Genomic DNA, 60,948 nt, shown 5'->3' with positions numbered 1-60,948 from the left:
AACCTCAAGAAAAGAGCCTGTTCCAGCTGGTCATTATGCTTGTTATTTTAGACAGAGCTCATACATTCTAAAGTCAGTTAGATTTTTTCATGTTAAAAATCACATACTTAATCTGGTTTCTGCCTCAGCTTTCTAATAAGGGCAGATAAAAAACTACAGTGTAAAACTACATACATTTCCTCCCTGATATCTTCAGCAATTTCTATAATCATGCAAGACTTCTAGAAATCTTTCCATGTGGAAAACCTTTATTAAGTAAATGGACATATGTCCTTGCACACAGGCAACTCAAGGTTTGAATATTTAGCTCTTATGGTCTGTATGGTACAGCTAATCTTACATAAGGACAAAAATTAAATGCAGCTACAAGATCTTTACTACACCACAGCAAGCTCTCCTCCACTTTGTCAGGGATGCATAACTGTAGCATAAGGTTTAATCACGCCTGTTAATTCTAAAGCAATTCCCTATCTACAAGAAAAGGCACTTTGCTTGTGGCTTTGAATTCACAGATCCTCAGAAGAAAAAGCACCTATTTGCCTTCTTAGCATATTGAGCTAGCAGAAAAGAAAAGGAGATAATTTTAGGACAATTAAGAATTGTTTGAAAAAAAGGGACTGTTGGACTAATTACCTTTAGCTTTTTGGATGCAATAAAAAGAGCATAGAGTCATAAGGACTTCCTAACAGGAAAAGAGCTTATGTTAGAAGAGAAACTACCAATTACCCTGTTGATTGGTAAAGCTCACCCAGGTGCACAGAGTGAATTTGAAACCTGTGATTCTTTCCAAGGTGAATATGGTGACAAAATGATTAGCCATTCTCAGTACACATCTATCTTAATTAAAGCCTACCCCCCTGTGATGATCATATAGGCAGCCCAGCTTCTCCAGACACTCACAGCTAGCATATGCATCAATCTTGTTGACAAAGACATTTCTTGAGAGCATGTGCTGTAATGTTTCTTCTCTCCCATGTGGGGCTTTGAAACAAAAGCATTTCTGTGGGCTCTAGCAGCCCCTAAGATCAGTGGCTCATCACTACCCATTAACCACTTCAGTAGTTGCTGAGGTGTGTACGTAAAATGAACTAACACTGTTTTTTTTTTTGTTTTGTTTTTTTCTGTTTCTGCTAATCAATAAATTATCAATAAGCATTACTGATAATCAGGTCGACTTACCATATACCTTCGTGACTACAAACCACCTCCACCACGATGAGTTGCAGCTCCTCTTGTTTCAGAACAAGACTAGGGAGGGAGGGGTGATGGGATTTCCACATTCCACCTGATTTCACTGATACACTTGATGAGCAGCTGTCAAATTTAGAAGAATGAGACCAATAGAAAATTGTGGCCATAATGCATTTATCTCAAGCAGCTGTGTATCAAATTGTGCTTAACTAGTCAAAGGAAATTTATGTTAATCAACTTATAAAAAAAATAGAATCTTAGGAATAGTCCCAAACAAATGTGGAGTTACTGTAGATAAATATTTTTGGAAATTATTTGCCAGAATGTTTACATTAAACAGCAAAGATACTGGCTTCTTAATTACACAGGTTTCTGCTAAATTATTTTAAAGTGTAGAAAATGAGCATGTCAGATACACCTTTAAAATTTAGTCTAGCAAAAAATGGTTACATATTTTTTTAGTACAACACAACACTCTTGAATTGGTAATTCACTTCATATAATTACAGTTACACAGAGAAATTAGACAAATTTAAATCCCTTTACAAAAAAAAAAAAAAAGAGTTGGTGTACAGAGGTATTAGTAGTTTTTCAAAATCCATAACTTCATTAGTTTAAAAGCAAAAATCCAAACCACAACTGTTCTCATACACCCAAGTTGCTTAAATTGGACCATTTTATTTTAAATATTGCAAAGCTAATTCTGAAGGACATCACCCTCATAGGATCTAAATACGAAAGCATTAAGTTAAGAAAAATGACTTTTTGAAGTCTGGTTGTGAGAAAACTGATACTGACAATGACATATTACTGTGTCAATGATGAATAAATACAAGAACTTAAAATTTGAACCACCAGCAATCTCATACATCATTTTCTTTTCTTTTTGGAAAAGATGTAAAAGATTCAAATGTCAGAACTGTTTATAATGTCAAGTGATGCATGTTGCATACACAGTATATTCCATTGATCAAACCAGAACATGGGATAATAATTGCAGATGATGGAGTCCATTTCATGTGCAAATGGACATGGATTTGAAGTGAATTTGGAAGAAAAACATTTTCACATTGAAATCTTAATAATTGTTTCATTCAACCTGCACCAATCCATGCACAAATTATTTTGCATAAAGCTGATGCTTCTGTCAATAACTGATACTAGCGTGATGCCTTCAGGGCAATGTCAGCCAAGGAGAATTTACGGTATGTTGTGGTAATTTGATAAAACTCCTTTCAGACTTGAGATTCAATCCCAACAGAACCAGAGAGAACTATAATTTTCCCTTTGGAGACAGTTCATGCAGTTCTATTTCAGCTTATAGAATGAAACTTGTTATTTATAAAGTAAGGTTGAGTTAGTTTTAGCCTAGTTTCCTAAGAAAATGAGGCATGTGTGATCATGCTATCTGCAAATGCCTTCCCTGCACTCCTGACAGCTACCACCTTCAGAGACAATTGCAATGCAGTTTGAAAGAAGGTAGAAGTCTCAAAGAGACTAAATTGGTATAAAGCTTTCACCCAGGTATCTGGGCAGGGCAGAGATACTTAAATTAGTACTCCCTGTCAAGGAAAGGCAGGAAGAATTCAGCTGTTAAACAGTCTGTTTGGCAGAAGCCTGCAGTCCCATCAGCAGGGACGAGTGACGATACCTCTTACCTTTTGTCTCATGCAGCTATGGCAAAGAGCCCAGTGAAAATTATTTGTTTTGAAAAGGAGGATGTACAAGTCAAAGGACACAAATCTCTGGAAAACCAGAGTGCTTACAAAGTGATTTGGTTTTAGCTATTCTTTGAACTTCTAATTTTACTCTACAGAGATAACAAAATTTAATTCCAGTGCTTCTATAAAAGGTTAATTTGGAAGAACAGTAACTGAACCCTGCCAAACCCATCAAAATATCACATTATTTTAATTTACAGATGTAATAAAATCAAGAGTGGTAGACAGCTTGTTAAGGAGGATGCGCATTTCAGGAATATTAAGATGACTGAGGTGTTTCCCAGAGAATTTACTCCAATTTTGAGTACTGATTAGAGCAAATGTTAGGTTAATGCAAACCAGCCTTCGTTCTTAATTGATCCAGATGGAATCCAGTCCTGCTTAGAAGTTTATGTCCACATTTTAGATAGTAGGTTAAAGAGGCCACACTTAAGAAACATATTAATTCTGTGTCTCCCAAAAAGGTTACATTTTGCGATAGTTTAATTATTTTATTGATTAGTCTGAACAGTGTTCATAGAGACCAAATAAGTTATTTCTAATGCATCAGCTAGATTTTCTGTTATATGTGGGCAAAGGTTTGTGTTCTGTGGCTGCCACAGTCATTAGCGAGGGAAAGAATAAAGGAAGGGAAAGGAGAGATATGGAGTCAAGAGTGAAAATTGTTACTCCTGGAGCAGGCTGCTTGGTATTGCCTGGGCAGTCTTTGACGACATCAAGCTCTCTGAATGTATCACATATTATCTTCCTTGAAATGATGCCACAGATGCCACATCCATCACTGGATCATTCAGATGCTGTGTCTCCTGCCGCTCTGTATGATTTTGAGTACGTTGGAAAGGTCAAAAATTTTCGTAATCAATTCCATTAGGTCCTTGTCTTTTTCCACACCAGTGATAAACTCTTCTAAAGTCAGTTCCCCTAAAAGGAAGTCAGATATTCCTTAGGAACTGAGAAACCCATCAATCACTCTCAATGCAACACAAGGCCATTCATGACAGATTGAATCCCTCAGGAATGTTCCTGTTCTCTGCTGATAAGCAAATGCAAGAAGAGTATTTGCTAATGTTTTCCCACTTTGCATCAGATCCTAGAACCCAGACTCACTTTTTTTTTTTTCTGTTAAAACTGGTCAAACACAGCTTTCACTGAAAGGTCTAAGATGAAATGAGTGCTCAGTATCTATGGTGACATAAATGTGTGAAAAAGGGCAGTAATGAAGCCCATATCAAGGCTGGTTTTAACGGAGATTAAGGTGTGATTTGTTGAGGATTACCAGTCACACTCCTGTGTTGACTACTAGGATTATCTAGAGCCATGATAACATGTAGTAAAAAAAAATCAGTTAAGTGGCTTGATTAGATAAATTCTTCCAAGCAACAAAAACGGTCATTTAGAGTGTGATGTTTTGGCCTCATGTCAAAATCAGGTAATACCTTGGAAATTGCAAGACAACTATAAAATCTCTTTTATTGAGGAGAAGGAATCTTGTTTAGCATTCTTCCTCTCTTCCTGCTCTCTTCCTTGTCAGCAAAGGAAAAGGCCAGTCCTAGGCATGTGTCTGCTTGCATAGTACACAGGAATGTACACAGTTCTTTGGTTAAGAGTTATTCCAGTGATACTGTTGTTCTCTGAGGGAAAACAGAGCTTGGTTTAATAGGAAGAGCTTGATTCTTTCCTCTGAGAATGATTTAAAGTTTCTTGGTAACATCTCAACAATGAATGGTTTCTCACTGAAATAATAAATGACAAGAGAGCAGGCAAAGAGGAAAAGAGTTGGATGACTTAGGGCCCCAGGGTGCAGGGGAGCAGCAATTTGAGTTGCATGCACTTCTGGTGGATGCCAAGCTAGATGGCTTTTGGCTGTTTTCATATTTAAGTACTCCACAGAGTTTTTTTCTGTTTTGTTTTTTGTTCATGGCAGCCTTGGAAACTTCATCTGATGTGAAAAAGGAAAATGACCAGCATTTGAAAAATGTGAAAACCACTTTCTACCCATGGGCAGTAAAGGCTGCTTCCTCTCTAGTCATATGGGTCCTCACTGCCCTGGTGAGCAGGCTTATATACACACTACTAAAGTGGAAAGACATCATTCGACAGAAGCCTCAGCTCTTAGGGCTTCAGTGGGGGGAGTAAGACCCTCTCCAGGGGCTGGTGTGCAGTGCCCTGAGGATGCTCTTTCAACCCCTGTGCCCATATGTAATCATCCTGGGAGCAGAGACAGAGCACGCCGTCTCTGTACGCTTGTCTGCGTCCTTCTGCTTTGCTGCTCATCCACTCACTTCTTCCTATCTCTCCTCCTGTCCCAGGCACTCCTCTTACTTCCCATCTCCTTCCCTCTGTATTGCCTTTGATTGAGGTCTTTACGTGGATGGGGTTTCTGGACTTGTCAAATGGACATACTGAATCATTTTCCTGCTTATGCAGGACAGCTGGTCTTGAATTCCCTCCTCTTGATCCCAGGCTATATATCTCAAAGTGCCAACACCAGCGTGCAAGCATACAAAACCCACTGCAGTTACCAGTGAGATGTGGTTACACTGGCATGCCCACATGCATTGCAATTGTGACAGGTCTCAGATTTCCTTGAGATAATGAAAATAAATTGCAAAGCCATCCATTGGGAGATTTGTCTTAAGAACTGCTCCTTACAACCATGAGATTATTTCTTATATTTTAATGTGAGGAAGGACATTGCAACTTAGTTGCCTATTTGCCCTTTTCTATAGTAAGAAGCTACAAGGAGGTAGCATAATTTATGCTAAACTTGATAAAATTTGTCCCATTCCTCAGGTGGATCTAGTCCTGCTGCTTTGCAGCTATTAAAAAAAAACCCACCAAAAACTATGGAAAGCAGTTTGAAATATGAGTGTTATGAAGATAATTCTGAATATCTCATGTTCTGGCATTTCATTGCTAAAATATAAGACACAAAAGTTATTTTTTCAGCTGATGGCCTAGCTCAGATACAGTTATTACTTGCAGTAAACATATGGTCAAAGCAGGGGCCAAAGTATGAATAATCATAGAATTTGGGTTAGATTCTAGAATATGACTGTTATTTGGAGTCCTTTGGTAATTTCCCTTCACCCAAAAGATAGGCAGAGCAGGTGGGGAAAAAATCCTGTACAAGTTATTCACATGCATCACAAGATCACTGTTTATGCCCTAATTATATATCGCAAACAGCTTTTTTTAAAAGTAACTTTTATACACCAAGTAAGACCAGAAAAATGTATAAAAAAATGCCGCAAGTTCCTGACTAGCATCTGATTTTACTTTGCAATGCTTTCCTAATATTCCTAATTTGTCAATTATTGCAGTATTTGCTGTAAAATGTAATTGCCAATGGAAGGAGGAATTTCATGATTAGAAGTATGAGGGAAGACATTCACACATGACAAGTTTTCTATTACAGACAATTCTGAAACAGTGAATTAAAGTTCTAGTTTCAAAATGCAAGTCCAATTGGCTTAACCTAGCTATCTTGAGAAAAAACAGTAGCATGTGTCTTAACATGTGTTAACAATCAGCCTTCAAGAGATATCCAATATGCTGTCCAATCTTTACAACATGTTAGAGCATGTGCAAACATGCATCTTAATTGGGCTTCTTATCCATTTTAGATAGATTAAGCCAACACAAATATACTAAGAAAACCCCCTCGACCACACTTTCATCTTGCTGTGCAAGCAGAGCGCTGGCATTTTGGATAAACAGTGCAAGACCTCCATGTTTTAGCCCCTACTGCATGTAATTCCTATGTCAGCTTAATAGAGTCAGTTGATTTACATTTCACTGTAAAGATGAAGTTATATGGGTAAAGAAGAATAGGTTCAGGCTTTCCGTTAATCTAGAACAATCAGTTCTTCGGTAGTGTGTTCAGCTCCCCTCTTGATCCCATGCTTCCTTATGGAGCAAAATTCCTGCCAATGCCAAGACAACCTGGATTCTTACCGTCATTGTTCACATCTATCTTCTGAAATACCATGTTTGTGAACTCCTCAGCAGACATGTTGGTGTGGCCATTAATAGCCTGGATAGCCTGAACGTAGAAATGCAGAAAGTTCTGTCAGACTTTTTTCCATCAAGTTGTAAAAACAATACACTGGCAACTGCAGTAAATACAGTGCAGCTCTTTAGTTCACTAGCCCTTTCAAAGAAATTGCTAAATAAATAGCTATTTCAAGTAAATCTTCAGTAATGAGGATTGGAAATTTAATTAATGTAACACAGCCTGAAGATTACAGAGTAATTTACATATCTCTGAGGGTCTTCTGAAACCATGTGGCACCTCTGCTCTGCATTACACTTTAGATTCCACACCAGCATTTTTATCTGGTCCTAGACAGTTCTTTGTCTTTGAAGAGTGCCCTATGGTCTGTGTGATTTAAATATAGTATCATTTTTCACAGCTGAAAGCACATGAGGAGAAAGCCTAAGTAATTTTTCTATTAAGATATGTTTAAATTAGTAGTCACAAATGAAGTCAGACCAGCAGTCCTGGAAGTTGGCAAAATTTACTTGTCCCCCAAAGAAATCAAGAAAACCAGAGGTCTCCCCTCTATCTTTTCTGTGGCAAAAGGACCAAATATTTGGAGTAAAGGTAAAAATTAATATTTTTGCTGAATTGTATCCCATTCACTGGGACAGTAATTTTTGCATTTTGGTCATCATTCAAGTTAATAAAATAGGAGCCTATATGTTAATAGCCATTGGCTCAGATGCAACAAGCATGTGTTCACAAAGTTGGATTCAAACTCAACATCCCAATTAGTGAGTGACTGGGAAATTACATGCATATATATTTATAAATACATATGCATGTATATTCTGTATTGGGCATACTATAGAATTTATTTTCCTACACCTGAATTATCCTGAGATGAACTCTGTTTTGTAAGATAATTCACCATATGTACCAGTTGTTTCTTTCACTATTCCTGATATATTAGAACTCATTATATTTAAATAAAATGCAACTTAAGCCTATTCAGCATTGATAAGGAATTCTTGACTATCACTGTCTTTATCTTTGCACAAGCAAGTTCCAAAAGGCAGCAAGAATTTTACAAAAATAGATACATAAACTTGTTTGTATTACTAATTCATACTTTAGCTACTTTTAGTGTTTTTTATGTCTGACTGATGCACTCTTCAGAATAAAGTTGTACATCTGCCACAGTTAAGTTTGTTGTAGTGCTAAGAGTAAAGCAGTGGGTCCTGAAGCACTTGAATCATTGACTACCACAGAATCACCTTAAATAATAAAAAGAATAACTGGGCTGTTAAAAGGCATTGAGAGGGTGAATGGTTTTCTGGAAGGAATTTTGATGGTTGATAATGATCTGCTGGTCCAAAGTTTGCATATCCCTAGGGACAGATGAAGTTTTAATAGGATTTATGTGATTTAATCAGGGCCCCTAATGGCTGTAAGCCTGTATTTTTATTTTTGTTTAGAGCCCACCAATTTTAATCTAGTCTAGGTCAAATGACTTATATGGGTTGGAGTTAAAGTTCTCATAATCCAAAAGAGAAGAAAACACGAGGTTTAAACTGGTTTTAAAACCAGTTCAGTTGAAAAAGAAATCTTTACATTAAAAGGATTTTAATTCTCTTTTCAGGTAAAGTCCAAGACAAAACACAGTCATCTCAATGCCTCTGGGCAAAAAATGATGGCGAATATCTGCAAAAAAGAGATGTCATTAGTCTTAAACAAGGAGAAATCTGGGAGATGCAGCCTCTCCTTCTACCTTTAGAAAGCTGCTCTTTAGAATGTGATGTATCATCTTTATTTGTTTAACCTCCTGACTCCACCTGGCTCCAGTTCATTTTAATTTGGGTATCAGCTCTTGAAAGTCTCTAACAGTGACTAGTCAGGCACCAGCAGTAATATGGAATCCAGGAAAAGTACATTCCTCGTTTATTATGACATTAAATCCCTATTTAGATTTTATGCTCCCTACAGCAAAGCCTTAATCTGTAACGAGTCCTATACATTTAGGGAGCAGTATTAAGTCATTCACATTTACAAGGAATCCTACTATACCTGAAGTGCAAAATACCATGTCATTAGAACAAGTTGAAAAATACAGAAGTCATTTAAAAGAAAGAATTGCACTGCTTTGGTTTTATGGATTTGAAATGGACCATCTTCTGTAGAAAATTTTCTACAATATTTGTATCCAAATGTCACTGCATGATTTAATGGTAAAATTAAATTTCCCTAATTTAATTTTAAAATAAGGGTAATGGCATTTGTAGTAAACAAATCTGAAAACCTCTAAAAAAAAAAAATATTGGAATATTTTGATGACATCTATATTGTTTCTTGCATCAAGTTCAGTTTGAGAAGCCAGTATTTCACAATAGACTGACACAAACACCTGTAACCGGCTGTTTTATTCATTATGCTGCTTCAGTTCTACCCTGTCTTATAGTATAGTTTATCACAATAATGTCTCTACAGTTTTTCACTTTCAGTAAAGCACTAGATCCATAGAACTATGGTTTAAAGTAAAATACTACTCAGATATGTTTACTTCCATAAGCAAGAAACTAATGGCAGGAGTGTTGCTAGCCAGAACAATTCTGGTTTTACAACTATAAAACATTAGGTAAAGCATAGACAATCCATTTACAAGACATCATGAACCACTGTTTCAGGGGCAATGCACTATGTCACATGCTGTTTGCTATTGGTCATAACTTGCTTACCGTGAATATGCTTAATAGTTCTTTCTTGTCAATACATCCATTTCCATCAGCGTCGTATAGCTTAAAATACCATTTCAATTTTTGGTCCATTTTCCCTCGTATAACCAAATTTATTGCAGCTATGAACTCCAAGAAGTCTATAAATCCATCCTAAGAGAGAGGGAGAAAAAAACCTATTTAACAACGTTGTTTTTCTGTTTATTCTGGTAATTTCATGGAAACAGGCCATCCAATTCACTGTAATACACACTGATTTATTAAGCACCTTAACAGAGAAATCTCCTGTGGTGTTTAAAAAGGATGCGCTCAAGTGGAAGCACTATAGGAAGGGGTGTTAGCACAGACAGTTTTGTTCTCCCCTGAAACTGGGGAGAAATGGGGGGAAAATCTGTTCTGATCAATTGTTACTGACATTTTTTGAGAAGAGAAACAGTTTTGTGGTAGACTTCCACATGCAAAAAAGGGGAGTCTGGGATATCAGGTTTGGTACTAATGAGGTGTCGACAGTGGAATTACTTATATTCATACAGGTACTGCAGAACTATGGATGATTTCCAGGGCTACAGAGCTATTCCAGGTGTTCCTCATCTGAGGTATCATGTAGCAAGTGTTGTACGTGGTAACCAGTGACCTGGCATGAGCTCCAGGTACTGTGGTTTATCCATATAAACATCAAGTCTCTCTGACTAATACATTTTGCATGTGATATAAAGCCTTCAAGTCATTAACTAGTTTCTAAATAGTAAGGACTGGGGGATATTCATAGGGAAAGATCATTTCAGATCAAAATTAATTTCATATTTTCTGTTTCCTTCTCCGAAGCTGTTGATGGAAACCTGTCAAGGACAGGCCTCCATGGTCAGGTGGTCTAAGCTACTGTGACAGTTCCTCTGTTTCTGTAAAAATGTGGTGAGGATGGAAGAAACAGTTGCTGAATTTGGAGAGTGCTCGCTCCAACTGTTTCTCATGTGCATATAAAAAGAATTAACAGCTGGGAAATTTAATCTTGTGATCTCTACATTGGTCAGAATCCAATTGCTTGGAAAACCTTGGAAATGCTGTCATCAGTTTCAGATGGCCTGTGATTTGAGAAGAGAAGGTTGGATGAGTATCTAGTAGGTTTAGCATATTACTTATTTTTATTGTCATATGTAAACACATCTCTTGCCAGTTGCTTTTGCAATCACCAGGCATTAATCTGTCCTCAAGACTGTACTAGACTAAAGGAAAAGAAGTCTTGTAAAGGTGTGGTGCGACTCATTGCCATACTTGTAGTGCTTGTTTTGTTTTCTGTGCAGGGCTGTTTGGCAGAGTGGCAGCTGAGAGGTAAATCCAATGTTTCAAACACACTGGATTCAGTGTACATGCAGAAATGGTGCGTACATAACTTGTGCAGGCTGACCATTGCTTCACTGACTCTCTGTGCAAGTCCTGCTGGGGTTGCTGGATTTACTCGAATTGCAATCACAGCAAACACAGCAAAGGCAAAGACACTATTCAACCACTGTTTAGGATTAAATGAAATTTGGCAGTAACTGCATGTAGTTTTCAAATAAGATTAGGTCTATTATTAAAAGCAGATGCTTTACAAACAAATGACACATCATCTCCCACAAACTTTAGGCTTCTTTTTGGCATATGAACTTGAATTTCCATTTTACAAGTATTATTTCAAGAAGCATCTCATCAGGTATTTTACTGGAGGGCAAGGTTCATTTTGCTGATTACATTTCCATCATCTGATTTGAAAGTTCCATTAAGAATGTGGTTAAATGCATTTCACATTGCTGCTTTTTTATTGCATTTTGTACTACTTATTGAAACTACAGGTTAATTTTAGGCTTGCTGGATGTCCATGACCAGATTAATTTTCTTCTTTCTCCCTTACATTTTACTTTGGATTTTGGAAAATAGTCTTTTTTTTTCCTTTCTTCCTATGTCTTGGTGTCACTGTTGTTGCTCTGACAAAATATCAGAAGTTTGGACAATGTAATAATCAAGTTAATGTGCCTGAGTATGTAATTCTGATCTGGTGGATTGTTTGACCTGTTCCAAGCAGGAAGGGACTGAAGGCCAAGATCAGAAAACTCCCACTTCTGAAAAACACCTGTGAGAAACTGTAGGTGCTCGGAAAGGCCCACCCCCATTCTGTAGAGATCCAAAGACCACCAGTGATGTGTTAACCTTAGCAGCAAATGCACCAGGAATAAGCATAATGAGAAGGCAGACGTGTTTATCTACATGATGTGGAATCAGAAGCATTGCACAAAAGCACTGATGAGAAATGTATTGGTTTTGCTTTCTACAGAAAAACATACATTGTAGGTAGAAAACATTGATGTGATGCAGAAGGCTATGGCGATCTTCTTACACAGAGCTTTCTCAGATAGAAATACTGCGCTTTTTACAGTAGCAGCCAGGAGCCTCAGAACAGCACATTGAATAATGAAGAAAAATCAAAACAGTAACCTATGAATATCATCTCGTGGTTTTGCTTTCCATGTCTGTATGGCACTGTCTCTGCCTTCCTCAGCTACAGCATATTACACTGGGAAACCATGGGCATCTGGAGGGACAGTGAAGTCCTGCTTCCTTCCCTGTGAAATGTGCAGAGCCGGCTGGGGTAAGCTCACAGGGTACCCTCTCTGGGTATGGTGTAAAATAGTGGGGCAGAAATTTTCTAATGCCATTCTGAGGAAAAAAAAATGGGTTCAAAACTTATTTCACATGCCCCAAAGTTTTCTGAACTTTCTATGTAACATAGTAGACTTAATAAAAATATGTACTTTTTTTTTAGCCTTTTAACTACTTGACCAGATGATCTAGAAGCTTAAGGGTGCATTATGGTTGTGCATGTGTTTGTGCCCTTTAACGCGGTGTTTTTGTAACTTGTTTTGCTTTCAGTGATGAGTGATTTTTTCAAGCCACTCAGAACAGTTTGATTCACAAAACAAGGACAAAAGAAGGCTCCAAAAATGGAAGGAGAATTTGCTGATGATGTAAAATCGGTTGTCATGGCCCTGAGGGCACCACCAGCCTTGACTGCCCCTGCCCAGGGCGCAGGCCCCATTTCAGCTATTCATTAGTTACTGGATCTCCTGAGGAGAGAGCAATTTAATTTTATCTTTTTATGAGAAGTTTTTTCTTCAGAATGTCAGCCTATGTGCAGTTGCTGGAGGCTGTTCACTTTTGTTCGGTGAGGATGGGGATGAGAGTCCTGTGAGGGCAAAGCTGGGCAGTGAGGGACTGTAGCGTTACGCAACAGCAGATAATACCCCAGCCGGGAGCTGTAGGAGGGCATTATCCTTTGGTTCCCAGAATAGCATTGCTAATCTTCACAGGTCCTTAAAAAACCCTCACAGCTTCAAACTATTTGAATGCAGATTAAAAATAATTGACTTGTCAGCTATGATTACACAGCTGATCTTAAACAGCATGGTAATTCAAGGTTGGGCCAGAATGATCTGAATGTGGTGTTTTGGCTGCCTAGCTCTTATCTGAGGGTGATTTCCTAGCCATGTTGATGCAGTACTACTGGGGGTAGCCAGACATCTCCCACCACACACTGTGGCCATGCATGTGGGGAGGGACAATTTCTGTCCCTGCAGAACTCTACGATTGGTGAACTCCTTGTCTTGGAGCACTGAGGACTCTACCAAGAGTCTATACACAATAAGCAGTGTCTTGTTTCCAAAATTTGCTCCTGAAAAATCTCTAAACTCAGCCTGACACCAGGAGAATAGCTCAACAGGCTTTATCAGGATTAGGAAGTGTGCAAATATAGACAGCCTAGGTATTTCAAACCTTCCCTCCTTACCCGCTGTCTTTCAGGCTACTACTTAGACCTTATAAGGCAGAGGGAGGAGGCACAGGTCAAACAGCAGATTACAACAGCTCAGAATAACTGTGAAATTTATAGCTAAACCTACGTGCTTCTCTCTCTCTGGAACCCATTTCAAATACAGCACTGTTTTCTCTGCCCTCAGAAACCCAAAGGAGGATTCATTTCACTCCATTTCATCTTCCCCCATTTCTTTACTTTCTTTTTGCTTCTGAATTCTTTCAGCTGTTCCTCAGAGGTTGCATATGCATTACTGAAGAAATAACAGTGCTACTCATACTTCTGTTACTTTGACATGTGCCTAAGGTCTGATACTGGAGTCTGGGGCTTGGAGGGAGCTCCAGATCCCCTACAGGCTATGGCCAGAATCATCAGTTTCCTAAGTAAACAAAACTGGCATTTGTCCTGAGGTGGCCAGAGACTCTTGGCAAGTAAAGGCTATTAGGTAAGGATGAAGAGTGAAGCAGGGAATTAGGAGCTGCGGACCGTTAAGTGGTTTTGTCATAGCTGCATACTCACTGTTATATAAAGAGAGGAGGCTGTATTGACCAGACTGTTACACAAGGTTCTGTTTTTCCCAGACAAAGTGGACCTGCAAGATTTGGGGACTTAGAAAACACCAGGATTTTTGTGTTAGAGGAGTTGAAAATGCAGAGCCAGCTATGTGTCCTGGCTCTCAGGCTTCTAGGCTACCCTGGTAAAACCTGGTGAAATCCAAAATGTTAAGATGACAATTTTATTTCTTTAAAATTAACAACTACTCCCCAACACCCTGCCATCACTCACAGTTTTCTTTCAAGATTCCTGGAGAAGCAGGAAGACAGGGAAATCACCAGGGCATCAGGATGTGCATCATGGCACAGCAGTGCCCAGGAGGGCTGTACTGAAAGAAAGCATGTGCTCAAGGTCCTAGCCCTCTGCCATCATCTCCTGAAAGGTGGGGTTTACCTTTCTGCACCCCTAATTTTGAGCCTCTGCCTGTGTTTTTAGAAGCATCTTTCCCAACTTAAAACAAAGCAGTAGGCAAGAGGGAGAAAACTAAAAAAATGCAGCCATGACCACATAACACATTTTTCAGCAAATTTCTTGCTGACAATTCAAGCAAATTTTTCTTGTTTGAAGAATGTAGCAGGACAAACCTCCAGAAAAAGCACTTTGAAGACATACATGTCTTCTAATGTCAAAGATGCTCTATTTGGCAAATTATCTTGGGTGCTCCTAGATAGTGTTTTTAGGAATTAGTATCTCAAGGGATGTATGCAAGAAGGCTCATAAAAGTTAAACACATATACTATAATTCCTTAATCTACTCAGTATTATCAGGTAAAGGACCTTAGGGAAGGAAAAAGTTAATACTCTACCTTCTTTATCTAGTGTGTATTTTTTATTGCTGTAGAAAATAGGAGATTATAGATCATGTTTTGTCACAAGAAAGCAGTTACCAATTTATTGTCATTACACGAGTTTGTGGTCAAGTTAGTTAAAATGGATCATTCAATTTCTGCTGCATTTTTTCTGCAATTTCTATTTCCAAAGCAGGGTTCACCAACACCATTTTCACCAACAAATGTGTGAATCATGATTGCATACTTTCAGATGTTTCAAAGAAACACTTTAACAATAAAGGGGAAAAAGAAGACAATGTAAACCTGGAATACCCTCTAACTGCTCTATTCATAATTAATGAGGAAATAAATAGGAAAAAGGACAGTTGCACTTTTCAAATAATACTTAATAAATAAAAGAAGCAGATTCCTGAACTGTTTCTCATTAAAATTACTTTCCCCTTTATCTACATCATAATTTAACAAGTAGTATTTAGAAGTAATTATGATTAATTGTGAAAAGTTAATCTTCATTGCCTATTCACGTAATGTGATAAAATTACAGTGTTAGCTGGTAATGGTAGTAATATGCTCCAAGTGCTTTTTAAGCTCAGTGAAAGCTGCAGAGTACATGCTAATTTGTTTACACTTAAATGAAATTTTCAAAGAAACCCTACACACGTTGTTAGAAAAGTATAATTGCTTCAGTTTGATGTGTAATTTTGGTCACTGAGTCACTGTAGAGAAACAACTCTAAACCCTTTCTTTTGTTTTTAAAAAGAGTCAGGGAGTGTAGGAAGTCAAGTAGCACAACTCAACGGGAGACTGTGTAGATGATGAAGATTATCTTTAAATAGAATTGAACTTCATAATTCTTTCATATTTCACCCTTTCTATACCAAATCATATAGAGTCTTGCTACATTTGTTTTTGCAGGACATTCAGTAAAAATGCACGTGATACAAATTTAATCCATGTTAAAGAAAAAGGAAAAACCATTAAGCCAAAGAATCACTTGACCGAGCCTCCAAGTGCATAATTTTTATTGTCAGTGCTTTTTGCCACTGATTTCTCTGTATCTGATGCAGGGATTCATTTTCTCTAGGTCTCTTCTGCAACGTAGTTGGCATTACAGCTTCCTACAGGACCTATGGGCTGGGTTGTCTTAACCTGTGGATCTCAGGTGCTGGGCTCTAGTGTGGAAGGGGACTCCTGACAGCCAGCTGCCAAAGCCTTGGTGGATGTCGTACTCCTGGCCTTGCACCACGCACAAACCGTGCCTTTGATCCGGATGTGCTCTACAGTGTGATGGACCTACTGCCCAAGTGCAGCAAATCTCTATTGCAAACACAGTGAGCCTGGACAGGCGGTGCACAGATGGCAAGGAAGGGAATCTTCACTGAGGTGGGCACACTCCATGGCGTGCCCTGAGAGTACTGCAGCCCCATCGCATGGTGTAATCCAATCCAGCTAAGCAGTGCAAGGAAAATTCACTGAAAGATTACTTAATAGCACTTGCCTACATGAATATTTTGAAATCTTGTTTTTAAAGAGAAAATTTCTTGGACATTCAGATTACCCTTTTTGAAATGCAAAAATCCCCCACTGATTTCTGAAGTGCTGTAATAGAAATCTGGGACAGATCTCACTTTAATATCCTGTGTAAAGAATCAGCTTTCCACACTTGATGGTACTGTGCCACTACTGGGGAATTACCTCTGGTCCCAATTTTGTAGATCATAACTCATACCATCAGATAAGGTAGTCAAGAATTCAACTGTACTGATGTTAAGTAAGTGATGATTTTAATAATAATGTTAATGTAGACTTTTAGCTGGTAATGACACATTATATTAGCATGTTAGTACTATCACAGCAGTAAGTCCTGTGCCAAAGCACTAGAAAACAAAATTAAGACTGTGAAATTGCACCAATAATTGTGGGAAGTCTTTACAAAGTTATAAATTCCTTTTTGGAATCAATATAAAAATAGATTTAAAAAATTCTGGAGGTAGTCAAGAAGTAGAACAAAGACATGCTTTAAGACAGTCTATAAATAAATGGAGTAGAGTTTCATGGAACCAGGTGAAATACTCACAGAACACAGTTTCTATTCCATGGAATCTTTTATAAGGGGTTTGACAGATGGACCACTCTGGATAAGGAATTGGCTGGATGGTCTCACTCAAAGAGTTGCGGTCAACAGCTTGATGTTCAAGTGGAGAGCAGTGACTAACAGTGTTCCTCAGGGGTTGGTGTTGGGATCGGTGCTGTTTAACATTGTTGGCAAGATGGGATTGAGCGCACCCTCAGTAAGTTCACAGATGACACCAAGCTGTGCAGTGCAGTCAACACACAGGAGGGAAGGGATGTCAGCCAGAGGGACCTGGACAGGCTGGAGAGGTGGGCCCGTGCAAACCTCATGAAGTGCAACAAGGCCAAGTGCAAGGTCCTGCACATGGGTTGGGGCGATCCCAAACACAAATACAGGCTGGACGATGAGTGGACTGAGAGCAACCCTGTGGAGAAGGACTTGGGGATATTCAGTAGAGATTCAGTAGAATCTCTAACAACTGATTGCCTCGTATCAATGAAAACAATATACCTCTGTCTCTCACAATTCTTAAGAAGGGGGAGAAAGTGGAGCGAGAAAACAGTTGAAAATCAAATGAAGAATGAGTTACATTAATCATCAAAATATCTCTGAAAAATATTACATCTTTGTTTGAATATTTGCATGTTTTTCTTGGAATGCGAGATGCAACCACTGCTCTAAAAGAGAATTTCATGGCCATGTGATTTGCATTTTCTTTTACTACAATACCTGAGAATATATACTTACTTGGCTAATCCATTCATGTCCCAATAACCAGAGAGGATAATAACTATTTATAAGTAGAACACAGAATCAGATGATGAAAAGTCTACCTAAAAATTTGGACTATAAAGACACAGCAGGGCAGTGGGAAAGGAGCTAGGATGAGGAAAAAAAGAATGGTGGTATGCCTCCCAACACTTGTCAGCATTGTGCAAAGTACTAGTGAAGGGAAACTCTTATTCTTCAAGTAAAAACAACAACAACAAAAAGTTAGTTTGAGATTTAGTTTACACTGCTATGTAGTCATTTCAACACACAAAACTCTATTGAAGTAACACATTTTTACATATCTTATTATCTGTTCTACATCGAACAGCCTGTTTTAACTTTCTTCTTTAGATTTTAAAATGTATTCCTTTAAAAATCTTTTTATAGTTCTAATCTGCATAATGATGTCAGAAGAACTCTAGTTTATCACAGAACTACTTTAAATTTTAAATTAAAAAGCACAAACTAGAAAGATGATTAAAGATTGACATCAGTTGGTGGCTCCTTATCTAAAGATTTCTTAAATTCTTTGCTGTGGAGTGTCCATTTTTCTGCATCTACCAACTTTATCTCTGCATAAGAAGTGTAGCAGAAAATACTGTTCACTGTTGAGGACTACCCAATGCTTTATAAAATGTTAACAGAAAATCCTTGAACTTGCATAATTTTCCTTTGGTGCCACATACCTATTAATCTTCTTTACTCTTCACAGTATATCCTACCTTTTAAAATACAATTTTCTTACAAAGCAACAAACACTTATTCTTGTAGCTAGTTTCAATTAATGCCAAAACAAGCAATAAGAGAACTATAATAGCAGCATCCCATTTTCAGTACGTTGCTTCACATGTTAAATGGCTATGCAAATTTTGTCCTTCACAGGTCATAAGAACCCAATCAATCAATTCTTACAGTGTTCAATTTTTTTTTTTTTAGTGGTGGCAAGACCTGTCTGCAAGCCAGTGGAAGTGAATGACAATGATCTCGGTTTCTGATTTAAAGAAAGAAGATTGTTTAGAATAAGTATTAAATAGTAACAGTGCTGACTACAGAATGTTTCCTTAGTTCTGTTTAAGAGCAAGTAACACTTCCAATATATTATGGATACATCAGACATTATTTTTCTAGATATATACTCTCCTTTAACATTGATGTAACCTCATTTTTGAAGGATATAATCTCTCTGAAATATGATACATATTCTCACAGAAAACCAAATATACATCAGTATACTTGTCAACTACTGAAAAATTTTAGATAAACATAACAATTTCCTCTCTAAAATTCATCAATAGGTTGCATGAACTAGGACTGCATGGCAGTTATGTGTGGACTGAGATGCAGAAGGAATAAAATAGCAGGAAAAATTCAGTTTACTTGTATGTGGTTGCAGCTTTTTAATTTTTGTATTACAAATAGTTTAAGGGTGAAGAAGACTGAGATAATTTTTCCCTAAAATGACCCACTAAAGGGAATCTTTTAAAAAATAAACTCTGTTGCACCTGTATTTTAATAAAAACATTATTTTTGAAGGTTTTCATTGGAAAGCTGTGGCAAAAGATAAACCCACCATTTATTATACTAGCAATGCCACTGTATAAATAATACTTAGAAATATTAATGTATGAGTCATGACTAAAACGCTTGCTTAAATGGTACCTCCTGCACTCCTTGTGATAATCTCAGGGAAAGTTAACTTTGCAATTACAGTTCTGAACACTCAGCATCTTTATTTTTCACTGGAGCTAAGAAAGATAAAAAACAACTTTCAAACTTCACTAGCATATTTATTTGTTTGCTTGTTTATTTGATTATTAGCAAAACATTCCACAATGGTCAAGAAAGGGATCAAAGTCTTGATGTAGAACCCCTGTTTTTAAGAAACGTGGAAAAATTAAAGACATGTCTGCATACTTGGTGTATAAGGTCATTTAATTAATGAAACAGCTGGTGGTCTGCACAAGAGACACACCAGAAACCTTTAGCATTTCTTTCGTATGCTCCTAAGAAGAAAGCTTTTAGGACATAGCCTATGTCACTAATCATCAGTATAAACAGGCAGTGACTAGAAACCGCTTTTATACATTGAACAGGCGCAGTCTGTTGAGCCAGAGGCATGAGTACCCGAACAGTGCTATGCTCTGCTGCATACAATCTGCCAGATAGCCGAGTCCAAGGAGCCAGGCAGCCACGGTAGCGTTGCCTCTTTGGCACAGTAAGTCAGTGCAGTGCTCTGAGCTTACGTGGTCTGCCTGCTGCCGAGACCAGAGGTAACCTCAGTCTCCACATGATGTGGAATTGTGCTGTGAAGATGTACTCCTTGCTGTCATACGTCCACTGACCACAGTCATTTCCATGCGTGGGGAGCTGAACTACTCTGTTATCTCCAACCTAAGGGAATCCAGGGAATGATGATTTGGGTTGCAACTGAATTCCTATTGGTATTTGTATGGATGACTTGAGTGAAACAAGCTTTGACTAGTCTTTCAGTCTACCACAGATTGTCAGAAAAACCTGTCACGCTGCTGTAATTCCTTTTTAACTGTTTCCACTTTACTGACAAGTTGTTTTTTTAAGAAGGATGTCTGTAGCAGACTTCAGCTGGAAGTAGCAAGGCTAAAAAGAGGTAAAATACGATTCGCAACTGTAATTACTGCCACCTACCCCAAGTCCAGCTGGCATCCTATGAGGTTAATGTTCCACACTTTACCTGCTAGAGGTTTTAAACTAGGCATACAAGAAACACAGAGGAGAAAGTCTATGCACCTTTTAAGAGTCTTTTATCATCCTATAGATGGAATACCTTCAACCATGGATGACTCCAAGTTAACTCAAGGAGCATTAGGCTGTTGTAATTAGAATTGTAGATTAATCTCAGGGCTAACACTTTAGCACAACTTTCTAAGTAGATTTGTGAGAAAATAGAAGCCTCCATGAGAAAAATATATTTAGTGATGAGAGTAGAAGTCCTTATTAAATGACTTAACTCTTCCAGAATGAGTTTCTTTAGATTTAGATCAACTGTAAACTTGTCCCCAAACTATATGATTTTATATATAAGCTTCAGCAGTAGAAGTCATAACAATTTTAAACTGTAAAAGCCCCACTATTAAATAATGATATTTTCTGGCCACAAAAAGTTAGATAAGGAAATAAACAGGTCATATATCTATAAAAGTCAACAGGGGGAAGGAAATAATTTCTATCAAAAAGTTTTGTATACTTCACCACTCACTGGGATTTATTAGAAAGCAACAACCAGACAAAAATACAATAGCAATCAAAATAAAATTTTGATCCTCAAACATGAGAAGTTGCTATGGTACTAAAGGAAATTGGATGTAAGCAAAAGCTCAAACGACCAAATTATTTCTGAATTTGTGCATTATGGATGCAACTACTTGCATCCATTAACTTCTGTGTCTCATAGATGAAAGTGTATCATTTGTTTAATATTGCACAGTGCCTAAATGTTCTACATAGCATCCTGCAAGAATAATGACCCCTTATTTGCACAATCATAGCTGACATTTCAGAGCCCACAGTGTGATTCTCCCAGTCAGCCATCCACTGACCACTCTTCACACATCTGTACTTAACTAAAAGCAGTTTTCAGGATCAAAACCTACATTTCTGCAAGCCTACTTTTCTGTCAAAAACCCCCATGGAGGAGAAAAAGCTGTAGAAAGGGTATAGGACAGAAACTGAGCATATGAAATGAGGAGATCCTTTTATTTTACCTCATCAGTAACATACAATGTTCCTTTCTCCTGTCCTGAGGGGCTGGTCTGTTGCCACTTTATTCCCAGTTTAACCACATAAAAAGCATCATAGCCATGTACTTGGAAAGTGTTTGATTGATACTTGTTATTTCTAAAAGTAAACATTAAAAATAGTGGTCATTAGTCTTGGTAAAAAAGGAAAAAATAATTAATCTTATGAAAACAGAGGGCTCTTAGCAATGTTAGAAAAAGAAACAAGGCTGTATGGTAACAGAAATGCAATCATTATACTGAATAGAGATTAAAATACAACAAATCTGTAAAACTCTGTTAAAAGTTGTCACGGGCTCAGTGTATAAATCTTACATCTTAAATTGTTTCTTTCCATTTTTATTCTGAATAAAAATCTCTGTTTGTGTCAAATATACCAGATTTAGTTTTGTTTGCCTGACATCCTTCCCTAGCAAGTTTGATCCTTTCAATACCTAGAGTACCTTTACAAATGCTCACAGGCTGGTGATCAGCATAGATTTCTGAGCCTTGCTGCACTTTGGCTTGATTCCCAGCTGCTTTGTTGTTTAATACGCATTCCTCTGCTTCATTTTTCTGGGTTTTGTTTTTCTTATTTTTCTTTTAGCTTGGAAGCTAATCTACAGGTTGGGATCTCCTTGCTGTAACCACAGCTCAACTCCACATTACACAGAGGGCTGAAATTTTCAACAAACCTAGGTATGAAACACCTGAAAAAAAAAAAAAAAGTATTTATAGGGGCTGGAAGAGATGCTATGCTAAGACCCTCCAAGAGGTGTTCAAGGATCACAGTCTCTGTCAGTGGCCATGCATGTGATAATTCAGAAAAGTCCTTAGCTGCGAAGGCCAAAAAATGCATAGATTTTCTCTACTTGAGTAGCCCAATCCCTGTTTGGCAGGTGGTGAGGTGCTGGTGCTGGACACACATGGCTTTCTCTGGTGGAGGGACTGCTGTTCCAACCTGCCCAGTTTGCTGTAATGGAGCAGGCTGCCCCTCTCTGGTCTGGTATCTGTGACCCCAAGCATTACAAAATAGAGACATGGGAGAAGAGAGTAAAGGGAAATGCTCTCTCTTGTGTTGACTACACAGCCAAGGGTGTGTTCCTGAAAGGTGTGATGGTTAGAAATATGATGGGTGATGAAACAGTTTTCCTGTGAGACTGAATTCCTGGCCATTACCCTGGTTTTCCATCCTTTAGCTTTGATTGATCTTGGTTCATCTGAGGAAGATGAGGATGAAGACAATGATAAAGTTCAGATAAATGCAGCAGGACAGTTCCTGGTAAAAGAAGGAGTTTGGTCACACAGATGAAGCAGCTGAGATCTTCCGGGCTGGTGATCCTGAAAGCCATGCTAAAAAGCCAGCATGTTCTCCAGCTGACAATCCTGGTGCAGCTCCTCCTGCCTCTCTGTCCTTAACACTATACATACTGTCCCTCTATGTTTAAAACACATATATTAAGTGCCCTCAAGCATCTGCCCTCTACTTCTTACAGGAAAAGTTGCTTTGCTGCCTCATATATGAGTGATGACAGCCTGCAGAGCAGGGTGACACAACTGAAACACCAGATAGAGAAGCAACAATTAACAGAGGGTTCCCATTTTGTTTTAAGTGTGTTTGGCCTCTGCCACAGCAACTGGAGGTGAGCAAATGCTCTTTCTGAAACCTGATTTTATTCCACTCTCCTTGCTTTTACATTAATTCAGAATCTGAAGGTCTCACAATTCTGAAGTTTTCACAATTCTGCAGAGTGTGTGCTGACAGGCAGTGTCCAACATTGCAATGAGTGGAGGGATCAAGGTGGCCAGCTCCAGGACCTTATGAGCAGGAGGCAGCACTCAAGACAGACCTAGAAAACAGCCCACACTTGTCTGCCATCTGTCACTTGTTAGATTCTCTGATGTCTTTCCCTCTCTCCCTCCATAACCACATGGTCTAAGGTCTTCTACACCTATTGAGAGGTGCTACACACAAGTACCAGATGACTGGGGCTTCCTTGGCTGTAAACCTAAGGAAAATATATGTTGTCTGTCAGGGAGCCAGCTACGCTCCAGAATGCTGATTGCAATCACAAGCAGTTATTGCAGTAGCAGGGAGGGTAAATTAGAAATGTAGCGTGGAGAAGCTGCTTGACCTCTTCATTCAGTAATCTGTTTGGTCTTGTAACTTGGGCACTGTGTGTGATTCTCTTCATCTGAGTTACTCTGTGCCACAGGTTCAATACAGTACTTTGGGCAAATCTGTTTATCTACACTGCATGTTGTCATCAGTTAAGTGCAGACCATATTTTCCCCTCTGTCGAATATTGTAAAAACTTATTAACTTTGTATTTGAGCATATCAATATTTTCATATGCTTATATATAATTACAGGATAAGGAGAATAACCAATGAACTGCAAATTACGTTTCATTTTCAGAATTGCTTCTTGAAATTTTTTAAGCGCCCCTGGAAAGTACTAACAAGTGTCCTACTCAAAGTCCTCTCAGCACAGTCCTACTTCCTAGAGCATCATAATGGCAAGCCTGTAATAGCAGTTCTGTGAGCAGAGCACAAAAAAGAGCCTGCAGGCTACAACTCACAAACAAAGCAACAGTATGAGATTAAAGAAATAAAGAAATGAAGGTTTACCTGGTTCAGATCAAAGATATCAAACACTCGTTTAATGTATATATCCCTTCGTGGATCCAGCCCTTGCAGACCCAGCAGTTTCTTGAATTCATGCAGACTAAGCTGCCCAGATGGACATTCTCTCATAAATTTGCTGTAATAATGGTGTATCTCTGGGGCAGGACCATCACCTGGAAATGATTCTTTGGTGCCCATGTTATTATGCAGAAAGTGTCTCTTTTTTTTCTGTTCACGTTTATATATCTCAGGTTCAGAGTCTTGCTCACGACCAGAACTCAGACAAATGCTGCATTTAAATGGCCATGGTAAACCTCTTACAGCGTAAGTTTCTATTTTTGTTTGATGACTATCTATACTCATGTGAGATTACCTTTAATGCCCAGTTCTAAACCAGATGGGATTTCAGAATGTAGCTAAAGTAGAAGTAAAGAGATCCCTACTCACTTTATAGTTAATGAAAATTCAGACTCTTCCACTGCCTACTAACACGTATATTAGAAAAATAAAAATGAGGAGATTCTCAAAGTGCTTGACTTTGAATTACATGCAAACCATTAGCAACATTTAAAATTCTAATATTATATTGGCTGTAAGGAGTAGCTACAATTTTTGCTGTAAATAAGGATGGAAAAAGTTGAGAGTGCAGACATATCAGTTATTACATTCTCTCCATTGTAGGTGGCTTAAGCCTTTCTAAAATCAGAGATATTTGGACTCCTCCTTCAGGCACTTCTTATCATGAATATACTGTATGGTATCTTGTATTTGTGTGCAATTGCATCCTATTTCCCCCTATCAGCACCGGTGCCCAGATGAAACACACAGATTTGGTTACCAACCTCGTGACAGAACCTGAGTGTAAGAGGAATCTTTTACAGTAACTTCTTTAACAAGAATCAGCTTGGTCTGGTAAGTGACTTGAATACAAGTTTCCATGCGGTTGGTTAGTGCTGTAGTCCTGCTTTTTATTTTACAGCTTTCATTTGGAAAATGAAGGAATTTTTAATTCCTTCTTCCTCTGTCGGATCAGGGAAGGGGTTAGGTATCAATAATACTTCCGTACTGATTAGCTTCTATACAAGGGCATAAGCAGCTCAGGAGCATTACTACAGCACAGACAAATTTGGAGCTATAAATACCAGTGTAAAACTATAAGGTGTTAGAGATGCAGGAACAAGATTCTCCCACTCACTTAGCCTTTTCATTTATAATCACATGGTGGAGTTAAAGAGCACAATCCTGTGAGGTGCTGAGTGCCTCATGAAAAACGGCAACCTCCCTCTAGCCTCATTTAAGCCAAAGAGTAAACAATATCTTTTAGGATCAGGTCAATTTTTGAGAAGGACTTCCACACTCTTAATGGGCTATGCTACCACTCTCTCCACAAGGACATAATTAAATTTAATATCATATACTTCAAAATGTGGCATACTCGTAAGCAAGCTTGAACAATCCTCACATGCCCATGAACTTTTTAAGATTAAACAGGAAGATACAGACACTGACATTGGTTTAGCCAAAACTGGTTCAGTAGGCAAAGAACATACAGCAGACTGCGTAGTTGGTGTGTTGCCTTCCCCCCACTGAGACCACCTCTGAGCCCTAGAGCTGCTGCATGATCCCAGTGACTGGGGGAGAGTGAGGGCATCTCACATGGGCATCTCGTCTGCAAGCGAGTGCTGGCTGGAGCAGTGAGGGTGAGTGAAAAGAAAGTGAGGACAAGGGAGGTGAAAGGAAATAAGCAGGCAAAACTCTTGGGTATGCAGTCTGACAAAAATCATGAATTTTCTTTTTCAGTCATCATGTCCTGCTCTTAATAAGTCATTGTGTCAAACACCAGAGAAAGACAGGGCACCAGGAACACAACTTAAGCAGGCTGCAAACTTTACATATGATTATGTTAAGAGCTGTCCCTCAGTAACTCACCCAGTGCTAGTCATCCTTCCCCTTTTATCTCTTCCACTTGGACAATGACAGCATCTCTTCACATGACCTTGTGCAAACACTGTTCTCAGGATCCCACTTAGGCATAGGGAACTTAGGAGTTGCTTACATCTACTGATCCCTCTCCCCTCCCTCCTTTATTCTCCCCCTGAAAAAACACACAATTCCTCTGCTACTTGCTTCCAAATAGCTAGTCTTGGGGAAATGTACCCATGGTGACTGAGGCACGTGAGACTGCTGCAGTGGCTTAAAGATGGGGCCTTGGAAGTCAGATTTTTGTCAGATTTTGTACATTCTGGTAAAAAAACTTATAAGAGAATGATAAATTAAAGTTGGAATGATTTGAAAGTAATACCTGTTTTCAGGATCCCTTTAGTTTAATAACAATAACTAAAATACTTGTAAAAGACAGCAAAATTGCCTGGGGAAGAAGTGATCTGATTTATAGTTCAGTTTCGCAGCATCCCTCATCCTTAGTAAGCAACTGGCACAGTATATAATAGGTGATATTACACCTGACAAAAAAGAAAGGTGAGTTTTATGGGGCACAAAAAGACTAAAATTTATAACTTGCTGCATAGTTTGACAGCACTTAATAAACTCACAGACAAAGCATATGCCGAGACAGTAGAAATTCTACAGAAATCACTTGTTCCAGAAGCCAACAGCAATAGAGGATTTCTACTTCTATAAATAAAAATAGAAAGACTCATAGCAATGTGGAGCTGCACTGAAGAAATTAATATAGCAAAGCCATTTCAAAGAACACTGAAACAGTGGGTATAGAGACTAGTTTGTATATAGGAAGCTCAGTGAAGCAATTCCAAACGCGCTATCTGTAGCAAACTGAACTGATGCTAAAAGATGGAGATAAAATGACAGTATCTATTGAGATCTACATTAGAGATGCCAAGAAGCTTTCTGGAGTCTGTGCAATATTCTGGGAATTAAGAAAAAGATACAAACAGGTAACAGTGGGACAATGTACTTGCACTGAAAATGACAGTCCTGTAATAAAGAAGATTGCTGGTTCAAGGACAGACAGTTGCTAAACTGCAAGAATATGGGGCACACAGAAAATGCACACTGCAGGTGGAGCAAAACTGTCTCTGTAGGGAAACGTGAGAAAAAAATCAGGTTCATTAGTCCTGCTCTGAAAATGGTATAGTCTCATCAGTTTTGGAAGGGATGGTGTAATTTAGATTTCTTTACAAGTGAAAATGAAGTAGTCTTTTTGACAGAGTTTGAAAATAGAGGTTGCTTTTTTTTTTTTTTTAAATACCAAACAAACAAAAAAACCCACCAAACATCGTCACAACAGGGTGATCAGGAACTACCTTGATATGAAAAATGGTCGAAAAGTAATATAATAAAGATGGTATTCCCTCTCTCTTGAGTATTGTGAAAGCAGCAGTAATTCAGCTGTAGGCAGCAGATACTAAATCCCTGTGTTGTGAATAAAGGAAGTCATGCATCTTTCCACTCTGATAGATTCAGCTGAATGCTACTTGTTTGAAGGTAAGACAAAAAAAGACAACTACTAGTGCTTGAGGTGGCAAACACCAAGTTTTAAATGCATTTGAATAAAAAACATCTACAATTTTTTATCTACATTTGTGTCATCTTTGCCAATTAACTTTTTGTCTCTTCATCATTTTTGAATCCACTCCAGCTCCCTCAAGCCCCACTCCCTTTTTCCTTCCTCAGCAATTTCTACCTGCTGTTTCCTCTGAAAAATGCCATTTCTCTCTCCTGTATGACTCAGATCATGCTTCTGGACTTTGCCCCATATCTCTCTTCTTCCATACCCTTTTTTCCCTGCACTCCACTGCTATCAGGTGTTGGATCCTGCCGGTGCTGAGTGGCTACAGAGATCTGCCACTGCTCATTTCGGTTGCAGAGGGGAGCTGCGTGGGCAGGACCACACAAAGCACCATTGCAGGCATTCCCATGTCCCTGTCTAGCCAGCTGATTTAAGAGCATAGTTTCCTTCCCCCTGTCCTGCAACCTCCCCACAGGCACATGGCTATTCCTCATCTCTATCCAGCTTCAGAGTCCATTTATGTCTCAAGATAGAGGCAACTTACCTCCAGCAGGCCTGGGTGACGTGTTTTCAGAGGGACTGCCTAGGCTGCCCAAATAAGAGCAATGTGGACAAGATACAAAATTGCATAGAGAGGAGGTTATCCTCCAGGAAGAGTTGGAATGGTCTGTCGCAGTCAGAAAATTTACCCCATGGACTTTAACATTTTTTTTTTTTACTTCAAAGTCCCAAACATCACCTTCTTCTCCCTATTGCCCACAGTACAATTTTCTAACTATTTGAATGAGTGTTCAGCTTTTAAATTCTGCTTTCCTCCTCCTATGCAGGAGGAGGACCAAGCTAGCTTCCTGTATTTTCATCAGAATGGTGGCTTGCTTTTAAGGATTGCTTTCCTCTCCTTCATAAACCAGAAAGTTTTTGCCCCAATGAGGCAAGTTTCTAGTAAGACACAACCTCTACTCTCCCTGCCTGAGAGGAGAGAACTCACCAAATTCTTGCTAACTCAAGCATGGGGATGAGGAAAAGAGAGGTCATCTCTACTTTCTATAGCATTTTAACCATGGCATACACAGAGAAGTGTGTGGGAATATACACACAATTGCTTAATTTTATTCTCATTGAAAACATTGATCAAGCACTGCCACAACTTTGTTAGTTCACAATCACATTCCTTGTGTGTCTGCTACTATATTTCTACAAACAATGAACTCCTTGGGTTTGTGTATGGATCTAAAACCAAAACAGAAGACAGCGACCATTTAAAAATACATCTATAGAAGCCTGTTATGTCAGATTCCTTTCTGTACTACTGCTTCATTATTTGTGACATGGGGATTATGAGTGTCGCACAGTGACATATGTCCCAGTGATGAGATAAGCAATTGTGCTTATCTTAGTTGTGCACAGTCTAGCCTAGGCTATTTTTCCTGTCATTAAACTAACCCTTTACAGACGTGATTTTGTGGGTGGTGTTAGCCACACACGCTACACCACACCGGTATCTATAAATAACCAGCGGACTGTGAATAATGAAATAACAAGTCTTATACTTCCCACAGAACCATTTGTAGTGCAGTTGTTTTCATTTTAATGATTATGTGAAGTGCCCTGAGGTACTGACTTCATGTTTTCCATTTGGAGTTAAAGACTTAATACAGTGAGGGCCCACTCCTGAAGCTGTTCATCAAGGCTTCTAGTTGCTAAAGAGATGCATCCTCCTTTGTCAGAAGGATAAGTCAGGAATATTTTCTTTTTAGTAGCTATCACAAATTCACCGATTTTCCTGAACTCAGGGTTGGCAAGATCTTGGGCTGGGCCTTACCTTGTGGGCATCAGGGAACTGCAAGGGGGACTAACAACCTCTGATTAAGGACAGAGAGGCAGTGTAATGACGGTTAAACTGTGGTCTTACTAGAAATGAAGGGAAAGAGTCCACTCATTCAGGGAAAATCTGAGAAGCCAATTAAATGTACTGGCTCTAACTGGGAGAAATAAAAAGAAAAGAAATCCCTGAACTTTTGCATGCTGATAACCTGGTTTAAATTTATAAAATTTAATTTAATAAATTATTGTTTCAAAAGTCCCCAAAACCTTTGTGTGAAGAAGGGCAATATTCCTGAATTAACCCCAAACCCAAGGACATTTTGATGCCACAGGCTGTTTTCATGAAGAATTTTGGTTTAGACAGATTAGATTTTGCCAGTTAATAATGTTACGTATAGATCCTTAAACAACTCTAAATCCTAGCTTCCTGTTTTTGTCTGCCTAAACAGCACAGCGATTTGGAAGAACTTTGGATATTAAAGCATCTTTCCCCCTCCTGCCCCCAGCAATAAAGTTGACTTAGTTAAGCATTTTGGAAAAGGGAAAACCAAGCCAACAGAGAGAGATATCAGTAAACATTTAATTAAAAGGAGAGGCTGTCTTCCCTAATTAGGTACCATTATTTTGATTGGCGACGTTCTCCTCCTTGGTGCCTGCAGCCTCTCCCAAACCGAACAGACACTGAGCAACTTGCATCTCCTAGTGGCTCCGTCTGGCAAGGCAAGGGCTAGTTGAGGCTACTAAAGAGTGCAGCGGTATTCCTGTCTAGTAATCCCTGTCCAAGTGTTTTTCTGGGCCAGTGGAGAGGCAGGCCCTGTGGAGGGGCACCCCAAGGGGCTGGATCTTGTGGCTGCCACTGCCAGCCTCTTCTCCCTCTGACTGCAGCCGAGCAAACAACCACATTTGTTCCCCTATGTTGTTTTTGTCCAAGTATCAGCTCTCTTTCTGATGGAGAATTACTCTCTCACTAAGATTTTAACTACCTTTTCAACACTTTTTCTCCACAGCTTGCATTTCAGTTCCACAAGGGTTTCAATTAAAGTACAAAGAAGGCATGAGACACTATTTTCTCCTTCCACTCTCTGAACATTTATTTCCATCTCTTTATAGTTGTGTCTTAATTTTGTTGATTTCATTTTTTGTTTGTTTTACGTTTCACTTATTTCTTCCCTCTCCTAGAAAGCTGATACCTACTTATCTTATTCCTTCCTATTCCCATTTTTGACTGTACTTTTTCCACTGCATTTCTTGATTATTTCCAGTTGTCTTTTAGAAGTAATAACAGAGTTTTTCTGATTTCTGATCTATGCAATAATTCATGTCTACCTTCCTTCCACTGCTCAGCTTTAAAAGTTTTGTTTTGCTTTGGTTTGGTTTTGTTTGTTTGATTGGTTTTGGTGTTTTTTTTTTTTTTGTTTTGTTTGTTTTTTTGCCTTTTAAGTCATGGGTAGGGAAGTAAAACAGCTATATTATTCTTTTACAAACTTTCCAAATAAGAATAAAAATGATGGTAACATAATAAAGAAAAAAATACATTCATTGTAACTGTCCAGAAATGCAGCTCAGTAGGTCAGAATAGACTTTGCTTTGGAAAATAATTTTTAAAAAGAAGAGTGAAGACAGAAATATTCACACAACCTTCCAGTAGTGAAAGAGGTGGGAACATGAGGGCTTTAAGACTCTCATTCAGCCCCACCTACAAGAAATCAAACTTGTTTAGTAGATTTTTGAAGAGCTCTTCACTTAAACAACCTAAGTGACATTGAAAAGATTCCAACAAATTCCATTTTCTCAGTTTAAGTAATGCTGCACAGCTGCTGGAAATTAATAAGAAAAAAAAACAAAAAACAAAAAACAAACCAATTGCCAGCTACCTACCCCTTCTTATTTGATATCACTTGGCCAAAGTTCTCTATTGTTCATGCTAACATATACATTTCATGATGAAAATAGTCCAAGAAAATTTCTTACCTGATTCAAGTCAAAGATGTGAAACACCCGCTCAACATACATGTTTGCCTGATTGTTCATACCACGTAAACCCAATATTGTCTTAAACTCATGGAGAGTAAGTTGCCCGGAGGGGCATTGGTTCATAAATTTCTGGTACCATTGACTGTTATCTATTGCAGCAAAATCATCAGATGATTCCCCGGCACCCATAGCACCCTCCAACCTTCTCTGTCAACAATGCACTGTTTGCCTTTGCGCAGTATTCCTATTTACCCTGGCTCACCTCCAGCTAGAATTCAGCTACAAACCAGGAGCTGTAAAACTACCATAAACCTCTTAAAGATACCTGAAGATCTGGATTAGGTAAAAATAGAAACCCCATAGGATCATCCTTTGTGACCTGTTTGAACGCAAGCAGGCTTGTCAATAGGTGGGTCCTTCTCTCTGGCCTGAGCTACCTCATTGTGTTCCCAGGGCCCAACCTGCTTCTTCAGGGGCTCTCTTGAAGACAAAACATGACACTTGGGCTCACGTTGTGTAAGGTCCTGTGTCAGGTTTTCAGCCTTAGTACTCTTGCTAAACTTGCAATACTTTGCACTAAAATGCTAAGATGACTTTGAAAGCTTCCCAAACTGTGAAATGGTGTTGCTGTGTTCTGTTTGGAGGCCTTTGCATTCAGCTCCTTGGAAAACAAGGAGAATCATAAATCCTGCAAAATACTAATGTATGTGGTGACTCTGGTGCCAGTAAGTGTTCATCCAGCTGAAGAAAGATAATATATAAAAACAGACCATACAGCATCATAACATTAGCATTGAAAACAAATGTCCTGATAAACTGATGTTTCCTGTGAGAGAGTATTTAAATACAAAAACTGATGAACTTCACACACCAGAACCTGAAGAAATGACATAAATCAGAGCGAGTGAAATTCAGGAATGGGACTTTTTAACTGAAGGCAGAGTCCCCATGACTCTCCAATTAAAAGTACGTACTTTGAATTTGATTTAACATCCCATCTAAACCAAGCATGTGATAAATGCTTTTAATATAATCTTAAGGTAAAAAGAACTAGGAACATGTCCTTATGTATATAATTCTAAAACAGTAAGAATGTGGGGAGGTACTAAAAAGTAATCATATTGCTTCATTTGCATAATCCACTTAACACACACTTTCTGTTCACATAGTCTCAGTGATGAGTTTTCAGAAAATACAGTGGTAGCAATTTGAAAGCATGCCACTTTCAGTATCATAGAAACTGAAGGCTGATAGAGGCAGCTTCAAAAATTTCAGGTTGAGGGAGAAACTTGCAGCGCACCAAAGTCTGTTGTTTGCTTGGAATCTCACTTCCTAAATGCTAAATACATGCTGCAAGAGATTAGAACCCAAATTATTTTCCCCATCCAGTAATGTCAAAGATCTGGCTGTGATTTTTACCATCACGGCAGTAAACAAAATCTGATTCTCTAACAGAAGAAAAATAGCATTTAGTCTTCAGGAAAAAACAAAAAACCTGAAGACTTTCAAATTTGAAATATAATTGCACTGCAGTGAGCAAGACAGTCTGAACAATAATTACTTTTTGCATCTCTAAATATTATGCCACTTCAGAACCTTGACCTTATATGTAGTTTGTTTCACAAACTGATAAACCATAATAAAACATATCTGCTTATTCTGTTAAGAAAGAGTTAGTTTCCACTGACTAAATCAGGTAGTTTTTTATTCTACTGAAGTACAAGGGAGGGCAGAGAGGCTTGGTTCATCTAACTTGCAAAGAGCAGAATCATCTTGAAATAAGATCCTTTGGCTCTGCTAAGCATGGAAAGGAGTATTGAGCTGGATTTCTGTATTAAGGCCAGAATCTGGAAGACAAATGCTTTTTGATTGTACTATACATAAGTCATGCTCTTGTTAGAGAAGTGTCGATATAGTCAGAATGATCAAGAACAGTATGAGGATACTCTTACTGAGAAAGCCTGTGCCAAGCCATAAAAATTCCATATGCATTACTCTTGGCAAGCTAGTATGCCAACAGCTCATTCTTCTTCTTACGTAAATTGGTTCCCTAAGCCAGCCTAAAGCCCCATAGAATGACTTCACAGGATACGTACACTACAGCAGATAAATATACACATCATAACAAACTAAACAGACGTGGTGTGAATCCCAAAGGTGAAGCTTATGAAATCCTGGCATGCGGCTTGAGAGGTCCTGGTCCTCATTTGCCACAGGCTTTTCAGTGAGGCTCTCACAAGACTTTATTCAAGGCAAGAGAAAAATAAAACTGAGCTACAGCTTATCTAGATTCTATGTGTTGTAACTAAATCTTGTATTTATGATGTTGCCATTTCATTAAAAATTATATTGTGATTTCATAAAAAATTTTTTTTTTCTATTATTAAAAAGGAAAAAGTAAAACATTCAGGTAAAACATTCTGGTTCACTTGATTAATTTCCTTAAGTGTTTAAGTCTTTCCAGCCACTAATTTACACAAATAGATTGGACAAAGAGAAAAACTTGCCAGCCTTTTACCTGGGAGCAGATGCCACATTCTTCATACTATTTCTAGCTGCAGAGGATACAAGTGATACAAAGTCATGTATATGACTATTCTAAATGTACCATTTCAGTCCTGCATTCTAAATAACTTTTCTTGAACTTATTGCTGCCACAGCTCAATTAAGAAAATATACAATATAATCTCTGCCTCAGATTACAGTAGCTAATGGAGGATTGTTACAACATCTTGCAGAACTGGAAACGAATATCAGATCTTTAGCAGGAGCTCGTGATTAAATAATGAAGTTATAAGACTAGCATAAGCAGTTTTATAGTGGATTTTATGAAGCCCTAAAAGCCAGATCATTGTTAAATTTCATTAAAATGGGGGGAAGACTTCCAAACAGATAAAACATTGAAACATCTTTTTCTTTCTAACATGGAACGTTAATTAAACAAGCTCTTCTGGGAACAACAAAACAAAAGCCTAGATTTGTACAGACTCTGTCTTCTGTCCCCTAAATCTCCACACCCTGGTACCCCAGCTCCACCCTGTATCCTCACCAGGCAAAGGAAAACAAGTGCCTCATTGTTTTGCCAGCCAGTTGTTGCCTGAAGCAATGAATAAAAGCTGGATTCTGTGTGAGTGGGGCATTCATTCCGGGTGTGTTTCTGCTACCCATCTGCCAATTTTTATGAAAACTTTAGGAACTAATTAGCTGAAATGCCCACTCTTTGATATTTCATTGAAATATGCCAGTTGATGAAAAAGTTAGGGGGAAACAGGAGAAAGGGATAATGGATAGGATTATGTAGCAGTTAAGTTCTGACCTGTGTATAACACAAGTTTAAAGCATATAGCTTAATATTAATCAGATAACTTGAACAAGCTACTCCCTGGGCGCCAAGCTATTTGTACTGGGAGGGAGGCCCTGTAATTAGTAACGTGTAAAAAAGCAGCCAACAAAAAGACACTACCACCCCACCAAAAAAAGTACCCAACCCCAAAGCCCCAAAAGTTCCCCACCTCTTTGGTTTTGAGTTCTTTCCTTATTTAGACAGGTCTCAGGTTCGTGTAAGGCTTGTCTTAATACAGAATGACTATCTACTTTTGTAAAATACTTTTTTCTTTACAGAAAGGTACTCTAAATAGATATGGAAAAGTATTCTTCACAAGTATATAAAAAGCAAACACCAGTGTCTATATGCACGTTCTCAATACTGTTAGTAATTTAAACCAGTGAACAAAACTGATAGTTCTAGTTACACTTAGTATTACAAGGACTACAAATGGTAGAGAAAGCTGAATGGAGTAAGGTGTTAAAGAACAACTGCACCATGAAAGTTTGCATCTAATTTATTCTGCACTCTCTGCCTGTACTGGATGAAACATTTGCTGAGTACAACAGATATTTTCAAATATATAGGTCAATACCAATAGTAGTGGCAAGTTCTCTCGTGCATTTCTGTTGGTGCAAAACTATTTGAAGGGTACTTTCTTCTTCAACCTCCCCACCCTCGGTTATCTCATGGCAAATGCTTGATTTCCCTGTCAGTGGTTGCTCCTGCACTGGCATGCTATCATCTTGACAGAAGCCTGATTTTCAAAAAGTGTGCATTTCACATTCCAGTTTTCTGAAAAGTAACTAAAACAAGCTGCAGGCTCAATTTCCTGAAACATCCTCAAGTCACTAGTTGCTTTAAAAGTATTTGTCTAAGAGAAATTTTGGAAATTTTTCCAAATATTTCTCAATAGCACTGAGACGTCAAGGGCTTTTTGCAGTATACTTTAAAGCTAAACTGAAAAAGCTCTTAGATAAGCTCAAACATTGTCCATGTGCATTACTCAAGAAAGTTAGCATTGATAAAGCTTTACTGGGGAACAAAATACCTCAAATTATTAATTGAAAAGAACAGTGTAAGCTGACAATTTCTGCCAGTCAGATTTCATATTGATAGACTTGTAGTTTGTTCACCAACTGTAATTATCACATTTATTGAGTTAGATGATTCTACTTAATCAAATTCCACTATATTTAACCATCTGGTAATTGGCAGGGGGGAAGAAAAGAGCATTTGATGAGCATGATTTTATACGAACAGTACTTGAAGGCTATGTAAGAAAGAGAATTACATAATACCAAAAAAATTAAGCTGAATTGGGAGTGGGGGTGTGTGTAGAAATAAGTGTAACAAGAAAATGGTGTAACAGAAGTACTGACTCTGGGAATCCTTAGTCTACTGGCGCCATACAAAAAAAATAAAGGTTGGATGTAAAACCACACAAGGTACCTTTTACTCTTAACATTTTGTGAAGCAAATATAATGTATTTCATAATAAAGAACAGAAGGGCCATTTCTGGATATTTAAACTGTCTGGAGAAGTTCTGGCTGCAATTTGGACCAGTTTTAACCTGCCACTAAAGCAATTAATGTAATGTAATAACACATTTTTCATTACCTCTCTGAATTCATTGAGATCAATTATGTGGGTAGAGAACATTAATGTTTTGTTTTTTTTTTTTTTTTAATAAGTTTTTATACCATGATGGGCCCCCCTGTTTTATTAGATGGAGGCAGACTTTGATGGTGTAGTATTGACAATTCAGCCTAAACTATATTTCAGTCAAGGACAAACAGTTTTGTAGGAATTACAGATGACTCTCCACCTCTTTTGCAACATTTGATAGAAAGTATTATTCTGACTTAAGGGGAAAATAACAAGGCACAGTCTTGTGGATGAGTCTCATGGCTAGACAGAACCTGTATGAACACTGAGTTGGAAGAACATGAGGCAGCAATGCAACTAACAGCTGCTGGACGCCTTTGGGATGACCTAGGATGTGAAGCAGCAAAGTCAGGATGATGAATCAAAACCAGACAGATGTGTTTTTGGAAAAGGGGATTGACTAATACCAAATGAAGCCACAGAAGATTCTTGGAATGAAACCAGCAATATTTTATTTGGTGACAGAGGAATCATATTGTGTCTATGCTGCATATTCTTAAAGCATTAATACCTATGGACCCAGCCAAACACTTAATGCTTTTAAAAGGATTTTTCAAGCAGAGTTATATAAATAACACTTCCAATTATTAGCACACACTGAAAATAATAATAAAAATACAGGCTTTAAATATGAGAAACTATTCAACATATATTAGAATGACTGCATGCAATTTTCAAAATAGTAAAATGTACTGGGAACAGAGCATTTAAAATTGTTTGCCTGCCACTCACATTTATTTGCCCATAGTTTTCTATTGAATCACCTCCGAATCACTTCCATTACCTCTGAATATTCAGCATTACCAGCCCTCTGGGACATGTTGCTGAATACATCAAATGATACAACCATAAGAAAGCCAGCAAGTCAAGAATGAATACTTACCTTATTCATGTCAAATGTGTGAAAAACTTGCTCAACATAACTGTTAGCTTCTGGAGTAAGTCCCTGTAGATCCAGGATGTGTTTAAATTCATGCAGACAAAGTTGTCCAGATGGGCATTCCTTCATAAATTTTGTGTAGCAGTGGTGAATTTCCATAGCATTAATGTCATCTGCTGATCCAGTGGCACCCATAGCATCAAACATATCAGGTAACCTTTTTCAGTAGTTATATGTCCAAATGTTCATTCTTGCTTTCCAACCACAAACATTTAAACACCAGTTCTGCCTTTGAGAGCTACTTTAAACCTCTTACAGATCACTACCAATATAGTCTAAGTAAATATAGCACCATAGCAAGATTACTAGCTCCCACTTTTAGTGTACCATGGTTTTATCAGCTGATTACAGTCTGTGCACAGTCAGTTGCCGAGCCTCAGCAGGGCATGAGGACTGATTATGCTGATTCTCATCTTGCATTGGCATCTGTGGTGCTAAAGCTATGTAAACTGGATGAATATTGAATAAGCAGCACACTGGGACTCTGAAAGTAGTTTCTAAACCTTTGTTTTAATAATTCACAAGGTTTTAACTAAACCTTCAGCCCCATTTTAATATTTGGATGCTTTTTGTGCAGCTGCCTTATAGCAACTGACTTTTCATTTTTATTGCTTCTGTATATACCGTGGTCCAAATCTTGCCTCATAGGCCAAAACTGAAACATGATTTGACTTTGATAACCTGAAAAAGACCGAAAGCAGCTATACACTTAGCATAAAAAACTTTAAATTGTCTTTATACATCAGTTCTACAACTATCTGAGTCTTGCACAAGCCGATAGTGTCCTAATAAGTGCTCCTCCACTGCCGCTGCTCATTCAATCCCAAGATTTCCCTTCCTTTAGGCCAGCAAGTACAGGAGAACAGATTAAGCAGGGATGGAAGAGGCTGGCCAGCAGTAGAGGGGGTGCAGGACAGCTTCTTTTGCTGATGTAAATTGTTTGTGGAAACTTGTAGAGTAATGTCATAATGTCTGTGCTGGATAGCGATACATAGCATTTTGCAGTTTTACAGTGTTTAATCCTTACAAGTATATATTATGGCATACAGTAGTTAGACTAAACTGTTGGAATGTAAAAACATAACTGTTACAGTTAAGCTGACTGTAGAGGTGTTGTGTCACCAGTAACACTCTGGTGGTGTCTGGCAAGAGGAAAGGTGAGCACTGCCCGAGCAGCATTTCAGCATTTCTGCTTCAATCCACAGAGCAGAATGCACTCCAGCTGCCCCCGGAGTGCTTATAGCTGCATGAGCTGAATTTTCCTCTGGGCTAAGGTTCAGGCTGGTTCAGTTGCAAAAATGATATCAATAGCCACGAGAAACAAATTTGACCCCAAAATTCAAAGAAAGTGAATGCTACTTCTGGACATGTCACGAACTCTGGTTTTCAGGTGACATGAGGGATGGGCAGTGGTGCATCTGTTGCATGTGCACAGTCAGGGTAGTGTAACCCAACCTGGGCAAGCTGCACCTGCAGCAGAAAGTTTAGGACAGGCTCTGTGTCACAGCATACAGGATCATGTAGTCATCCAGTGTTTTGAACTCTGTTTAATTCTTTAGGCAAATAAAGAGCTGGGACACACTAATCACATAAGATCAGAATTGCAAAATATTTCTCAGAAATAGGTACAAGCCTTCACTGCAGAAGGTGACAGGGATGGAACAAGCTGGGCTGTGACTGGAACAGGCTTTCAGTATGTATCTATAACTACGTTGCATAAAGCAAAGTCGGCAGTCTGTCAGAACAAGGCTGCTGAGGAGGGAGGGAAGGAGGAAGAATGCACACCTGGATGCCTGGAGGACTTCAATAATGATATATACTGTAGCTAACATTAAAAGGTGATTTTTCTAATCTCTGGTGTGTCCTTGCACCGCTTTCAACAGTCTCCCCAGAGAAACAATAGCTGTCTGCTAACATGCTGTTAGCTATAGGATCAAGGTCTTCAATACTGAGAAGCAACAGGGATTACCCACGTAAAATAGTGAGTAAAACCAGAATAAATGTGAAACATGTGAAGTGTTATTTGGAAATACTCCACTTCAAAATATCACTAGCAGGCAAAGAATGCTGTGTTTTTAATAACCAAGAACAGCAAGCAAAAGAAATATAGCTTGAAGTAGCAATCTTCAGTCTTTTATCTTTGTTCATCAAACCTAAATTTTCAAAAGCTAGTAATTGGAAATGCCAACACAGAATTTTCCAGGTATATACCTACCAAGTTTCTTGTTCAACAAAAAAAGAAAGTGTTTTTTAAAACTCAAATGTTACTCAGACTTTTTTTTTTTTCCCCCAGAAATAACAGCAGTATTCAAAGGAAAAAAACCCTCCTGTTTCAACCGTCAGTTTCAGAAGCCATAGATAATTAGGTTTTTTGTAATATGGGAGTCTACAGTCATTTTTTGTAGATTTTAATTTTCAAATGTGCTTCTGAAAAAAGTGACAGCATAAATGTGAGTATCAAAGACTAAGCCATCTCAGTCCTTGAAAACATGCATATTTCCTTCATATGGTATGGGAGAATTTCCTAACTCTCTTGTGTTTGACCTTACAGAAGACAAAGTTAAAATGCTAGAGAAATCCACATTTTAAGTAACTCTTCAAGGTGATTACCAAGCTGTTCCAAATTATCTATTTGAAGAATCTGAAAAAACCCTTAAATTTTACACTGCAGCATTTGACAAAATAAGCACATGAACAACCATGCAAGCTTATCAGCAGTAGTCATAATTAAAAAAGAAGCAACAGAAAACACCCAGAATACTTGAAGAAGTAGTATAATTGCCCAAAAGAAAATGTAAATATGGAATCTAGAATTAAGAGCAAGTAGGAGAAGAAGCTGCTTTTAAAGGAGTTTTTGTAGGCCCTGTTCCTGTTAGGATAGCTTTACTGGGGGATTATAGTGATGAAGTACATGCACGTTAGGAGGTCTATGTTGGCAACGCTTATTTTTAGCAACTGAATGCTATCATCATTCTCATTCTGAGGAAAAGATACTTCCGTAGTTAAAGCACAGTTTTCTCAGATGTATTGTATCTTCACATCCAGGTTAGTTGGGGATTATATTTCTTCACATGTATGACTCTACAAGCAAAGTTCAGAAGTGAAATGAGGGAGAATGCAGAAGTCCTGGAGAACTTGCATTGTAGGTCTGCAGGCAATGTAATGTAAAGGGGAGGGAAAGAAGCTAGAAGAGGAAAAGAAACACATAGCAGAAACTAACAGGATTTTGAGAATGTAAGGCACTTCAAGAAAGGATGAAAAAAACAATATATAAAATTCTGCTGCAAAAGAAGAGTGAGGCCTGGAAAGAGCAAGCTGAATTTATGTATCAAAACGAAATGCAAAACTTAATTCCAAATTCAGCATCAACAGTCATACACAGAAACCTACTGCCTGAGTAGTGCCTGTATCATATATATACCATGTGCTTAGTTTCCTTTGAATGTGATTGGTAAAAACCTCCAGGTCACCTGGAGCCTCTCAGCATTGTACCAGATGGCACCTGCACTTAGACCTTCCTATGTAATGGAAGTGACTCAAGGCTGCTAACACAGGCTATGAAATAAAGGCCCTTGACACTCTGATAAACTGTATCTAGGAAAGTTTTCTATGTATGATGCTATGAAATATAGGGCAAAAATATAATCAAGAATTTGAAACATAAAATCACAGACACTGAGGACAATGGTATGAAAACAGGGAAATCAACAACTATTTTCTGGAAAAGCTTCAAGGGACTAAACTCTGACCAAAGTTTTTTCCCCATAGCAAAATTCTCACTAAGTCTCTCTCAGTGTCATATATTAGCACCATCAGTTTCTGCAATCCACAGGAATAAGATGCTTGGACTTGAAGGATGTAGAAAGACAGCGCCATTTAGAATTTTTATCTGATCCCTTTGCTACGGTGTCAGGCAACAATCTCGACTGTGGCCATAAAAATCACAGTCACCAAACTGAAAAGTCTTATTTTCCTTTTACCTCAAAACAGTCTCTCTGTAATTCTTTGAAATATTAATGCAAAATCATTTGAGAAAGGATCACTCAGATTTAAAAAAAGAAAAAATATCATTTGTGTAATTATACTGTGGAACTGATTACCACAAGATAGTATGGAGGCTAAAAGTAAATATGAGTTCAAAAAGAAATTAGACAATTTGATGGAGGAAGAGCCCACTAAACCCATTTATTGAGCTTGTTATTTGATAGGGTGGCTGCAGGCTGCTGGAAGCAGAGAAGGTGACTGAGGTGTACCTGTTCCCTGGGCATGTGTTCCTGGCTGTTGCCAGAGACAGGAGAGGGGACCAGAAGTACTTGTGTCCTGACTAGTGAAGTATGTCTATTTTTATATACCAGACATGATCCAAAGAGTGTTTAATTGGCTTATCTTTATCCAGCTGGTGGTCAGACAGAATGAATGAAGAGCAATCATCTTGGAAAAAATGATGTGACTTTGAAGGTGCTTAGATGGATGTCTGCGTACAATGCAAGCAAACCCAGTTTATTTGTAATTTGCACATTTATCATAAAACCATTGATGTAAATTATTTTTTCTGTACAGTTTCTATTTGCATCTTCCCATCACTTTTAAACACAGGCTTAGTGCTTCCTTGTTATGACCCATTCCATTTTAATTTGCCTGCAAGCTTCTCAGTGTGCTTCTGTGTGGAAATATGCAACTGAATACTCAGTAATAAACCTGTAAATTAGTAGCTTATTATTGTGTTATGCCTTATATCTGTTTTCTTAAGTGACAATACAATAAGTACGCAGAAATCTGTTTGCTACCAAAGTCACGATGCATACAGGGAGAAAACAGGGCTCTACTGATATCAGCTAATAAGATAACAAAAATCAAAAAGAGCTGTGATAGCCTACACTGAGGAGAAGACCAGATGGCAATTAACCTGTAATTCTTCCTCTGCTATTGTTTTTATTATTAATAATAATAATTTGCAGTGGTTCTCATAAACTTTATTAGATGCTTCTTAAAAATAGTTTTGTAAGTTGTTTCTAAATTGTTGAGGTTAATTAACTAATATTCTAATGCTAGTAAAGCCCTTTATAAAGTATTAAGGTGACATCATTGTCTTTCTGGGACTCTTATACAACACAGACACTATTTTATCTAAAAAAAAAAAAAAAAAGCCCCCAAGAGAAAAAGCAACCATTCCTTCCCCCCACCCTAAGTGGGAAAAAGAGACAGGATAAATAAAAATTATTCCCCCTTCAGGAGGATACTAAATATAAAATTTGCCAAAAATTATTAATGAAACAATTTAACAATAAATATTTGTAAAGTGATTATACAAACTTAAATTGAAGAACATATATAACATGCTTAGCACCACTAGCCCTGAAAAGAAATCTTACCTTTAATAAGTAAATCATAATTTGATTTGACAGCAGTAATTGCATCTAATCTGTCAATCCTTGCTGGGTTAGAGTCTGGGATTATCTAATTGGTGAGATTAGTGCTATGTGAATGGGCACAGGAATTCACAGCACACAAAGCATCACATTCCCTCTGAGCACCTGGACGCAGAGGGACTCGGCAGGAATCAGGGGCAGATTCGGCTCCAGTACAGGAGGGCATATCTCCCAGGCTACAGATAACCCATAGATGGACATCTATGCTATCAATATGCATCTCTGCTTACAGATGGACATGCAATTAACTCTGGAAGCCCAGGACAGGCCACATTTTTCTTCTTTTGTTCCATAACTAGAAATACTTGAAATTAAATGTAATTTACCCCATGAAGACACTTGGATAATTCTGCCAACTTTCCCCTCAGGCTGCTAAATTTTCCTTGAACAGCTGTGTTTGCAACTCACAGCTTTGCTGCCGTTTGCTAGCATACTCTGCTTTGTACTTGTGGCAAGTGAGGGACAGAATTTTTCCTCTCTCTTTTTTTTTTTTTTTTTAATTTTTAAAATGGAATTAAATAGTGTTGCAAATCTAAGGAGACTGTTTTGTTTTATATCCTGGATAGAGGCAACCCTGCACTCCCTTTAAAATATATTTCTACTGAGAACTATACGTATTCATCTGTACGTAGAGAATTACTAGCTAATAACCCATAACAGAGGACATACAAACAATGGCCTGTAAGGTACATCCATGGTTCATGCCTGGTCAACAGCAACTGACACAGAATGGACTCAGGTGATTGCAGTAATTTATTTTATAGCATATCCAAAATGTTTTATCTGAACCTTTGCCAGCCTTTTGACAGTCAGAATGCCAGTTTTCTACATTATTGAGGTCAGACTGAAAAAAAGTGTAAGCTTTGTTTTCTCCCTCCTGTTTTTCTGTCAGAAGGACCCCAGATAGTTGCAAGCAGGATCTTTTAATAGAATAGGACAAAGAAAACAAAAAAGAAACTGATATCTTTTTATCTTACTATCAACATTTGGCATTATATCCTGAGAAGAAATACACAAAAATAAAACCAGCATGAAATTTAATTTACAAGAAAGATGTGGGAAAATCTTTTGACCTTTTATAGTTTATATTTCTCAGGAGGAATTTCATCACCACTATGCTATGCAGCACTGACTGTGCTGCAAAGTTGTCTCACACTGCCACAGCAATTTCAAAGATAGTCCCTGACTGCTATAATTCTTGACAAATTTTAAGATATGAAAAAATATCAGTAGACACAACATTTATTCAAGTCTTTTTTCACTGAGTATTGACAAAGAGTATTCCTCTGTGTATCTGTCTGAAAAACTAAAAAAAATACACATTAGAGAATTTACTCTTCACTAAGAAGTTGTACTCTATGAGTAGGAAGGCACAACTTCAGTGCTTTTAGAAGAGAAATGTATGTGTTTAATCAGCACATGCAATTAAAATAAAGGCACTGGAAATCTGGTAGAGTTTAAAAAGTAATGATCACTGTTTCCAGACAATTTTGTTGATGTATTACAGATTTCACATTTTCTTGGCATTTTTAAAGTATTTTCATCATCATGTAATAGGTCAGCATATCAGTATTCACTGTTAAGAGTAAACCACTTGAACTCTGAAAAATTAGATTCAGGCTTGCAATCAAAATTTGAAAAGAAACAAATGGGGAGAAAGTGACTGGGGTTCCAAAGTTGTTTGAAAGTTTAATTTCATGAAAAGTTCCTTCTAGCTTAAGAAATGGAGGTTACATATTCCATTTGTGGAACCAAGTAGCTTCCTCTCAGCCATTGCACTGAGGTGGAAATAGAGACCTCAACTGATTGTCCAATTTCATGAGCTGGCATTTTAAGAAAGTCTCTAATCTATTCCAAGCTTCCATTTTCCTAGAGAATACAATATCCACTGAACTGGTAGAAAGTCCCAGGAAGATATGCAATGACAGGAAAAATTTTTTCATTCTTTAAAAATCACACATTCAGCATGCAACAGTGCATATGAAGATTTTTACCAAATTCTTTACCATAGCAGATACAAAAGGGAAAAAATATGCTAAGAACTCAAGTTAATTTACTTACTAAACCAGGCCTCATCCGTGAAAAGCATATCATGGTAAAATGTATGAACTATACTTGACAGCAAGTGCTGTTTACATGAGCCTGGAAAACTGACCTTTAATAGACTAATATTGCTTCTCACAGTTCTTAAAAATTACCATGTTGATGTGATTTGTCTAAGACACAAGATACACCTCCTAGAGCAGTTCTGCTAAATCTGAAGTTTTACTCAAAGATAGCCAGCCTGGTTTTGCACTAATAAGTTTGAGACCAAAATTTCCAGCTTGTTATTGAAGAAGTTAATATATTCACAACCCACCAAAAATTCACAAAAAAAATTTAAGTGAACTAAGTTCTTTCTGGATTAATCTTTTGATAGTTTTGACTGCCACAATATTTTGCAACAATAGCTGAAAGCTAAAGCTGAGCTCAGATTTTCTGAATTAAGCTTAACCTTTTTGTCTACCTCACATAATTTAAGAAGGCTCCTTGGAGTATTAAACATACTTCTGTTCATAAATTCAAGAATATAAATCAAAGAAATGCTCTTTTCCTTGGAAAGTAGCATCCATGAAGAATAATTACACCTATCTAGTGGCACATCATCTTGGACTACAAATGAATTTTAGATAATATTTTTTACCTGCGCGCAGCATGATTCTGACTTAGATAATTATTCAAGAGGAGTCTCTGGCTGTTCTTAGGAGGAAAAATAATTAGTATTTACATTCAGGAGTTGAATATTATGTGTGTGTATAAAAGGATTCAAGAGAAGCTTGTAAAGGAACAACTGAACAAAGGCAGATAGAGAAAGGGGAGAACACCAGTTAAGTTCAGGAGGGTATGGAAGCCCTAGATAAGCAAACTAACCCTTTACGATCAGCTGGTGAATGACATTTTTCACAGCTGAGTTATACTCCTATGCCTTAAAGGCATAGGATAAACAACTGATAAACTGCTGTCTGATACTAATGCAAGTTTCAAATCCATTGATCTAAATTGAAGCTCACCAGAAGAACCATATAAGGCTGTTTAATTCTGTAGATCAATTCCTGGAAAAGTCTGAAAAACTGAAGTTTGTTGCTGCAACAAACCTCAGAGAATGTCAACATGCACTTTGGACAACCAACTTCTGGCATCTTCTAGTAACATAAGCCCCCAGTAAACATGCACAGGTAAAACTTCCCTGATGATGTAAGACAGCATAGGACAAAATATTAAAAGATACCTGAAAACAAATCTATATATTTCTTGGGGAAGCAATTCAAACTTTGCATGAAAATATCTGATCTTTGCCTTTCATCTTAAAGGTGTCTGGAAGCTGTTTGCTTTCTAAATTGCATTAGCAATGTGCAGAAGCCGGAGGAAATTAGCTTATTAACAGGGGCAGAGTGAGCTGCAGTTTCTCTGAATGGTTCTGTAGTCCTGTCTTCTAAGTTCATTGTACATCTGCAAAGTTTCAGAAACAAGTGGGTAACAATTTGTCCACAGGGACAAAACATAGCAGCTAAGCACATGTAATGTGGACTGGTAAAAATAATCAAGCTGAGTAGCTGTATTTATCAAGAGTGACTCCTAAAGCATACCAACTTCTATTGTAAATGATTGTGGTGGGTTGACCATGGCCATCTATCAGATGCCCACCCAGACGTTCTCTCATTCTGCCTCCTCAGAAGAATGGGGAAGAAAATAAGATGAAAAAGCTCACGGGTCGAGATAAAGACAGGGAGATCACTTACTGTCATGAGCAAAACAGACTTGACTTAGAGAAAATTAAATTAATTTATTTCCAGCTAGAGTACCACGCTGAGAAAGGAAGACAAACAAAACCAACACCTTCCCCACAGCCCCCATTTTTTCCACGCTCAACTTCACACTCTCTCACTCTCAACTTCTCTACCTCATTCCCCTGAGCAGCGCAGGGGCTGGGGGCTGTGGTAAGTCCATAACAGCTCCTCTGTGCCTCTCCATCCTCCACACTCCTTTCCCCTTCTCCCGGGTGGCTCCTTCCCATGGGCTGCAGTCCTTCAGGATAAGCCTGACCCAGCGTGGGCTCTCCGTGGGCCTCAGCTCCTTCTGGGCATGCCCACGGGCTGCAGAGTGGTGCTCTCCGTGGGCTGCAGTGTGGATACCTGCTCCAGCGCTCCTCACAGAGGCTGCCCCTGCAGCCCCCATCTGCCAGCACATCCACACCTGCACCCTCTACATGGCTTCAACCAAAATTTCAGTGCAGCTGAGGACGGGGACAAAAGCAGACACTGCCTGCACTGAGAAACAGGAAAGGGCAATCGCTTGCCTTACAAAACTCATGGAAAAATTGTGCAGCTGCACACCTTGATAGCAATTCTGTAACGTCTTCACTCATCTATGTGTCAGTGTCACTGCGGTTTCCAGTGAAATAAGAACACCGCCTGCATCTGTATGTGAGAAGTACTTAAGAGAGCGGGATATTACCCCTATTTAGAAAACGTAACTTGTTTTAGTTACATCAGTGTGGACCTTTTATATTGGAAGATACTCCAATTCTGAGTGAATAGTCAGGCAGCTGTAGGTTCCCATACTGTAAACATAGATGTAAGTTCCCCTACAGGCATGCAGGCAAGCTGTTCTCTTGATAGCTTACTCTGGCAAAAAGAAAACCACAACAGAACTCTAAGAAGTTCATGACAATAAAAACAAATACACATCAGTGATGAAGATTTCTGAAACACCAAGGCCAGGAAAGTCACGTCCTGGTTGGTCAGTCAGGGCATCTTTACTAAGGACCATGGCTTGTAGTGAAGCTCTCCCCTGGCACAGTGGAGGGAATCAAACTGTGTGCAACAAATTAAACTATGTTTTTAAACACCACAAGGCTTTAACTTCTCGCAGCTCAGTCAGAGCTTTTATGAAGAAAGATTAATATACATGGAGAATGTGCTTACAAGACTTCACACCATTCCATTATTAGAAGAATTAACAGAAAATTTACTTAATGGGAAATTTCCAATATAGAACACTTATAAGTAGCAGAAAACTTCTCAATTTTATGAAAATTAATTCTGTTTTTCAACCAGCTGTATCAGATGATATTAAGCCATCTGGCAGTCACAGTGTGTAATTTGCTGTCTTTAAAATTAAAGAACTGGACTACAGGCCAACTATTTGTGCTATCCAGTGTGTCTTCACTATGTGTCTGTGCTATCTGATGCCATCAATGTATCTTCTGCATAGTGCCAGCAGAAGAAGAGAAAGTTTTTTTAATTTTAATTTTACATCAGTGATGGAAAAAGTCCATGTTTTACAAAACACATCATTGTGTTTCAGATAAGAAGCTGCAGCACAGAAAGAGTTTTGTCTCAGAGTGTCAGTGAAACCATGCTGGGGTCAGAAATAACATGTGCAGACCTGACACCTGAATTAGTCACTTGGAATCTCAGGGAAGATGTTCCCTCCCACTCCACTTGCTCCATCCTTGGTAGGGGTGCAGAAGAGCTGCCTTCTGATGCGGGGATGTGACAGCTTCTACTGAACAATGTAGAGTGAATTACTCGTGTCACTGCATGCACAGTGGTTGTGAGTTTGGTAAGGAGGGTAGGAGTAGGAACAGAGAAAGGGGATGAAGGAGGATCTTCTTTCAAAATATTCATGTTGTCTAGTCTGCATTGCCTAATAACCCTCCTTGAACTTTTGAAGGCCTTAAGATGGATGCAAATCAATTGTGGGTGCCATTTCGATAAATGAAGTGCAACCCAAATCTCAGGCAGAGGCTTAACAAACCTGGAAACTGTACTGCAAGCCTGTGTGGGACTCTACCTTATACATTCAATTATTGTGCCGCTGCAGTTAGAGAGTAAGAGAAGCTGGCTTCTTACAAGCTTAATTTTACCTGCAAAAAGTCTGACTGTAAAGGCTGACACTGGTGGCTTTGCAGGTGCCTGGACTTCTGGCCTTAAGGCAGTTGTGCTGTCCCACAGAACAGTGTTGAAAGGCTGGGTTTAATGCATTTTTAGCTATTGGCAGAAAAGTCACCTTAGGGCATCACTGGTACTCCTGGCAATTTTATTGGGCATCTGCTCAGTTTCAGGCACATAATAATAATAAGGCTGCTATATCACACTTAGAACACACATATAAAGACACTTTAATGCATGAACTAAAATCTGACAGGTCAATTGCAGTGTGCTCATGCTCTTTTACAAACAGCACCTACTGAATCAAAGAATAATAAAGCACAGTAGTTTTTCCTCTGTCAAAGTTAAAAGTTTTCTGAGTGATTTCAACATTTCTTCTAATTTAGGAATTGTTTTTCCCCTCTGAGAAAATGACTTAGAACAATTATATTAACAATCTTAATGATATAGATAGCCACAGAAACTATATTAACTGAAACAGAAATGTCATCAATTTGCTAACAAGTATCTTTAAAGATTCTTCATATCTCTACTTTTTCACTTTACCGTAGTTGATAATCCTTAAATAAGAAGCCTGGTTAAGTTGTCTCTGTTTAATGTTAGTTTCTGCCTATAATGTTTTCTTTAGTATAAGAAGAATTTACTAAGCGATGCTTTATCCAGTGGTTGTTCAATGTGAAAGACTCCTTGAAGAGCAGAAGCCTATTATGGGACCAGGTGCTTTTTATACCTGACCTAGGGCTTCTTAGTTTTAATGATCAATGTAACAGGAGTATGGAATATGTCCCTAATTCTGTCATTTGCTGAGTACGTAACTACCTTTTTGTTTCAGGAGATAAATAGTCTGGAAATATCTAAAACTCTTTTTGCTTCTGTCTTCAGAACCTAACATAACATTTTGCTTTTTACTACAGAGCAGACCATCTCAGAAACTGAATCTGCAAGTGAATTGGTTTGGTATTTTACTCACTATGTGAAACACAGTGCATGATGAGCCAAATTCAAAATGCAGTAAAAAGTGAGAGTTGCAAAGAGAGCTTAGATAGCACTGCTGCCACAATGTGTCTAGTTTAAATTCTAAGTGTAATGTTTCAGAGTCATACTCTCAAACCCCCATTCTGCCTCCAAATCCGGTAGAAACACAGCATCTGCCAAAAATTTACGTATTCATATTATGCGATTTCCTGACCACTGAGTTCAGCACTAAACCAAAGATCTCCTCCTTCATCCAAGGACAAACTACTTCCAGCTTTACTTTTAATTCAATTCACTGTCCAGAAGAAGGAACAGTCTTTCACTCTCTGAAAAATGGTCCTGAACACCCGCAGGGAGCATGGCTATTACTGGCTTCAGAGAGAGACATAAGAGGTAGTAAGAGATGAAAATCCTCATTTCACCCTGCTAGAGCCACCATTACACCATGGTGATGTGACAGGAAAAGAGCCAATACCTGCCACTTTCATTCTGCTGAAGTGCTGAAACCAGGATTGGAGTTATACAGTGCTGCAAAATGGGAATTCAGCCTGTGAAGGGAGGAATCTCTCAGTTCCCTTCCTTACTAAAATCGTCGCTCCTGCAGCTGAATAGAAATGCCCCAACATGAACAAACAACATGAAGAAGCCAAGTCCTCAAAACTGTAACTCTCGCCCAAGCGTAGTCTTACAAGAGCACATGCTACATGATCTAAGTGCACCTGGAAATTTCTGCTTAAGTAAAACTGCAGGGCACATGTCCTAAACTGATGAAAACTTGATCACATATTTATTATGTTCTAGGTATTTTGTACAGTGCTCAAACTTTGTTTATATTTCTTCATAAGGCTCTGAAACAAAGACTAAAATTGCATTCAAACCTGCCTGTGTGTAGGATGAGCACAGCGGGATTGATCAGGTATTTGCCATAGAAAAGTGTACCTTAAATGAGAGGCTGATGTTACCAGTGTCCTCCTCCACACACACAGGGAGGATCCCACAAATGCTGTCACTGCATCAGCTTCCCATCTAATGGGGCAGACTTCAGTGCACTAAATAAACAGAGAACAGAATAAACTTAAAGAAAGTCAGAGGTACTCTTCCTGTTGCCCTCTTAAGAATTAACATGTTAAAGCTGCCACAGTACGTGTCAAACTAAAACTTGAAACCAGGGAGACCACACCGTCCTTATTTTTGAGTCAAGGTTGTGGAAGCAGGTGAAACCTCCACTGAGCCAAGGGCACTGGCCCCAGGCATCTGGACTGGGGAACTCCAGTTTTCTCCAACCGTGCAGCACAATCCTAAAGTCCACTTGGTCTTGAAAGCAGGGAGTAAGGGATGGCTGCCCCAGCCTCTTCAGCCAAGGAAAAAAAAAAGTGCATTTAGAATTTTAAGAGCAAAGTGAAAGCAAAGTGCTGACAGGAAAGGCTTGCAAGTAGGATCAGGTAGGTCTGAGCCCTTCCAAATTACTGCAGTACCAATGCCTCTCTGGAAGAGAAAGGGCTGGAAGAGTTTGGAAGAAGAGGAGTGAAAGCAGCTCAGGTATTAAACATCTGCTTTTGCTTTGGGAACAAGAGTATATTTTGCTTGGAAAAACATGGTCTCCTTGACAGCCTGGCTGTGTAAGGTACAGTGCGATATGCGTAGCATAAGCCAGGAAAGTACTGATTAAATCAACTGTTTTGCCAGCTGGAGTTCAATAATATCAGAAAAAGATGAACAGAAAGCATCCTTCAATCTATTCTTTCATCCAGCAGGAGACAGGTACTTTTGTAACTAGGAAGACAAGTGAATTAGAGTTATAATTTTCACTAAACAGCAAATAAAAAGTGGTTGGTGGAGTGAAACCTTAGAGCTTAATTAGCTTAAATACAAAAAATCAAACAAGTAACAGGTGAATAGGTACTTTTTCAAAGAAATAAGGAATATGGAAAACAGGCTAAATCTTTTAAGAAACATCTAGTGTTATATATTTTGGATTTTCTAAAAATGTTGGATATTTTACACTAAAATATCTAGTATTTTAGTACTGACAAGCCAATATTCTGACTGTTACCTTCTCCATAAAAATTAAATTAGTTTGAGAAATCTGCTAAAAATAAAGCTTTGTTCAGTGGGCTTCCTTTCACTGAATTTTCAGAGAAGCACATGTGAGAATTCAAAGGGACAGTTCCCAGTTTTGATACATACTGTAAAATGCAGAAATTGATACTGCACACAGAAGCAGTTCAAGATACCACATAAAGATAAATGATTGAGGCACTGCAGAAAAAATATTTGTCCAGATAACAGCTTATTCTGATATAACATTATTTTAATACCTGCATTAGTGTTACTGAAATGCCTCTTCCGTTTATGTTACGTCTGTGCAGCAGCACTCTACATGTCTTTAAACTCATTCATCCAACAAAGCCAAGACAGTTGGTTGAATGCTACATTTCATTTAACCATCCTGACAAGAATAAGGTCAGGCATCCAACAACCCCAGCCTAGGGAGTCTTATTATAACAAATTTATGAGAGCAGATGTTGCTCCAAGCCTTGCAAGACTACATGTTGTGTTTGGCACACTGGAGTTAAGCAGCCACAGTGGTACATATATTTCCTCACAGCTGCATGAAGCAGTAGTTACATTGGTCTAACTACATGCTAAAAATGTACAACTGAAGCTAAGCTAGCATAATTAAGGGATCTGAAACCTTGGTCAACTCTTTGACTTTAATATACTGGGTGAACAGCAGGGTCTTAGAACCCTTTCTTTTTTTTTGGCAGTTTAGAGAATAGGTGTTTAATGACTGCTTTTAAAGTCTTCTTTCTGAAAATAATTGAGCCTCTGTTTTCATCAAAAATGTCAGATTTATTGTATTAGCCCTATATTTATCAAATAAAGTACCAGGAAATGAAGAAGAACAGGAATAAGCAAGAATTCTATAGATATAATTTACATTAAGGGGCATTTATTTATAGAAAAATGTCACATGTAAAATTATTATTAGTTTCTCAAATTGACTGGAATTATTATTTAAATCTTTAAAAGAGTAAAATAATCATTTCAATGGATACAAAAAGGAAAATTTCATACAGAATACTCAAGATCACACACAAATCTAGGAAGAGATTGCTAGCAAAGAAAACAGTTTCTCATACTTTTGGTAAAAAGATAGGCTGCTGATCATCTGCTGCAGTAAAAATGGATCTTAATTGGTTAATGAACAGAGTTATATGACATAGTTGACTCTGGGATGAGGAGGTGGGAAACTGTCTCAGGAGGATACTTCTGGTCATGTAATCATCAGATAATACTAATACTCTAATATTTATATTTTGTAAATTAAATATACTGAAGATGGTCCCAAATTACCAGTGTACCTGTTGCCTGAAAAAGGCCTTAAATCTGAAATGTTTTTTGAAATTGGGACATTTTTAGCAATTGGTTCAATGTATAAGATCAATGAAATAGATTTAACGGTTATGCAGTCACTGAAAATAAAGAAATAAATACAAGACATCAGACATAATTCTCCAGGGAAGATCTCATCACTGAAACCTGAGGGTATCATTAGCCCCAGTTTTTAACTCACTCTTTTATATAGAACATTCTGTGTTATGCGTTGCCTTATGTTTTGTATCACTAGCTGCAGCTGTTCCAAATAGTTTGGTTACTCTTCTTGCTTGTGGTTTAGAAGCAGCAAGCTGCTTCCCTTTTCTTTCCTATCACATACATGTCTGTACATCATAACATTTTCACTGCTCTCAAATAAGTCTACAGATATGGCCAAGAACATCAGCTTCATTATTTGAAAATGGTATCTTTAAAAAACTTTTAAACATGTTTACCTTTAGTAAGGATGTACATGCTTATTATTTAAAAATATTAGCAATCATTTCTTTAAAAGAGCTTACACAGAAGAATCATACTACTCTCTATTGAGTGCAAACAGAACAAAAGACTCTTCAGGATGACTTTTCTTTCAGTTAAATATTCTGTAACAGGCAGATGACATTCAGATTGGCTGGTTGCAGTTCCACATGACATACTAGCAAATTAAGGTTTTAGTCCTGTTGTATAGTTTTGTTAAAAAAAACTCAAACCCAATAAAATCTCATGAATGCAAATTAAAGCTCAGAGCAGCAATTTTTTTCCTGTTGTCAGTAAAGCCTATTGCTAACTTTCCTCATTTCAAAGTAGGTCTTCAGTCTCATCTTGAGGCAAAGTTTATAAAATGTCACTTACAATAGAGTCAAATTGTCTATGTGTTAATCTGCCTGACTTTTGATAAAAATGGATATAGCTAATGAGTCAGATGCTATTGGTTCATCAGATGCAATTGCATCCTACTTTACCTTTGCTTTTATTTTCATCAGAAATAAATTCACTGAAGTTAATGGATTCAAAATAGCAGAGCTGAGCTATATTTCCTTGCTAGTTCTTTCATACTTCAAGCCAACACATTTTCAGACACGCGCTCATCATTATTATGAAACAGATTATGAAACTGTCTTTATCTTGAACCACAAATTTTTCTCACTTTTGCTCTTCCCATTCTCCCCTCCCCTTTCCTGGGGGATGGAGGTGGGTGAGGGTGTGAGCGAGTGGCTGATGGGTACTCAGTTGCTGGACACAATATAGAACAAAGAAATATGTGTGCACACACAAAGCATATTACTAAAGTCAGTGAAAAAGATTACAATTTTTGCAAGGTCTTTGACTGACTTAATTATCTTAAATATGCCTGATAGTTACTAAATAACAGCATAAGCAGATGTGCAGACCTTTAAGAGTAGTGGTTGAACTGATGCTAGTAGAAGAACCCTGCTATCAGCTGCTGTGAAAAGCTGAGTGAAAGGGCTCAAACCTCCCCCCCAGCAGCCCAAGACAGCAGCAGGTCAGCCTCTTCACTCATTCTGCCCTTCTACATGCAAAGTCCAAAAGGAAGAAGCAGAAGCAAGACTGGTTTTGCAGGGAAAGCACTCAGCTGGGCACAGGCTGTCTGTCAGAGACAGAAACTGAATCCCCTGTTTGGCCAGAGGTATAGATTCATACTAGCCTACAATTTCCTGTCATTTATATATAGCAAATAATTCCTTCGACTGCCCTGTTTTACTGCCAACTAAAAAGTGAGGGGGTAATTTCACACTTGCTCTTGGATATTAGGTTTATTATACCAAGCTTTATCTTAGAGTATACTTTGAGAACTGTTATGTATTTTGGAAGAATAGGGATTTGTAACAGAGCTAGTAGCGGGCCTTTATTACAGAGGTGATAAGAGTTACTGTCTGCGAATAGTAGAGGCTTTTTCACAGAGTAATTGGCATTGATTATCTTCCATCCACGTGCACTATCACTTATTAGTACGGATACCCCAGAAAGTTGGTTTTATGAAGTGTCCGTGTACAGTACTGTAACTTTCTTGGTGGTAAAACCAAATTGATTATCACCTACAATCAAATCAGACCAGCAACAAAAGTTAATCACCAGTCTAGATGTCCAGTATAGAAGTCACGTAAAGTCAAGAATTACTAGCTCACAAAAGGAGACGGGCAAACTTCTAGCTTAAAGGAGAAAAAGACCCCCCTGAGCCCCCTGGAATTAAAGGAAATGTAAGAAAATGTTGTGGTTTGAGCCTACTCAGCAGCTAAATGCCACACAGCCACTCACCCACCCTCCCCCCACTTGGGAATGGGGAGGGAATTGGAGGGGCAAAGGGACACTCGCAGGTTGAGATAAAAACAGTTTAATAATAGTAACAGAATAATACACTGACAGCAATATCAGTAGGTAATGTACAATACAGCTGCTCACCACCCGCCAACTGCCTGCTCCCAGCCAGCAATCCCGAACACAAAGTCACCACAGCCACACTCCCAGAAGTGGCAGCCTCTCCTGGCCCTCTCCTGCCTTTATATAGTGAGCACAATGTCACATGACATGGGATATCGGCCAATCCCGGCCCAGCCCTCCAGCTGTGCTCCCCCCGCCCCCGCACACAGGTGAGGGCACTGGGACCTGGGGAGCCCCTGGGGTCTCAGGGGGCTGCAGCACTGCTCCAGCTACTGAAACAAACAGGAACTCTATTCCAGCCCAAACCAGGACAGAAAATAAAACAAAGAGGTCCTGAAGTGCAGAGTGCTGTTAATGGATCAGAAAGGGTCAGCAGGAGGAACAGCGTCAAGTGCTCTTATTCATCTCTTGTGGCCACAATAAGTTCTGAGGTCAATGTAAACAAGCCTTAGATATGCCATTTCCCTGAACTATGTTGACATAGCTAATGACAACAAGGCCCAACAGATGATTAAAGAGACAAGGAAAGGAAATGACATCATGCTTTCCAAGGAAAGAAAGGATCAAGATAGATGTAACTTACTCCAGTTCTTAGCATCACATTCCTACAAATAGAAAGCAACGCTGAAGCTATTATTGTCACCATTCAGGCATGATAAGAACTGTTAAAAATAATGAACTACTTGTCTGAACACATAAAAATGAGGTAAAGCATGGTATAACGCATGATTATGAGACATTTCAGCTGGCCCTGAAACAGGGATAATATGTGTTCTATGAACTATCCATCAAACCTATCCTACATTATTCCATCTGAGAGAATAAACGTCTCATCTTCAGTGCATATCTGGCAAATTGCCAGATATCCAGCAGCTTATGGTGACCCAGGACAGTTTTCACAAACAAAGAGCCTGATCCTAGTAGTAATGAAAATTACTACCTTCTTTTATTCTGCCGAAATGCCAGAGTTTGCGTGTCTTGAAACATAAAAATGAAAGACTGTGTGCAGGTAGCTAAGCAAAGAAGGAGGAGTTAAGATGAACAAAAGGAGGTTGAAAACTGCAGGCTTTAGGGTAACAGAAGCTACTATGGGAACACAAGACAGTTAAATCCTATGTTAATTTTTTAGCACAGAATGACATAATTGAAAAGCAATTAAAGTTACATGAGGTAGTTATCAGCAGACCTAATTGTTCACCAACAATCTAAGACTAGATTGTTGCTTGTGAACATGTAGTTGTGGCTTAGGCAAGTCATAGTGTAAGACATATGTATATATATTTTAAACAAATTGAGACAGCATCATAAGGGCTAAAAGAAACTCTCAAAGAATCAGAAAATATAATCATCATGGTGGGTGGCATACCTGGAGAGAATTATGCAGTCATTTTGCCAAGTTAATGTTTCAAGCATAACCGTTTGTAGGGAGTTTATTCATCATTTATAGGACAACCAGAATAGTATCTAAGCAGTAATTAAAGACAGGTTAGGATCAAATGATACAGAGTGGGTAGAAATTCTGTCATGGTGAATTCTTGGTCAATAAAATAAAAATTTCAGTATAACACAAAAGAGTGTCCGCACAAGCTGTAATTGGTTTAGAAGCATTAAGTACCGTGTATGGACTCAGGTTTTGTTTGCACATCAGCAGCACAAACCCTCTATTACAGAGAGGAAATAGCTATCAGGCAATTTCATTTGTAACATGACTTGGTAAAATCTGTAGAGTCGGGCCAGATGATATTAATTTATTTTCCAGTTCTATCACACATGCTGCCTCTTAAAAGTGACTTTGTTTGCATATAGACGAGTATTTGTTTGCAGGAAAAACATGGAATGCAATGTAAGTGAAAACAACACGACTACGGTTCAACTTGACCAAGAGGAGTGCAACCTAAACAGCTTCCTGTGATACCACCCCAAAATGGCTGAGTTCCAGGGTCTGACAAATGACGTACACCTTTAGAGCCTTGCTCAGTGCCAGACTTTGTATCCCTTATGAGAAAGAGTTGTTCGCTATAAGCACTCAAAATTTTACTGACATTTAGTTTAATGGAAGGAAATTATTTTGCCTTCAATCAGCTCAGGAATATTCTGCTCTTAAATTGACTACTAATTCCTAATGCAAGCCTGCTATCCATCCATACTGCTACTATAGAAACTGCTCCTTGATTCAAAAGTCCTTCTCTTTCTCCACCTAAGATGTTATAAATTGGTGCAGATTTCTTTGTTCAGCTACAAATGACATTAGGTTTTGTGGTTTTTTGTTTTTTTTTTTTTTTTTTTTTACTCTTTGTACTCTGAAAGGCTCATTCTGTGCTGCAATAGAGTGATACAACAAATTCATGAAAATAACCTACTAATACCTTCTAAGCTTTGCCTGATTTATCTTCTGCTTCTGCTTTACCCTCTTGATTCTGGGATGTTCAATTCACACTATTTTAATGAAATTACTTTTCCTGTATTTCTTTATAACTTTATAAATTAGCCTCTGGCTATCAAATTTCCATTTCTGAAAGTTAATATACAATAGATGTCTTCACCTGCTATATACTGTGTCAGTTGGTTTTCTTTCTTTGCTTTTTTTTTCTTTCAGAGAGGGAGAGGGAGAGAGAGAGGGAAAGATAATCCTACTATTAGAGGGTTTGACATTATTCTAGGTTGATTATATTTGTGTAACTAATTGTAAGGAAGTATTAATTGAATATATCTAGCAGGTTTGTAGGTTGATTTTCACTGTATCACCAACATTATTTTTTCAAGAGCAAGACCGCACTGTAAGACAGATGATCCACAAGTAATTAAGGCAAATTATATCCCAAGCCAGAGATTTAGAGTGCTCAGGCACCATGTTAAGAGTATTACCGTCTTTAAGACATTAAAAGCCCATCCATGCTAGAGCTCATTCATGCTACTTTTCCTGCTACATCATGGTCTTTTATCATGGTTTACAAGAAACTTGGTAAATTCATATTTATACACAACTGCTTCCAGTCCTCATTGATAGTACAGTATTGTAAGACACCAATTTTAAAAATATTTTTTAAGCATCAGGAGGTTTAGGATCACCCCTGTGTTCAATTTTGATATGATTTGTTCTCATACAACAGCTTTGATCCTTTAAAGAAACTACTCACACAGATAATTTCTGGATCACTGTCTTTCACATCAATTGTAACAACATCCATGGTTCCCAAAACACGTGTTTTCCTTTAGATTGGGAAGGGGTACCTTCAAGAATATATAGGAAACAGCAAGGCTGGAGGTATTTTTAGCTTAACAACATGTATGTTGAGTGCCTCCACAGTCTGAAATCATTCCCTGGGACATCTCTTTCTGTGTCACACTGCACAATATGTTTCTTTTCTAAAAGGTCTTGAGTTTGTTATGGGATGTTCCAGATGTGACTTACACCTCTGGATGGAAGAGATGTTGCACAGACCTTTCTCCACCACTGTCTAAATCTGGGCAGGACCAGGGAGACAGAGAGCTGCCTCATGCCTGGTTAGCAGCATGGATATTCATCTGTCTAGAAAGATATCACTAAGTTGCCCTACAAACCACTGCTATCGTAGAGTAAGTTACAAAAACCTAAGATACACTGTTAAATCACACTCCTGGGGAACATAGATAGCTCCATGTTAAAAAATTCTGGTTCACAGTTCTGATTTTAGGGCCAAATTTTCAAGTGACCTCTCTCGTTAAAGTACAATTTTTTGTGCAACATCCTGCTTGCAGTTTTTGTAGAAAAATGTGGGTGAAACTGGACGCTTTTACCTTTCTGTGATTGACTGCCATAGAAAATAACAGGCTTTCAATTAAGAGTTTATTGGCTGACAGCCCTTTACCTGTCTGATAGTAGTTAGTTTAATGACAGGTTAATCTTCTGAAGACTGGAATTAGACACACCTCTTTTTCAGGTAATCAGAAAACAAATAAAATACTAATCGGTACACATGTGGCCACATAATTCCTCACTACTGCTTGTTGCAGATGTGATCAGGAATTATTTTATCAGATTGTCAGAAACAGGGAAAATCAAATAAACCATGATGAAAACAATCAACACACTCATACTCAACAAACTTGCAGTAAAAGGAAGAATAGGCTGTGAGTGGATATATTTTTTCCCAACCTTTTTGAGTGATTGATGTACATCCTGAAGCATGATGACTGACAGTACCAGTAAGTTTTTATCCCAGGCAGTTTAACTATAAGGATTACTCATGCCGTGCCTTATAATTTAGACTCGTATTAACATACAGCTTTATTTACTGCTCTCTGACATTCTATTTCTTCTAGCACAATACAGAAATGTTGGGCAAGTTGAATTACAGGAGCTATAACACTATGTTGTTATTTTCCCAATTGTATATACATTAACATTCTGATCCCTTTCTTTTGGGAATGAAATCTGTAGTGCTAGAGGCCTGGTCTCTATCCAAGGCAAAGTCATTTATTTAGTTCACTTTCCCTCAACCCCTTTAATCTTCGAAGATGTATGTAGGGGTGGAATTTTCAGCCATCTGAAATAAAAGTGGTTCTGTCTTTTTGATGCTTGAGGGAATGTGAGAATAATCTAATTTAAGAAAAGTTATTTTTTTTGTTGTGAATAAAAAATTGTAGCAAAGTACTGTGGTCTAACTGTCTGAAAAATGGCTTAGGAGCTATTCTAATGAAAGAAACATAAATATAAACAAACCTTCACAGGAGCAATGTAATTAGTCCTCTTGTCAAAGACATGACCTGCAATATCACAGTGTAAGAGGATATTGCCAAATCCAAGAAGCATTAATCTTGAGTTGATCGGATCACTGTAATAAAATTACCAACATAGAAGATGAGTTTCATGATCATTCATGACCTAAAAGATGAGTGGAAATATTTGTGGTTCAGTATACGAACGTCCTTTTCCAAAGAGCTTGTTAACTGTACTGTATATACCAAACATGTGCTCCTGAACATGGTATTTCACACAGCTAGTGTCAAGGGCAGTAAAAAAATCATTGTCTTGCTCTGAACTGCTACGCTGGTTTCAAAATTAAGATGCTAAAACCTCTAGTCAGTATCTACAATTACAAGGAAACTTTTCACTGTGAAATGAGATGTGGTAAAATTTAATCAACATATTTACAATTCTAAAAACACCGTGCAGGATAAAGGTCTTAGGAGAGCAACTTTTTAACAGAGACATGAACTTCTCTATGCTTGAGGGAAAAATATTAGAGGTTCCCTCCATCATCACCATGAGCTAACCATACATTTTTGTTTTGGTGTGCAGTAAATGAGTCAAACAAATGGAGAGTTACATGAAAATAGGTGTGTAACAACAGCAGAAGTACATACAAGCTGGCAGACTTAAAGGTTGTTCCAGGGAAGCTAGTACCCGTTGTAATGCTAAGCAGTGCTATCATTTATGCATTAACACCTAATCAAACCGGCTTAACATTAAATGTGTTAATTCTAGTTCCTATACAATGAAATGCCACTTAGGGTGTACACAAGTTTCTCTAACTGCCTTGCACCTTAGGCTGCTCTTTGCTTGATCTCATTTTTTAAGTCTTCCCTGT

At 38.2% G+C, this 60,948-nt stretch overlaps 1 protein-coding gene across 4 annotated transcripts; it reads right to left on the bottom strand.

Annotated features, from left to right (window-relative positions):
* Nucleotides 1-230: 230 nt before the first annotated feature.
* Nucleotides 231-37,474, bottom strand: GUCA1C (guanylate cyclase activator 1C). 4 transcript variants are annotated; one of them, XM_033005183.2, is made up of 5 exons: nt 21,894-22,123; nt 21,402-21,534; nt 9,630-9,779; nt 6,870-6,957; nt 1,349-3,833 (listed from the first exon to the last, which is right to left on the bottom strand). In XM_033005183.2, exons 1-5 carry the CDS (start codon nt 21,908-21,910, stop codon nt 3,703-3,705), a joined length of 519 nt encoding a protein of 172 aa, XP_032861074.1. In that variant the 5' UTR covers nt 21,911-22,123; the 3' UTR covers nt 1,349-3,702. The 4 variants fall into 4 exon arrangements, with proteins under 4 accessions (XP_032861071.1, XP_032861074.1, XP_032861073.1 ...); XM_033005180.2 differs by lacking the exons at nt 21,402-21,534; nt 21,894-22,123 and adding an exon at nt 37,207-37,474 and having other exon boundaries at nt 231-3,833; XM_033005182.2 differs by lacking the exons at nt 21,402-21,534; nt 21,894-22,123 and adding an exon at nt 31,327-31,601.
* Between the last annotated feature and the right edge of the window lie 23,474 nt (nt 37,475-60,948).

The sequence above is a fragment of the Tyto alba genome, unplaced genomic scaffold (genome assembly GCF_018691265.1).
Source record: "Tyto alba isolate M040663 unplaced genomic scaffold, T.alba_DEE_v4.0 Super-Scaffold_14, whole genome shotgun sequence".
Classification (NCBI taxonomy): Eukaryota; Metazoa; Chordata; class Aves; order Strigiformes; family Tytonidae; genus Tyto; species Tyto alba.
The sequence above is the reverse complement of the archived record's forward strand: the minus strand, read 5'-3'. Positions and strand labels throughout refer to the sequence as shown.

Bases quoted from the DNA above. Each gene is read 5' to 3' on its own strand.
- GUCA1C (XM_033005180.2), bottom strand. From the start codon at position 37,410: ATGTTTGATGCTATGGGTGCCACTGGATCAGCAGATGACATTAATGCT. The intron at 9,780-37,206 runs GTAAGTATTCAT...CCTCTCTCTTAG, and splicing joins ACACATTTGACATGAATAAG to GATGGATTTATAGACTTCTT. The intron at 3,834-6,869 runs GTAAGAATCCAG...ACTTCCTTTTAG, and splicing joins GATAGATGTGAACAATGACG to GGGAACTGACTTTAGAAGAG.